The 72089-nt window shown below is 35.1% G+C and overlaps 3 protein-coding genes across 3 annotated transcripts; 1 reads left to right on the top strand and 2 right to left on the bottom strand.

Moving 5' to 3' along the window:
• Positions 1 to 15556: 15556 nt before the first annotated feature.
• LOC127127977 (GPI ethanolamine phosphate transferase 1) lies at positions 15557 to 36966 on the bottom strand. The gene is made up of 18 exons (XM_051057235.1): positions 36567 to 36966; positions 34859 to 35050; positions 34190 to 34345; positions 29558 to 29851; positions 28278 to 28495; positions 28116 to 28190; positions 27835 to 27901; positions 27232 to 27554; positions 26759 to 26992; positions 26357 to 26544; positions 25652 to 25793; positions 25440 to 25548; positions 24863 to 24965; positions 24573 to 24762; positions 23896 to 23994; positions 23753 to 23811; positions 23135 to 23240; positions 15557 to 16251 (listed from the first exon to the last, which is right to left on the bottom strand). The coding sequence occupies exons 1-18, from the start codon at positions 36808 to 36810 to the stop codon at positions 16087 to 16089; spliced, it is 2964 nt and encodes a 987-aa protein (XP_050913192.1). The 5' UTR covers positions 36811 to 36966; the 3' UTR covers positions 15557 to 16086.
• Positions 36967 to 56997: 20031 nt separating this feature from the next.
• On the top strand, positions 56998 to 57453 carry LOC127131483 (cytochrome P450 714A2). The gene is made up of 2 exons (XM_051060404.1): positions 56998 to 57252; positions 57328 to 57453. The coding sequence occupies exons 1-2, from the start codon at positions 56998 to 57000 to the stop codon at positions 57451 to 57453; spliced, it is 381 nt and encodes a 126-aa protein (XP_050916361.1).
• Positions 57341 to 60652, bottom strand: LOC127127976 (LRR receptor kinase BAK1). The gene is made up of 4 exons (XM_051057234.1): positions 60037 to 60652; positions 59266 to 59526; positions 58263 to 59129; positions 57341 to 58038 (listed from the first exon to the last, which is right to left on the bottom strand). Exons 1-4 carry the CDS (start codon positions 60455 to 60457, stop codon positions 57560 to 57562), a joined length of 2028 nt encoding a protein of 675 aa, XP_050913191.1. The 5' UTR covers positions 60458 to 60652; the 3' UTR covers positions 57341 to 57559.
• Between the last annotated feature and the right edge of the window lie 11437 nt (positions 60653 to 72089).

Here is a 72089-nt window from a genome sequence, read left to right as displayed (position 1 = left end):
CATGAGTCTTCATAAGGACCAGTTAGAAACTAACCCTTCAGCTATACCAAGGATTCCACTTCCTAAAGCAAGACTATTTCCATGATGTTAAGAAAGCTGCCACTGGTTCTTAACTTCATAGTGTGCATTAGCCAATGCACTTCCTTACTTAGATCAGAGATGAACTGATCCAAGTAACCACCACCAAAACTATGATGTCTTCTTCTTCTTGTACACACCAAGGCTGAACATGTTTCTTGCCAGGAAACCTTTTCAGAGATCACATGCTTTTGCTGCCACCAAAGAGATAGATCATAAACCAATGTACTATCCTTCCTGTGATTCTGCACAGGGTCTTGAAGAATAGATGCTCCAACATCTTTAAGAACATCAGTTATCTTGAGCTTCAAGGATAATCAATTAACTACTTGTACTTGGCACAAGTTGACATTGATCTTAAATCCTTTCCCAATATTCCTTTCAGATACTTCCACCATAAGACTACTTTGAAAATACTCTTCTAGTGTCAACATCTTCTGCTTGCAAGCACTTCACCAGTTGAAAATCTTCTCAGATTAAATTCACCCTTAGGAATGAGAGAGATGAATTCTTCCTTGCAAATGTGTCACACAACCACCAGAACTCATGTGACACAGGTCAACAGCCAACCAGACCCTAGGCTGACCAAACGTGAGGAGGTTAACCAAAACTCCCCCTCAAATTAACAATCATGGAGACTCCACACCAATATCCATGCATTGTACACAAATGTCTCAACATGACATACACCATCCCTACCAGTGGCAACTAACTTTATGAGTTATACCTCTGAATCTTCATATTCTCACTCCTTGAAAGAACTGCCACTTCTGAACGTGGAGTTTGAATAACATGATTCATGATCCCAATCCTCTTAAATGAAATATCAATCAGGTTACCCATCATTGACTTCTAACATCCAGGGGACTTGTCTTCCAACACAACATAGTACTTCTGGGAACAACTATCCAACCCTGATCAATCTACAGGAATCAGACAGTCGGCAGGAAGTTGCACAATGTCACATCTCAACCAGCTCCACTTCTAGAGATCAGTCTTCTAAAAGTGACCTTCTTGAGCATACCTACAGTTGACCCTACCCTTGTCAACTTAGCACACACAGATGTCTCCTCTTCCAGGTCAGGAGTAGGTTCCAAACAAGGTCTCCCTTTGTTTGACACCTAAAAACATCTGCTCTTCAACCAGTAGCTGCATACGTGTTGAACATCATGTTCTAACATCACATAGAACATTAGTTCCACCTCCTTGGAACAAACTTTCCTTGAAATTCTTCAAGGTCTTCATATACATTACCCAAAAGAGTAAAGGAATCAATGATCAGTTGATTCTTACCATCCTGAAGTGAGAGCGTTATGATGAGTGGTCTTGAGGAGACTCGAGTATCTTTGACATCTTCAATAAATTATGATGAAATCTTGACTACAGCAGCCTTTCATCCACATGAGGGGAAACTACATCAGAGTTTGAGTTTTGCCAGGTATTATGCAGCGGAGATCATAATACAACGCAATCTATGAACACACACTTCACCATATCAACCTCCAAGATCATACCAAGTTCGAATGTGATTCAATACTGGCACATCTGTCCCACACACAGGCCAATTGCCAACCTCCAGAGACAGGTACACACCATTCCCGTCATGAACAGTCCATCCACCTACTTCAAGGGACCATTCAGGGAAATTACAGAACCTTTCACAGGTTCCAGCATCAGTGCTAACATAACTCCTTGCAAGATACCAGAAAGTGTCACCCATGGATCTCATCCAGAAACAGATAGGATGCCTGCTCTGATACCATTTGAAATTCTAGCGTAGTCAGAATTCAGATGTTCTACTCCAAGTCATGACATCCGATCCAACATTGTAACTAATACAGCAAGACAGTTAACACATTAAAACCCTATACTGACGCACGCTTTCACAGATGTCACGACATCTCCTTCTATGTCACCCTAGAGGGAAGAAACCCCTAATCCTGTGCATCAGGTATACAAACTCAGCAGAGATCAATCATAGCACTCACTTCTGTTGTTTTCCTACACAGTTATCAGCACGATGTCTTAATATTGGTTTGGACATCATCTGTTACATTATTCCAGTGTGCTTGCCTTTTTCTTGTATTTCCTAAAATAAAAGTTGAACACATTAATCTAATTTCCACTTATTAGATTGCTAACAAATAGGCTATTTGTTAGGTTCATTAATTGTAGGGTAGTAGTTGGTTTCCTGGATTTTAGCTCAGCTGTTGGATTCCTAAAGAATAGCCTGAGAAAAATACTGAAACAGAACAACTAATCATCCTACAATTTAGCCCATGCTGTCAGGAATGAATGTCACAACATTCAGTTTGACAGTCAGATCATATACATCATGCTGATTCTGTTATGTACCTGAAAACAGACTGTGTTAAATTTGTTGTACTGTAAAAGACCAACCAGTCTCTAAGTCAGTATCAACCTACAAGAACAACTGTCTAGACATCCAGTTTGACAGTTTCCCAATGATCCTTTGGCCAGGTCTGTTTTCTACTTGAAATCCAGACTTAAATATATACTGAACTGAAGCAGAAAGGCCAACCTGCCTATTACTCAGTATATGATGTCAATGATGAATGTCAAGACATTCTGATTGACATTCAACCAGAAGGCTATGTATCAGGTCTGTTATTATTTTTGATAGGCGGACTGAAATACAAGCTTAGTTATGGCATACAGGATTGTAACATGCAGAAGGAAAACAAACACAGGAAATTGTTAACCCAGTTCAGTCCAACATGACCTACGTCTGGGGGCATACCAAGCCAGGAAGAAGATCCACTATCAGCAGTATTAATTCAGAGTTAAACTCCCCTGTTTACAACTCTTCACTTAATCCCTACCCAATGCAATCTATACCTAGGAACTCCTAGATAGAAACCTCCAGTTTCCATTCCTATCACTACAAATACAATGTAATGTTAAAACAACTTGAACTTGCTTCACAGCTTCGTTCAAGCACATAATCACTCTTGCCTATAGGCTTTGAGTTACAAAAACTCTCAGCTTTGAACACTGAGAAACACATGGTAACCTTCCCACAAATTGGGAGGTTTACCTCACACACACCCCTAAATTTTCATTCTAAGAGGCTTACAAAGACTAGGTTACAATATGTTATTTATAACCTAATCACCCAACTGGATTTGGGCCTTCAGAAATCGCAGCAAACTTGTTCTTTGCTGTTACACATACAGCAGAAAATTTCTGCTACAAACAAGGTCTTCAATCCTAAAATCTCTCCATATATATCTCCTTATTTTGAGCCTATATATATTCTGATTGAGTTTTTAAGACCTCCACATGGGAGTTAGGATATTCACCAAATATCCTCACTAATCCCAGAATATATACTGAATTAGTTAATTCAGTTTTCTACACATGTGCGATGTCACAGGCATGATGTCGTGACATCGTACATGACATGTTGGTCCAAATGTTGAACTTCTTCAACCCAACATATTAAAACAACAGAGATGATTACATTATTTGTTTTCTAAAATTAATGTCAATCCTAAGGTATTAACAGCTAGGATTCTCAACCCCAAAGTCAAGTAACAAGAAAGCTTCCAAAGAATTTGCCTCTGGAGGGCATTCCATTGGGTAGCCAAGTTGTCTGAGTGATAGAACTGGATTAGCATTTACACATCCTTGAGTTCCAATGAGCGGTAGATTTGGGAAATCTCCACAACTGAATATGATATTCATGTTGATGTATTCTTTGGAGTACCAAGAGAGATCTTCAGATCGGAGTGATCCCAATCTCTGAGGCCAACTAACATTTGTCTGTTCAACCCAAGCACCTGTCTTCGGAAGATGTTCTAGAAACCACTGATACAATAAAGGAGCACAACAAGCAATCAATCCCTTCTTCTTAGTATACCTATGACTTATATGATAATAGACATCGGCTAACAAAGTGGGTACTGGGTTCCCAGTAAGGAAGACACAAATGGCAGTCATGTCTACGAAACCATCCACATTCGGGAACAGGACGACGCCATAGATGGCCAATGCAATAGCAGAGTAACAAGCATCCCAACTTTCTGCCTTTAACAAGGTATGAGCTCTTTCCAAAAGAAAACTTAGTGAAAATCCTTTGGTATTCCCTTTGGTCTCTAAGTTATCTTTTGCTTCCTTTTCATCCATGTGAAGCGCACTATCAATGACCTCAAGGGGCAAATATTCATTTGTCCCTTCAAATAGTGACTTGTCCTTCATAGGGATCCTAACAAGACGCTTGAATTCTTCCAACGTAGGTGCTAGCTGGAAGTCTTGGAATGTGAAGCATCTTAAAGGTAAGTCATAAAATTGGGCTAAAGTGATCAAAGTTGTATGGTCCACTTGTTGATTGAGGATGCTGAGAAAATTTCCATAATTCTTTACAAAGTTGATTCTGTATATTGGGTGCATCTGAGAGACCAAGTCACGTAAGCTCCTTAGATCGGGATCTTTGAACTTGAATGAGTAAATATTTCTTTTGCTTGATTCCATGTTTCTTGAATTCCTGCAACTCATGAATCTCAGATTCCTTGGAAATAAAATAGTATGAATGATATTATGCGTGCCACATGTAGGTTAATATACAGGTCGTGAGAGCTTGGTTACTAAACAAAACCCTTTTGGGAAGATGCTAAAGTTAAAAGGTTCCCAAAGTCATCAATCAATATCTAGGAAAGTTATTGTCATGATGAAAACTCATCTGCAAATAACATCCCCAAACAAAGTTTCATCTGGGTGAGGCCTTCGTATGGTCCCAAAGAGGAAAACTCCTAGTGGGACCATACTACACAACTCTCGAGTCCAAGGTTCTAATAAGGTTCTCAGAGTCATATATCGAGGTTGGGAATACCACTGTAAGGTAGTAATACGCCCAAGGGATCTCATCTGATTGGGGCTTTCGTATTAACCCAATAAGTCTGGGACTTTTCAGGTAGATACTACACAACCACCGGATATAATGGGTTAAAAGGTCCCTAGAGTCATTGATCCAATCTTGAGAATACTATCGTCGTGACGAAAACTCGTCGGGCAATAATATTTCAAGAGAATCTCCTCTAGGCGGGGTCTTCGTATCTTCCCAACAAGGAAGACTCCTTGTGAGCGCCCACTATGCAACCACCAACTTAATCTTATGGTTTTTCTCATACTCGGGTGGAGAGCCTATCTCACAAAGTATCACCAACCATAGAACCCCAAATAAGACATAGTCAATAAATCACAATAATTATGACAACATAATAAAAACAGAATAAATAATAAACAGATAAACAAAATTAACACACAATACATCAATTGAACTAAATTAGGCTTCACTCTCTTTTGCTTGGAGCTAGTCCCCAGCAGAGTCGCCATCTGTCGCATCTCGAAAAATACGATTCCTCGCGATGGTCGTGGAAAAAATTACGTTCGAACAGAGTCGCCACCGAACTTTATTTATCCCAATGAAGGAATAGGAAAATATCGATAAAACCTATTGAATAATAGAATAGTGGTTGTCGCAACCATATTCGGGTTCGGGAGTGGATTACGTAAGGGGAAGGTATTAGCACCCCTTACGTCCGTTGTACTCAACGGGAACCTTTTAGTTCTAATGTGTGTTTCGAGTGTTAATTTATGTTTGTTTGTTATCTTTAGGTTATAAAATTATTAAAATAGAAATGGTTGAGAACCTCAGAAAGGGAAAGGGAGGTTTTTTATTAGTGTGCTCGCGAAGATACAGCAATCTCCTACCTACGTATCCTTATGGTATAATAAGGAAGTCAGAGCATTCGTAATTCGGGGAACTATGGTTGGTTGGTATTTTTTTTAATGAACAACTGTGTAGATCGTGTTCTAAAGGCTAAACGCTAGCTTGTCTACTCTCGGCAGAGGCTTAAGCATTAGTTTGTTGTGCGCATTAGAAAGGATTAACAGTGTTCTTTTGAAAATAGTTTTGGTCACACGGGGGTGATAAATTGGATTAATATGTTGGATATTTTGTTTGACTGGTTGTGTTGAGATATTTTGGTTGGATGACGATTACTCGGATGGTGGAGTAAGACAACTCGTATCCTAACAGTCAGGAAAGGGAGTAGAAGACTCTAGACCACTTTCTTTTTCATCCTCAATTATGGAAAGGATTTGAATGAGGGTTAAGGTATTTTAAACGGATGACGAATACTCGGATAACCGAGTAAGACAACTCATATCCTAATAATCGGGAAAAGGAATAGAAGACTATAGACCGCCTTCTGTTTCATCTGAATATTTATGAAAATAAGGTTGTATATGGTTGACGTATTTTAGGAAGAACGACAAGTACTTGAATGGATGAGTAAGACAACTCATATCCAAGCATTTGAGAAGAGGAATTGAAAACTCAAGATCATCTCTTTTTTCGTATAGTTTTGATTGGGAATGATTTGACTTACAGTATGAGTTGGTAAAAAACGGCAATTGTTTGACTGACCGAGTAAGAGAACTCGTATTCAAACAATTGAGGAGTGAAATTGAAAACTCCAAGTCAATTCCCTTTTCATTTAGCTTATTGTGAAAATATTTCGATTTAATCGGAGTTTGGAAGTTGGTATAGGAACGACAATTATTTGACTAACCAAATAAGAGAACTTGTATTCAAATAGTCGAGGATAAAAATTGAAGACTTAAAGTTATCTCCCTTTTGGTTTCTTGTTATAAAATAATTTGATTTGTTTGTACTTAAATGAATTAGAAATGACGACCATTTGACTAACCGAGTAAGAAAACTCGTATTCAAATAATCGAGGAGAGGAGTTGAAAACTCAAAACCATCCCCCTTTTCATTTTCAAATGAAGTGTTGTTTAGATGTGATTAAGTATTTTAATTTAACTTTCGATGTCGGATCGAGGTTTTAAAATTTGCATTCTTGTGAATGAATTGAATTTATTCAGTGAATAATCCATCTAATCGATTAATTAAAACCAAATAGGTCTCATTGTAAGAAGGCCCAAGAGTAAGCCATGTGAGGTTGATGGCAATGCTTTTACAAGCGATCGACTTACAGAAGTGTTTTGAAAATGGGCTCGACTTTGAATCGAGAAGTATGTGATTTATTTTGAAATCGGCTCGGATTATTTTAAAATCGATGAAAGCGACGTGACTTTGTCACAATTATAACATATCTTTTCGTGTACACTCAAGGTTCAATATAAACAAATAGATAAAGAATAATCATGCACATACACTCCTTAAGATAAATAAACATCTAAATTATGAAGGTCACTTGTGATTCTATAATCAATTAATAAACTGAATGTTTAACGAACTATTTTATTTTAATTAAGTAATAAGTAGTAATAATAAAAAAATGAATATAACCAAATAATTAAATATTAATAATGATAACAACCATATAATTGTGTATTTACTTTTAAAAAATAATAATAATAATAATAGTAATATAATTACATATTTACTATATATATATATATATATATATATATATATATATATATATATATATATATATATATATATATATATATATATATATATATATATATATATATATATATATTAACAATAGTATAATTATAATTTCGAAAATAAAATAATATTAACAATAGTATAATTATAATTTCGAAAATAAAATAAAATAATATTAACAATAGTATAACTATAATTTCGAAAATAAAATAAAATAATATTAACAATGGTATAATTATAATTTCGAAAATAAAAATAAATAACTCAAAGCATTGTTATATTCTAAACTGTGGGGCTGCAAAAAAGAAATAATAGAATAAAAAGAAAATAAAGGGCAGAAAGAACATGGGCCTTGAGAGAGGTGCCCCATTTCAGTCCACAAGGGGTTCAGAGTAACCCAATCAAACGTGTTGACTTCAGGGATCCATTCCAACCGTCAGATCAAAAGCTTTGGTCAGGTTTGTTAATCGAATGGAGATTACAAAGGGTTGCGTGGTAACACGTTATACCCTCATGCATGGGAACAGAGTCGCCATCCCCTTCTCTCTGGTGACAAGTGTCTCAAATTGGTGACACTTGTCACCGCCACCTCACCAACCAAAACACGGTTTAAAAAAAAGAAAATTGGAAACGTAACAACATTTCAACTCATTCTTTCTCTCTCTTCAACCTTACGCTCAGAAGGAGCTTTGCAAAAACCCTAAAAATTCTTCTCTCTTGGAGAAGACGACCGGAGGCGGCGGCTCACGGCGGAGCCTCCGTCCTTCTCCGGTAACCCTACCCAAAACGTGACCTAAACTACTACCTATAACCTCCCGCGTTCGAATCCGGACTCTAAAATCCCTAAACCAAACTCAAGGCGTTTGCATGTTGCGATTTAAGGCAAAATAAAGAGGTTCGCTCTACTTACCACGGCGAAGGAGATGGAAAGACGATTTCAGGAGAAGAAGAGTATTTTTTATCCGAGTTCTTCGTCGGCAATCCGTCACAGTTTCAGATAAGCTCTTCTCAATATTTCTTCTCGTTTCCTTCTTCTTTGTCTGTTGACTTATGTTTGATGATTATGGATTACAAAACTGTTTCAACTTTCTGTTTTATCTTTCACTGGTTTTTTTCGGAAATTTTATGTTTGATGTTCTTAATCTCTGGGATTTCTGAAAAATGTTTGATGTTCGCTGTTTAGTTTTTAGGGTTTTTATGAAATATCTTGTTGTTGTGTTTATGATGTGTGAAAAAAAAATCGCTCTGTCATGTCCTTTGCTGTTAACTTCTATTCTTTTTATGATGAATTTTTCTAAGCCTTAAAAAACTCTCTGCTGTTACGCTTTTTTCTCCATATTATATGGGATTCCACTTTTGTTGATTTGTTACTGTTTTAAGCCATTGTTGAAATGCTTTTTGGATATTCATGTTAGTCTTCTGGGTAAAGTTTTGAACCAAGCAATTTATTTAGTTATTTTTCAGTTCCTTAAGCGCTTCTGAAAAGTGCTTTTTAATTAAGCTGTTTTTTCTCTTTGCAGGTTACAGGTGAAGTGACCTTGATGGAACAGAATGTGGGCTGCGTGAAGATGGAAGTGTAATGCTTGTAGTTTATTTGAACTTTGGTGCATTTGGAAGTTGTACAACTTGTTTCATTTGAAGTCTAATAGCCATTAACAACTATGTATTCAACATGATTTTAATATTATTTCAAACAATTTCTCCATATTAATTTTATGTTATGTATGTATGTATGTAGAACTTCATGTATGAAAGTAAAATGGACCTTGGAAATGGATTAATGAATTCAAATATTTGAATGCACCTCTTTAATCATGTCATAACGAAGTAGGTGTATGAATGTGAATGGAGTTATAAAGTTCAAAGTGCATTCTTAACCAAGCATGAACAAGTAGCATGAAACAAATCTAATTCAAAATGTATGGAACGTACGAAGTGAAAAGATGATGATTATGAATGTGGTTGACTTATGATTGAAATTTTCCATGGAAGGCTTGAAAAGAATTGAATCATTACTTGTATAAGACAATGGGATGTGCATTGATTTATGAAAAGAAAGTGAATGGTTTAGCATATTATGAAGTGTAGTTTGGCCTAGAATTGGTTTTTGAATGAAATGAATAACTATGATACATAAAGCATGTTGATTTTGTCAACAAATGTGATGGAATTATATAAGGTGGAATGTGTAAATGGACTAGTAAATAGTGATCATAGAAATAATAACATGGCTCTTAATACCTACTAATAAGAAAATAGATTTTGGATTAGTAATGTAAAAAGATTCAAACCGCATTTTAGATTATGAACACGCTTATGCAAATGGGTCTTTGAGACAAAGAGATCTCATGGGTAAACCACAAATGGCCGGACAAAATTGGGGTATGACAGAGCCTAGTTAGTTGATTAGGGGACTGGATGTTTGATTAGGACAATTTTTTGAACTATCTAATAGATTAAAAACTTGCCCTAATCAATTAGGTGATGCCTAATAGAGTCCATAATTGGTTATTACTATTTCTTAATGATTGGTAATCGTTTCCTATCAAAATATTCTAATTTGGACACAACTAATTGATTGTTTGCATTGTCTAATCGATTAGGTCATTTATTTGGCCCATGTATTGTTTCCAAAATTACACCATTTCTTAGCCTATAAATTAAGAGTCTCTTTGTCATTTCAAATCATTCAGAAAATGTGAAAAACCTTATTTTTCCTTTCTCTCGTAATCTCTCTAAATCATTTCTACTTTTTCAAATTTTTAACCATATTACTTTGAGAGTGTTCTTGAGTTTAGTGAGAATTTTGTTCTTGGTGAGATAGATTTATTATAAATTTACCAATAGTAGTTTTTCTCTTGAGTAAATCATTATTCCATAGGAAGTGATTATTTTGATTTTGATCTAAATCAGTGTAAAAGCTCTTTTGAGGATTAGTATAGGTCTTTGTTTGGTTCTTGAGCTTCACCATTGAAGAAAATCTATCTTTTGGGTTTGTGAAGAATAGCCGGTGAAAAACCTTCACAATGGTTCTTGAGCTCAGCCTGGTCAAAAGCTCTATTGGTTTGAGATCATCCTGGTATAAAATTTCACTCGGTTTCTGTATTTAGCCCGTGTAAAAGGTGAGTGAGTAGGTTCGGGATTAGACTGGTAAAAATCTTTGGTCGGTTCATGTTCAGCCAGTTTAAAACCTTAATTCGGTTTGGAGGACAACCAACTTAAAAATCATCTTTGTTTGAGATCAGTTTGTGTAAAATTTCAGTTTATCTTAGAAACTAACCGCTCAAAGTTTTGTTTATTGTTTAGTTTGGAGACTAACCTCTTCAACCCTCAATTCGATCTTTTCTTGGAAGTTAGCATGAAACTTCATTTGCTTGTATAAGGAGGTTCGTGGGCTTAAAATTTTAAAATCTCTCAAGCAATAGTGGATACTCTCAAGATCAATTCTATGGAGAAGAGTATGTCACTTCTTTGAGACCAAACCTCTATAAATTCCTAGTGTTGTTTTCTCTTCCCTTATCTCTTTTATTTTCCACTGAATTTATTTACTTTGAATTATTGCTACTTATTCAAATGTTTTTGATAAATTATTTTAAACTCTTATTTAGAAAACAATTTCAAATCACTGATTTTTAAACCTCCACAATTCAACTCCCCTTTTCCCTTATGTATTGAGTCACATGTTCAATAGATGCAGCAGTTGCAAGATCGACCGGTGATATTCTAAAGATGTCGAAACATCATCAACCATCTATTGATGATGAAATATAATGTTAGTTTTAGGCTAACGAAAATCTATCTGTAATGTTACGAAAGATTTATGTTATTCTTCTCATTTCTACAGTTGTCTATAGTTCGTGGTAACAAGGAAGATTCCAGATTTTAATATTTGGGCAACCCTCTTAACATTATTTCTCGTTTCTTCTGTGTTTTAGTTTCTCATAACAGGGAACTATCCAAATTTTAATATTCGAACTAACTCTTCAGCATTATTCGAAATTGAGCTTGACACTGAATTGGTTTGTTTTTACCTTTGATTTGGAAAAAATATGAGAGAACTTGGGATATTTAGGTGCGTTTGAATATTAAACTCCAGAATTTATAGATATTATTAAATTTCCACTATGGTGGTTGAACAACACATAGAATGGAAAGAGAAATTCCTTAGGAGGGTTTGGCGAACCATGCCCCCTTTCATACCATGCCCACTTTTCTTATATCCCATGTGACTCTTCTGCCTTGTTTTTCTTGCAGGCTATGCATTGGCATAAAATTCACACATAATGTTTATGTAGATATTGTTGGATGATTAAGCTAAAAAGTTAACAAACCCCATCCCTTTTTGTTCATCTCCTGGGAGATTATGTCATGATTCCCATTCACTTCAAGAAACACTCACTTTTCTAATATCCATGGTCTTTTTTCAAGTTGCTTAAAAATTTGGAGTGATAAAATTGTTGAAATGATCCAATGGCAGAGCTTTCGAGTGCTTAACCATTTCCTTTTTGAAATAGGGAAATACTATTTCCACCCTTATGTGTTATCTCACACCACCATGAAAATTCCAGAATGTTTGCACCTATTTTTATCCATTTCTCATACCAAATTGAAGGGATGCCCCTTTTACGTTAAAATTTAATCTGGAGATGCATCTCCGTATGTGTAAAAAGTGCATCCAAAGATACATCTCCGTAAATATCATTTATTCAAACATTTGTGGATGGTCCGATGATGCATCTCTAGACGTTTTTCTTTCATATCTCGCGTAAGACTCTTCCCTCTTCCTCCTTCTTCATTTTCTCAAAAGTTCTAAAAAAACACTTGATACCTCTCTCTCTCAACCATTGAAGCATTTCATTTTGTCATTGAAGCATCAATGAAGGTCTTTTTCCTCCTTTCTAGCATCTCATAATATCCAAGGTGCTCCTTCTCATCAATCAATTTCACTTGGTAAGTTTTTCAAAAAAAAAATCTTTTTATGTTTTGATTTGAAGTTAGTTTTTCAAGATACATTAGTTGTTTTAGGTATATTAGGAAGTAGTGTAAACTAAATTGATAGGCTATAAGGACATGCATTGAGGTTTTTTGGAACTGTTAGGGTAGAAATGACGCATCTTCCATGGGTGATACAATCACAAGTGTGTCTGGAGATGCATCTACGAATTTGCTCTGCATTATTTTCGAAGACGCATCTCCGGATTGGACTCGGGCAAAAAATGGGTGATTACGGAATTTATGAATTTCTCTAGACATGATGTTCATATTTGTATGTGTTTCTAACGAATGTGCAACGGCTGAAAACAACACTGGTTAGATTAGGCTCAAGCGTGTGTCTTAGACCGCGTCAGTACGACATGAGAGGGCCGCAGTGAGGACCACAAGGCCATGGGTTACTGATAACTCGTTTGATGGTGCATCTGCTTCGCAGACCTGAGGTTCACACTTGTCTGGTTCTCGTAGATGGCTCTCTCAAGCCTCATAAGCAGTAGAACCTGAAGCCCCTGAAGCCCAGGAGGAAGTCGATGCCAATCTTGATGCCCCTTTAGATAGTTGCCCAAGAGGCCCATTTGACACATTGTTATTTCACCTTTATGTAGTCCATGATGTTATGCTTGCTTGGCATGGAGAGGTATATTTCTTTTCCTTTGCAATACATATGTTGTCAGCTAATTAAATCCATACAGATGGTTATATTTTCTTTTTACAAAAGCGTGATTGTTTGAAATCGGTAAGCCATGACAGGAAGATTTTGGAGCTGGTACAACCCATTGCCGATTGGTTCGTTGATGTTATTTGTTATTCTGCTCTTGCCAGTTTATGTTCTACTACGTACGTGATCATAAACCATGGCATGCATACGAATTTTGCAGAGAGATGGCACTCAGAGAAGTCATTTTTCCACCTACCTATAGGCGAGTTGACCATCTCCTTGGATGATATCTCATGCCTCCTATCTTCTCATCAGGGGGAAATTACTGGAACACGGAAGGATCGGCCAAGAGGAGGGCGTCGACTTGATGGTCACCCATTTAGGGGTTGACCCAACTAAGGCCACACATGAGGCACATGACACTAGAGGTGCTCATGCTAGGTTTAGTTTTTTTGGAAAGACTTTATAAAAAAAACATTTGTAGTGGGCCCTAAAAGCCGTACGCGGTGAATAAAGGTTGAGTACCACTGACATTATGCATTGAGGAGTTACCTCTTGTTCCTGGTTGGTACGTCCATGTTTGTGGACAAAAGTGCAACATATGTCGTTGTGGTCTACCTTAAGTACTTCACCTACCTAACTGCGATTCACGAGTACAACTTGGGGGCCGCCTGTTTGGTCTACTTGTACTCAAAGATTGGCGAGAGTTGTCTTTGGAAGACAAAGCAAATGATAGGGAGTTGCACGTTTCTTATGGTAATTTCTTGTTATTAATATTTTCATAATTCATTTGCTACACTTGTTATTAGTATTGTATCCGAATAATTTTTAGGGATGGATCATCTCTCACTTTCCTCGCATCACCGGGTGGGAAGTTGCACCTGCCTACGATGAGAATTGGCCAAGTGCATCTGCTTTTGTTCCGTCCAGGGAGAATGGTGTGGTCGAGCCATTCAGATTCTCTCTTGACCGTATGGTACCAGATGAAATTTGCTTCTGCTCGTACGAGAATCACTTTCAAACATGTTAATTTGACGGCATTTCCTTATACTCCAAATGGTTGGCATGTGGGTCATCTCTTATGTATCACTATTTGTCCGAGTGAATGATGCGCTAGTTTAGCTATGTGTAGATTATTTTGAGATCTCCCTATGAGTCTGCTCCTCTCAGTGTCCACCGCAGAGATCTATAAGCAATACTGGATGATTTCGAGAGTCACCTGGTACCTGAGGAGTATCGTCGGGAGCCAACTCCTTTTCAGTGAACTTATGCTAAGGGCTACATGACATGGTTCTACAGGGTGTCACACCCTATCATGATACCATAGGCTCCTGGAAAACCACCTAGGCTAACTAACTATGAGGTATTTGAGGTTCAGGATGAGCAGGCCGAGAGCATGATGACGGTCTGTTGACGTGTTGCAAAGATGGGTAGAGGAGTCATAGAGACATGACTCTTTGAAGATGACACTCCCTAGTTGGCCATTGTGGATCACATGGTTGTCGAGTTACAGAATGTCGTGCAGTACAGGTTGAGGAGGAGGCAGGGGTTAGACATATCCAGTAGCTAGTTTATGTTTGAATATATTACTTTTGTATTTTCGGATAAATGTTATGTATGGTCTTTTTTTGTTTGTATTAATACATGACTTTTTGCTTTCATTTAATAACTTTATTTTATTTTGACTTTACTTAAATATAAGTTGGCCTAAAAAATTACAATGTTAGGACAATGATAATATTCTGAAATTATTCATTGGGCATTTTGGAGATGCATCATCGGATACATCCAAACAGTATATGGAGGTACATCTCTAGACCATAATTTTTGTAAAACTAAGATGTAACTCAGAAAAGAAAAGATTGGCGTGATTTTAGGTGCATTCGAAGTTGCATCTTCGAACGCATAAAGTACAATTTCAAATTTTCAAGGGTGTGGTATGCAAATATAAAGGTGAAAAGAGTATTTCCCTTAAAATATTAGTTCTAGTTTGCAACTTTGCACCCATCTAAGACAATATATGCAATCCATGCACCATACTTCCAAAATATAGCACAACTTCATAGGTGTTAAACACATGGTTAACATGTTCAAATATTGGATTTGAATCAAAACTGAAATATCCAAATACTTTCTCCTAATGTCTAATTCTCGAAGATCCAAATATTGCCTTAGAATTTGACACTTGCTTTTAGTCAGTTTTCACCTTTTGTATTATTCCGTACTCTCTAACATTCAAACAAATGTCATAAGATGTCATCATACTTCAAGTGCCATGTGAAATAAATTCAAGTTAATCATGCAAGAAATTTCAATTGACATGGATGTCTAACATCAATCTTAACTTGGCTGCAGGTGTCACATGAGTGAAGATAGCAACGAGTAGGAATGTACATGAGTTTAAGTCATTATAAATAGGAGGATAATTTCATGTATGATCATTCACTTCACACCCAACTTGCTCTATCTAATTTTCACATCATAGTGTCTTTTGCAAAACATAAAATCAAAATTCCTTTTCAGCATTGGACATGCAACACAAGTCCAATGAAATCACCTGGACCTACACTCGCCCACTGCTCAGTTGTGTACAACTCAAATGCAATTAGTAAAGAAAACCCTATCAATGAAGGTTCGTTGTATCGCAGCACAAAGTTTGCTTACTTTGCCTTCACCATCACTATCCCTCAATCCCATTTTTGAATTCTGTTGCTGGGAATGAATGCTAAATTTGAAATCTGCAAACGTTCCAAAATTTCAGCACCTGTTGTATCAAGATCAGCGAGCACCAGAAATTCCATATGAAAGTTAGCCAGGGTAGAAACATAAAAGCAGGTTGGTCATAAAACCATCAAGACCACCACCAAGAAATGTGTAGAGTCATCCATGATGATAAGACTGGTTGTGAAACCTAATTTGCCTTTCGTGTGGTCTTCGCTGCTGAATTGCATTGAATGTTTTTTGTGTATGTATTTGTGAGAGCAAATAGTAACAGAACAAAAACAACTTGGGCACTCACGATACCAAAATGACTTATACTATTTCCAATTTCCATCCAACTTCCTGTATTGCGAACCTGCAAACCATCAATTTTGGTATCAGATACCTGACCTCAAATACATATCCCCGACATCAAAATTTGCAAAATAACAAAATTCAAGTTTATGTTAGCAGATAGAGTAAAAAGGAAATAATGAAGAAAGTAGACTAGAGGTTATTCTAACATGAGCCCTGATACAAAATATTACTCCCTCCATCTCATAAAAAGTGTCTCATTTTCACTTTTTCTTTGTCTCAAAATAATTGTCTATTTTACAATACCAATGCAGAATTTATTATTATTTTTCCAATACTATACACCTATTTATTAACTTTCATTTTATTCAATTACTCTATTAACTATAATTAATAAGGATATTCTAGTAAATGATATTAGTTTTATCATTAAAATCAACACATGTAATTGTTAATTAGAAATTGATATTATCCTTTATTATAAATTATTTACTTTCCTGTAATAGGTTAGATAAATTAGACAATAAAATATTTGTAATTACGTGTAATTACTGATATCAAGTCAATTTTCATGACATGGTATCATAAGGGTTCGATCAAATCTGTAAATCCTTGTTATCTTGGCTGAACAACGACACCCCACTGGGTCGCTTCGAAATCGTGTTTCTCGTTCGTATTTGTCTCGAAATCCTTTGTTCATCAATTGAAAGCTTTTGGTTGCTGTCTCGTGATTTCTTCTTTGTTGCTGCTTCGTGATCTGATTCCATTGTGATTTGCGATTCAGCATTCTCGGCAATTGGAGATTGTGCTTTGCAATTCTTTTTCGGTATTCTTGGGCGACCCTATTCTGTAATAGTTGTTCTCGGTAATTTTGTTCAGTGTTCGACCAACACTGGTTTCAATATTTGCGGTTTCATTGATTCGTGGTTTTCGTTCGTGGTTTTGCTGTGGTTGGTTTGATTACTATCCTTTTTTTAAAATATTTATTTAATTGTTGTTGAAAAATTATTTCAGCACGTGCTACAGCAAGGGATTTGAGATTTATTTTATTATTTAAAATAAAAGGGTTATTATATCATGACTTCAGAAAATGAGAAAAATAACTTGTGTTTGTTTTACTCGCAAAAATTATTCTGCATGGGAATTCAGTTCAAGATGTATGTTAAAGGAAAGGGATTATGGAGTCACGTAGATGATATTTCTAAGGCATTGATCGAGAAAACGACTTTAGATGCGTGGGAAACTAAAGATGCTCAAATCATCACTTGGATTCTCAACAGTATTGACCCTCGGATGATCAATAATTTGCACTCTTTTTCAACTGCTCAAGAAATGTGGAATTATCTGAAACGCATTTACAACCAAGATAATTCGGCAAAACGTTTTCAGTTGGAGCTAGACATAGCCAACTACAAACAAGGTGACTTGTCTATTCAAGAATACTATTCTGGTTGTTTTGAATCTCTGGACAGAACACTCTGCTATTAGACATGCTAATGTTTCCACGACCTCTCTTGCGGCTGTTCAAGAGGTTTACAACACAAGTAGGCGAGATAAATTTCTCATGAAACTTCGTCCAAAGTTTGAGGTTATCAAAGGTGCTTTGCTAAATAGGAATCCCGTTCCTTCTTTGGATATTTGTGTTGGTGAACTTCTTAGGGAGGAACAACAATATGCTTACTCAAGGAAGCATGACTCATGATGCTGTTAGCTCCGAACCTGTGGCAGTTGCATATGCTGCTCAAATTAGAGGTAAAGGCCGTGATATGCGACATGTTCAATGTTATTCTTACAAACAGTTTGGACATGTTGCTGTAGCTGCAGTAAGAAGTTTTGTAATTATTGCAAACAACAGGGTCATATCATCTTTGGCTGTCCCACACGTCCTCCACGACCAACACATCATTCAGTGAAGGCATTTCATGCCACTACAAGTCATTCAGTTGGCTCTTCCACCACCGGTGCATCTAATGGTAGTGCTCTACAGCCCGAAATGATTCAACAAATGGTATTTGCCACCTTTTCAGCCTTCGGTATTCAGGGCAAGTCTTCCCATTTTTCTCGTCCATGGTTTCTTGATTCTGGTGCATCCAATCACATGACAGGTTCATCTAAATACTTGCACAATTTACATTCTTATCATGGTAATCAAAAAATTCAAATTGCTGATGGTAACTCCTTGTCTATCACTAACGTTGGTGACATAAACTCTGATTTTCGGAATGTGTTTGTCTCACCTGGACTTGCTTCTAATTTATTGTCTGTTGGTCAATTGGTGGACAACAATTGTAATGTTAATTTTTCTCGGTATGGTTGTCTTGTGCAGGAGCAGGTGTCGGGGAAAGTGATCACGAAGCGGCCTAAAGTGGGAAGATTGTTTTCAATACAGTTTATTTCTAATCATTTGTCTCTTGCGTGTAATAACGTCTTGAATTCTTATGAGGATTGGCATAGAAAATTGGGTCATCCAAACTCTGTTGTTTTGTCTCATTTATGTAAAACTGGTTTGTTGGGAAATAAAAATGTTATTTCTAATGCCTCTATTTCATGTTCTGCTTGCAAATTGGCTAAAAGTAAAACACTTCCTTTTCAGTATGGTGCTCATCGTGCTTCCACTTGTTTTGAGATGATTCATAGTGATGTATGGGGAATGTATCATGTAGTTTCTCATGCCAAGTATAAATATTTTGTCACATTTGTTGATGATTATAGACGTTTTACTTGGATATATTTTCTCTGTTCTAAATCTGAAGTGTTTTCTATGTTTAAGAAATATTTGACATATGTTGAAACTCAATTTCAAACAAGTGTTAAAAAATTTCGCTCTGACTCTAGTGGTGAGTACATGTCTCATGAGTTTCAGGAGTACCTACAACACAAAGACATCTTGTCTCAACGATCTTGTCCCAATACCCCTCAACAAAATGGCATGGCAGAACGTAAGAATTGTCATTTGCTTGATGTAACAAGCACCTTACTTCTCCAAGCTTTTGTACCATCCTGATTTTTTGTGGAGGCTCTTTCCAGAACTGTCTTCTTGATCAATCGCCTTCCTTCTACGGTTAGTGATCTTGATTCTCTTTTCTTTCGTCTTTTTAAAATTCATCCTGATTATAGTGCTTTACATACTTTTGGATGTGTTTGTTTTGTTCACTTACCTCAATTTGAAAGGCATAAGCTTGGAGCGCAGTCTATTCAATGTGGGTTTATAGGGTATAGTCACTCTTAAAGGATTTGTGTGCTATGATGTCACTAACCATTGTTTTCGCATTTCTAGGAATGTGACATTTTTTTATAATCAATTTATGTTTCCATGTGTTTCTCCTGTCATGAATGATATTGTTATTCTTCCTAAGTTTTCTATTATGCCTCAATCTATAAAACGTAGGGGTGTTCAAAACCAAACCAACCCAATAGAAAACCGCAAACCAAACCAAACCAAACCAAAACCGCAAAAAAACGCATTTGGTTCGGATGCGTTTGGGTCATTCTCTAACAAAACCGCACGGTTTGGTTTGGTTTGCGGTTTGTATTTTTCAAACCGAACTAAACCAAACCAAACCAAACCGCATTATGTTACAACTCAAACTTCAATTATCCCACATCCAATCCAAAACTCAAAGTTAGTATGCCTTAACCTTAAAATTAAAAACGATTTTCTCTTACTCACACTTAGGGTTTCAATTTCAACCTTCTTAAATCTCTCCTAGTAGTATCGCACATTCTTCTCATCTTCTTTACTGTGTACATTTCGCCTTTTCTACTATAATATTTCCTCTCTTATGTTCTTTCTTTTTTATCTTTTATGACTATTTTCTCTTCCAATTACATTTTTATCGCACATTTCTTCTCAATCCCGCATCTCTTATGTTCTTTTTTTCATCTTCTCTAATGTCTCCTCTCATATGTTTTTTATGTTTTATTATAATGTATTTGATATTATTTTATTCTACTATTATATATATGTTTTTTATTCAATTTTTGTCTAATCTAATTTTGTGTATATTGAATGCGAAGTTTTTGTCTAAATATGATAAGTTTTGATGTTATTTAGTAATGTATGAATGACTAAATACAAAGTTATGTTGTTCTCTATAGGTGTATGTATGGCTCAATAAAAATATTGTAAAAAACCGAACCAACCGAACCAATCCAAACCGCATTGGTTTGGTTTGGTTTGGTTTTATTTCTAAAAGCCAACCGAACCGCATGCTTTTTTCTCTTGCGGTTCGGATGATTTTTATCATCAAAACCGCCCAAACCGCACCGCGAACACCCCTAATAAAACGTTATAAACCGGGTCATATATATGTCAGAAAACACAAGCAACAGGTTCCCACGCCCCTTCCCGACGCTGAACCAGCACCTAATCCTGTACCAATTGAACCATGACGTTCTATAGATATTCACCAGACAGGTATGATTCCTCATATACTTCTTTGACTGCCACACTCTAGCATATTTATTCCTACTTGATACTCACAGGCTGTTAAAGATGTGCGCTGGATAAAAGCAATGAATGAGGAACTTCAGGCTCTTCAAGAGAATTTCACATAGGATATTGTCTCTTGTCCTCCTAATGTCAAACTCATTGGCTGTAAATGGGTGTATTCTGTGAAATTGAATTCTGATGGATCCCTCAACCGTTTCAAGGCTCGCTTGGTTGCCTTAGGAAACAAGCAGGAATATGGAATTGAATATGATGAAACATTTGCACTGGTTGCCAAAACGACAACTATTCGCACCCTAATATATATAGTTGCTTCTAATGGATTGTCTCTTCATCAAATGGATGTGAATAATGTTTTTCTTCATGGTGACTTGACTGAAGATATCTATATGACACCTCCTCAAGGTATGTTCTCTTCATCCAAGGATGTTTGCAAGCTCAAATGCTCCTTATATGGTTTGAAACAAGCACCTAGAGCATGGTACGAGAAATTCCGCTCCACTCTACTTGGGTTCTCCTTTACTCAGAGTCAGTATGATTCCTCTTTATTTATTCATAGCACATTTGCGGGTATTGTTCTGCTTCTTTTATATGTTGACGACATGGTTATTATTGGTTCTGATCATGCTTCCATTCAGTGACTTAAGCAACAGTTACAGGCCTCATTTCACATGAAAGATCTTGGTAATCTACATTATTTTCTTGGTCTTGAGGTTCATTCTACGTTCAAGGGAACCTTCTTCCATCAACACAAGTATGCCACAGATTTGATTTCTATGGCTGGTCTCGAATCAGCTAATCCAGTGGATACCCCCTCTTGAGGTTAATGTTAAATATCATCGTGATGATGGTGATATTTTGCCTGATCCTTTATTGTATCGACAACTTGTGGGTAGCCTTAATTACTTGACTATTACTTGTCCTGACATATCTTTTGTTGTTCATCAAGTAAGTCAATTCATGCATTCTCCTCGGCATCTTCATTTGGCAGCGGTTCGTCGTATAATTCGCTATTGAAAGGAACCTCTCATCATGGTCTATTTTCCCCACCGAAATAGCTCTCCAATTGAGTGCTTATAGTGATGCCGATTGGCTAGGGTGTCTGGACACCCGTCGATCTGTCACTGTCTGGTGCATGTTTCTTGGTTTTTCGTTGATCTCATGGAAAAGTAAGAAGCAAGCAAGAGTCTTTAAATCCTTTACTGAATATGAGTATCGCGCCATGTCTGCCGCTTGCTCGGAAATTATTTGGATGCCTGGTCTTTTGGCCGAACTTGAATTTCCTCAAACAAAGCCTACATTACTTTATGCCGACAATACAAGTGTCATCCAGATTGTTGTAAATCCCGTCTTTCATGAACGCACCAAACATATCGAAGTCGGTTATCATTCAATCTGTGATGCCTATGATGACCGACTTATAACACTTCCTCACGTCAGTACTCAGCTTCAGGTTGCAGATATTCTTACCAAAGTTGTTTCGCGCCCACGCCATCAATTTCTTGTTAGCAAATTGATGTTTATTGACCAACCACATCAATTTGAGGGGGAGTGTTAATTAGGAATTGATCTTATCCTTTATTGTATATTATTTACTTTATTGTAATAGGTTAGTTAAATTAGACAACAAAATATTTGTAATTGTTAAGAATGTGTGGTTTGGGCCTAACTCAACCCTACAAAACCGATTGGTAGAGTGAGGATTGCCCCCACTTATAAACACATCTTCAGACCATATATTGTCTGATGTGGGACTCTTAACACACACCCTCACGCCCAGGACTGGACATCTGGAGCGTGGAAATAAATGGTGGGTGGTCCGATAGCGGAAACCATAGTAGGTGGTCCACCGGATCTTAAACGAGGCTCTGATACCATGTTAAGAATGTGTGGTTTGGGCCTAACTCAACCCTACAAAACCGGTTGGTAGAGTGAGGACTGCCCCCACTTATAAACACATGTTCAGGCCATATATTGTCCGATGTGGGACTCTTAACAGTAATTATAATTTGTAATTACGTGTAATTCCTGATACTATTATATATAGTATGGAATGCAATAGAGAAAGGCATCACGCCAATTTTCATGACACTAGTCATTTTTTTAAGAACAGTGTATTGCGCATCACGCCAATTTTCATGACACTAATAATTTTTTTAAGAACCGTGTATTGCTCAGATAAGACATTTTTTATGAGACAAGGGAAATAATTAACATAATAGATCAATAAAGTGAAAGAAAACACCAAAGGTCATGGCGCTATGAGTCTAAACAAAAAGAAAACTGGTGAAGAAAGCATAGAAGTTGATGGTAACAGAAGAAAAGCATTAACAGCATATATGCCATTTCTATCTGTTTACTTGATCAGTTTATAATATTATAATGGAATAAAGGCATTAATAGGATATGAAAAATCAAGAACTGTGAGAACATAAAAGAATTTATACAAATCTATGAAACCTAAAAGAAATTATGAAGAGAAGGATGAGTATACCAGAAAGAAAAAGTGAATGGTCATCACGTCTGAGAATAATATAACAAGAAAGTAGCATCCCATCCTTGGAACTTGGTTAAGTTTGGTTATTGCACTAAATGCACATCTGCAGTCCCGTCCAGTGAAAGTAATATTAAATGAATAATTGTAAAAATATATAGAACCACAACAAGTGTAACAAGTCATAACAAGTTAGAATATACAGAAGATGTATGTCACAACTTGAAAATATTATTTATGAAATATGTAACATTGGGCATTTTTATGTGATTATACCATTTGAACGCTATTTTCTCCTATTTAGTTTTGGGACATAGAAAAGATTATAAAGTTTATCATGTTTTATGGCATATGATATGATAAAATGCAAGAACAAGATGTATTCATGATGCTATCTATCTATGGAAAATATTGTTCCTGCTTTATTTTTAAAAAGAATAATGCTAACAATCAACCATGGGAAAGTCTATAGCTTAAGAAGTTAATACGATCACAATATTATTTATTTGAGATGCTTTGCCAGTAAGAAAGGACTTCCCATCTATTTTAGGAATCGAGTCTCAAAGATGTATACTTGAGGGATAGTTATAAATAGTGTTACCAGTAGAGTGCACTTACATTACAAGTATGAAGGGTATAAATAACTTGAAGATGAGCAGCGCTGCCATCAGAAATGGCTGCAATTGGGAGGAAACATGTCAGTACAAAAGCTAATTAAAAGTAATCAGTCAGAAATTAAAAGAAGTTCAATTTTCACTTACACTAAAGACAGTAATGAACCGATAGACTGATGAAATCTCAAAACTAGCAATACTGGCAAAGTTTCCCGTTCCAAAGAAGGCAATGTTGAACAAAACCATCTGCATCATGCAGTAGTTTCTTATCATGTCAAATAAGTACCATTTATGTAAATGGTGACTTAGAGCCTATCTGATTTATATTAGGAATATAACAAGAAATCTATGCATAATTATACATGCTTTGGTTGGCACTGAATCTCAATAAGCACTACTTTTTAGTATTATTAGAGTATGCTTCAATCATGTCATATTGTGTAACTTCTGTTGTCTTATATAGCATCAGATTGTGTATTGTTCATCAATAATGATGCTTTCTGCACACTAATTTTGCATAAAAGAAAGATGGTGCACCATAAAATGATGTGTGATAACATATTCAATGGACAGGGCAAAGTTATGAAAAGCAAACCATGGATACCTGTCGAGGTTTCTTTTTTTTTTCCCAATGAATAATTGTTAAGGTTAAACAGAATATTCCATACCATTTTAAAAATACTACCAGTCAGAGGAGGTTAATGGGATGTGCATCATTTCATGAAGCTTTGTGCAGCATTAATTTAATTTACTTAACTCAATAAAAGGATCCTCAAATTTAATCAAGTAATGAAGAGAAAAAGGCAGAGAAGAATGAAACTTACAAAGGCCAATGGGATTCTGACATCAGAGAGCTGCAAAGATCTATTATCATATCCAAGGATGAGATGATTCGTAACGTTTTTAATGGAATTTGATGATGAGTTCTTAATATTTAAGTTGAAAAGTGTATTTTCAAAAAGTATCCATGCCATAAGTACAAGAGCAAGAGCAGCATAGAATACAGCTTCATATCTGCATAGGATTCAAGATAGAAAGGGTCTAAAAATATGCCTCATTATATCAACAAGGGATTCAGAGAGCATCTAAAAAAGGTTTGTTTAAAGAGATATACCCAATGGAGAGAAGAAGGAATGGAGGTGCAAAGCCAAGGAATATGGAAGTTAGTCGAGATAAGATGCTATTTTCTGAAAACAGTGGGAGTACCATAGAAAAACCTAAAGAAGAGGTGGTCAATAATATTCAGCACTGAATCTTCAAGTATTAAATAGCTTGAAGCCGTGAAAAACTAAAAAGACAGATGGTACAGCATATACAAGTAATAACAATAACTGAGTAGAAATTAATTAACCTTGACGAAATACATTATTCAAATCTATAAATCTCCGTTTTCTATCCATATTGATTTTATGTAAAGGCAGGCTAGAGCTAGACATTTCATATTGGGAATCCAAAGAGGTAAAGTAGTATAATATCTCAATACAAAACAACAACAGTTTTTTCACTAGATGGGGTCAGCTACATGAACGGAAAATCCCATAATTCGAAATCATAAATTTTTTCTAATGAAAAGACATGTAAGCATTAAGAGTTAATCAGTAAGCTATCTAATACAAGGAGCAAGTAGAGCTGTGTGACACGTCATGGGTTTAAGAAACTAAAGGGGGGAAAATGAAAAGTCAAAACAATACCTGCAATGCTCCAATTTACCAACTGGTGAAATACAAGCAACTCCTGCTTTTCAGCTCTGTGAGTAGTTGATAAATACACCATGAGTGAAGATAAAGCAACCAAAAGAGCCTGGGCACAGACAACAAACGTTAACCAGAGGGTTTATCATATATTATGCATAACTAAGCTTCCAAAATTCAAACACAAGTGGCAAAGAAGTGACGAGTTGAACCTGAAAGTAAAATAGGGCTGAATATTTGGGATTTTTCAGTTCAAAATTGCATATACTTAGCCAAAACCTACTCCCTCCAGCATGTAAAGCTAGCCACCTCGCAGCTATTCCTATAATGATAATAACAGCGCCACTACTAACTCTGCAAACACAATAGTTTGATATGTTCAACAGTGTTGTATGGATTCAAGGGTTGATCAAGTAATAAAATTGAAAAGGAATAAAGGAATCTTAATGTGTACTTATTTTAAATATTCAATGGGGAAATTAGATAAATAAATTTTACAAATTATATCCCTTTAGTATCCTAACGAATGGAAAACACAAGGCTCAGAGAGAAAGTGAAGAGAAATTCATATTACAAAGGTTTCTGTATTTTGAGCAGAATGTATTATTATCTGAAAAATACAATAAACATAGGTCTATATACAACAGCAAAATAGGCATAACGATAAAACTACATAACTGATTTTACATCAGAAAGTGCTGACTCAGCACTTTGAATTATGTGTTCAAGTAATCATGTAACTTTAGCTAAGAATTGAGCTATACTTACTGTATTGTAATATAGAAGAGTAACAGTAAAATCTTAAGAGAATAAAAAAAATGCAATGAGAAACTAAGAAACATTTCCAAACATTATCAAACTTGGACTTTTGCTAACAGTGTGGTGTGGTAATTATATATTCAGTGGAAATGACTTACACTAATAGGTTATTGTCAGGAATTTCTGCTGGCATCAATGTGAAAATCGACAAAAACCAACATGAAATGCAGACATATATCGGTATGCCAGATCTCCAGGGAATTGATTTAAAAAGATAAAATGAAGCTGAGACCCCAGCAAATAAAAAACACCCAGTATAGAGTTTCCTATCAGTGAAGCTGTTAACCTGCAATGTATACCAAACATTTCATCAGATGAAACAGAACTTTACTATTGTTGACTTAAGTCAGTGTTAGGTTACTATTTGGTTTTCTTATCTTAGTTTGCTCGGTCAACTGATTTTCCTTATTTTGAGATATTCTCACCTTTATATATAGTTGAACACATATTCAAAACTATTAAACTGCTAGCTTAAACAATATTATGAAAAATATACATACCAGGAATTCAGAAATAAAAACTGCGACAGCAGTAGTGGCTAGTAGCTTAATAATGCGGTTGTTTCTTCTTTCAAATAAGTGTTTCCATAATGCCTTTATAAACTGGTGTTCACTGATTATTTGAACCCATAGAAATGATGTCATTATCATGTAGGCATGGTAAAGAGGAGGAGAATGCTCCAGCATAAATAACAAACAAATCACTCCAGTCACAATACATCCACATAGATATATCTGCAAAATAAGATAGCATAGATTATTGATAATGCTCGTATGAACAGTAAATAAATAATAATTTATTTTGTTTTAGATATAACAAAAATTTCCTTTATATAAATATGTGCATTTTCTCCAAAAAAATCCTTTATTACATTTTACTCCATGTAATAGTAGCTCACACAAAGTTAATAACAAATTGGTAAAGAATTGGGAAAAACAGCATATTGGTAAAACTAAGCTCTCACAAACATTACTTTTCCTTGGCTATTTCTCTCAGCTGCTCGCTCCATTCCAAAAATACTTCCTGGCAGTGAAGTGTAAGACTGCAGAACGTGAAGAACAAGGTAGATCATCCAACCAAGATACCCAAGGGTAATTACAGACATGAGCATCAGCCAGTCATAAGTCTGAAAATAGTGAAGTCCTTGCAATGCCAAACTTCTAAGGTTTTCTGATAAATCCAATGCAGCATCATAATCTGTAGCTAATATCAGACCCTCAATTTTGTCCAATATTGAAGAATAATGAGACAGTGGCTTGAAAGGTTTAAAGTATAACAAATGTGACTGCTTTATATCTGAAGTTGTTAATGAAACCATCGATCTTCAATCAATTTTTTTTCTACATTGTCTTCAAGAGAGAAACATAATTTCTATTATTTATTTATATAACATGTATGCCATGAATTGGCAGCTGAATTCTTTACATTTTCAACTTATGGTTACACCCTTTGGCATATTCTTGTTCACAGGAAGAAAAAAATGTATCTTCAGTTTTGTAAACCAAAATGGAAAATGTCTAGCGACAAGGAAAAATCAGTACATTCAAATACAATAAATAAATTATGTGAAGGATACGGGATTTTCGAAGAAACTGGTTCAGAATTTCCTTTGTATTGGATAGAACAGCTTCAACTTCTTCAGCCTGGAATATAGTATTTGTTAAATCTTAGTCAAAGCATCCACTGATTATCTTCAGCACATAAATGAATTTTAGTTTCCAACCCTTTCACCGCAAGTAGAATGATGATCAATTCATAGAAACTACATAATATTCCAATGAAAATATTGAACAAAAGCACATTAATATGCTTTCCACTAAAATCAAGAAGCCCGTTATCAATCAGAACTATAGGTACCTTGGTCATGTTAATGTAATCTCGTGGTAGAATGCCGACTGAATTAACAGGACATGGCAGACCAAGTAATGTAGACTGAAAGAAAATTGAACACATCAGATGAAAAAAAGAGAGATATGCAACATGACTTGAACATATATCCTCTAAGAAAAAAATTACAACCATGAGTGGTGCAATATCAGCCTGATTGACATCCACCCGTTCTATCCCATGCAAGCCCCATTCATTTGGTGTTGCCGCGTCATGCACATGGTCGTCAACAAACCTAAAACCGCGATCAGAATGATTGCGGCTCGATACTGGCAATGGATGTTTAACACCAGCTCCCCATACAACAAGGGGAGTATCAGTGTTTGTAGGATGTCCATCTCCATGGCTTCCTATGATGACAAATTAAATAAACAATCAAATAAAACACAAAAGCATAATATAAACCCTTTTTTATTCCAAAACAGAATTCAAGCAAAAAAACACAACTCAATTACTTGGAAACCGGAGATTCTTTAATGTCTAAAGTAACAGAACCCTAAAGTAATGACTCAATGCACACAATTTTGTAGATGGTATAATCCTACCGAGAAAGAGAACTGAGAGAATAAATGCTAAACTAGAGTTGTAGAGAGAGTTTCGGAATCACGCGGTTTCAAATTGAGTAGAAGTAGAACATAGTTTATGGAGTTGAGTTCTGTCAGACGCACTTGAGCGCTATTTGGAGGAGAGAGAAAATCAACCACAAAATAGTCAAATGATGCACAGTTTAGACATCTTCAATTATTATACAGAAGTGACAAAGAAACAGAGAAATGTCAGCGAATGAAATGGAGAAATGGTTTAGGTGTTTTATGATTGGAAAGTTCCTCTTGACCTTAGGAAAATTTTACCATAGTGAAAATCCTTATCATTGTTTATGATACTGATCAAAGGAAAATTTTACCATAGTGAAAATCCTTATCATTGTTTATGATACTGAACAGATCAAGAAAAAAGTAAGCTGAAAATAATCCAAATATAGGAATTCAGAACACCATATGCTCCTTGATAATGCATTGCCTTCCCTACTGATGTTGAACTTTATAGTATTGCCTTCTCGAATTAATATCCGGGAAGAAAGAACTAGAATATGCAAGCTTGATTCAGATTAAAAGTTGTTATAATTTGTTTCTTTACTGGCCATAAAATGGCAGATCTGTGTAAGCAAAAGAGAAGATAGGCACTATGCACAATTACAGCCTTTCAATTATAACAAGCAAAGTAAAGCACTTCAAATGCTAGTAATAGTAGTGATTGGTCTATACAGAGGCATTCTTTTGACAAACTATTGCTTCAACATTTTTAACATCGTCAATGAAATTAACAATTTAAGTATTGCAACCTTTGTCTCTTTATGAAATATAACATAAAAGAATATGCAGTTAAAAAGATGATAAAAAAAGTGTTGCAACCTTTATCACTCATTCCATGATCTGCTGTAAAAACATATGATGTAAGATTGTCCTTGAAATAGTCTTGAACAAGATTATATACACTTTCAGCTACATGGTCAACAACCTTAACATTGTTGAGATAGATAGATGAAAAGGGTCTGTGTGCATGACCATTAGAGTCACATCCAAGTAGGTGCAGGAATACAACAAGATTATCCTGCTGCAGCAACTTCTTTAATTTTGGGTCTTCATTGGACTGATTAAGAAGGCTTTGAAATTTATCAAGAGACCACAAGTCCAGGAATGATGCATCTGCATGAAGAAATGAAGTACTAAGTTAATGAAAATAAGGATTGGACAATTTATTAAATAGATTGCCAATATGGTTAGTTTTACTACCTTAAGCCCCTAATTAGCCAGATCAAGAAAAAAATGTAAGATAACACTTAGAGCACACCATTGTACAACTTACAGCTAAGAACGTTTTAGAAAGCAACAGTGTTTGAAAGAATGCAGAAAAGGATTCTCAATATTTGTACAATTAGAATTAAATATAGCCAAATTTTATACTATCTCCGTCTCTAAATATAAGATCCGCTAGAGTAAATCACAAAAATTAAGAAAGTTTGTTGGAGTATTAAGTTTATTGACTATTTGTATAATTTTACAAGTTCATCCTTAGAAGAGAGAATTATTTAATGTTTGTGCAAGAGTTTTTAGTGCATATTGCAGAAAAAGAAAGCAACATAATTAGAGATATATGGGTAAAAAATCATTAATACACTTTGAAATTTGAAAAGGGATTTATAAAAAGGAACAAAGCAAAAATTCAAGGTTATATTTAGGGACGGAGGTAGTAACTTTCTAATTTTTAAATACCTTAAAAAGTGTAGAGCCAGGGATAGATTTACAAGAACTTTTAGAACTTTCGAATTTTTAAATTTACAAGGGTATGCTAACTTGTGTCCCAAGGACACATGTTAAGAAATCCACAAATAAAAAGTTAATCGAAAAAAGTAAAAAAAAAAAATTAAATATAAACTTTTGATAAAATCAATGCACAATTTTCAACGAAAAAATTCTACATTTAGCTCTTAACTTGTGTCCTAACCCTTAGGGAACATGTTAGCATTACCCTTACAAGAAAACCATGTTTCTTGATTTACTCAACTACTTGTGCTTGTTTGTTGGTCGCCATAGCGAACTAAAGAGAGGAAGGGTGGGAAAACCCTATTAATAAATTATTTGCTGATGTATGCAATGAAAAGTGATAAAAATACTGAAAAAAGCATAAAATGACGACATACACAATTTAAAAGGTATAGAAACAGAAGCTCAGCATCAATAAATTTTCTGTTTCTTCTCTCTGAGTATATGAACTTGGTCAGAAAGTCCCTCGACTGTCTTAAATCTATCCACCTGGTCATCAATTGTAAAATCTGATCCCTTCTATCGGGACTAAACTCTCACTGATCTCATATAAACCAATAAATTACTGGTAAGTAAATTTACAATTACCAAAGTCATATGATCTGATCTCCAAAGTATATACAGTTACAGTCCATAACACTAAAAGAACAAAGTTACTTGCATATGATTAAGATAGTAAACAGCAACATATTGAGGTATGTGTAATTGCAAATTCAAATAAGTATATCAATTATCTTCCACACCTTGTTAATATTTTGACTCTTGAAGTTTGCGGCTATTTGTGCTTTAGCACTATCCATCGCTTCTTAGATATAGCATGCTAAGTTTCGAGCCTCCACCTGCAAGCCTAAAACCTTCACAAGTGGATTCATTCTCATGCTTCATGTCATATATCTAAGAAACTACAGATACACTTAGGGTCTGTTTGGGAGTTGGTTTTTAAAGGGTTTTAGAGGGGAAGGCTTTGGAGGGCTGCGTTTATATCTTGAAATGGGTTTGATATTTTTAAAAAGTTTAAAAATTAATATGATTTTATAGATGCAGTCCTCCAAAATCTTTCCCTCCAAATACCAACTCCCAAACAGACCCTTAAAGAACAAATAGCTGCAAACTTCAAGAATCAAGAGTCAAGATATAAAAATACGAGGGAGATAATTGACACTGGTTTGAATTTTTCATTATGTAGGCCTCTTCATGTTGATGCTTACTATCTTAATTGATCCATTCCATATATGGTGTAATTTCATTCTGTAAGGTTTATGTGGATGCAATTATTTATATTAGACATGGGACATCAAATTGTGTTACTTTAGGAATTGAAAATTTGTTTATTTGTTTATTCCTCATATTATTGGGTTACATCATGACAAAAACATCAACTCGAATAGTGAGGTTTTATTTGGTTTATATGATACCATTGAGAGAAAGATCCTGGTGGAAGGATCAGTTTTTACAATAGTCAGCAGCTTGTAGAATCAAGACAGTCAAGGGACTGTTTGGAATGAGCATGGAAATAGATATAAGGGACAAGAATCTACTTGGTGATATACGGGATTAACCAAGTGATATTGATCTTGTAGATGATGAATGAGTCGAGAGTAGTTAGATTAAACTTTGTTGAGCATTTGCACTGTTTTTGTCACTTTGTTTATGACTTAATCTTGAATTTTTTGTAATTTCACTTGTCTTATTTGTTTTCCTCTTTTAAAATGTCATACTTTTATTGATCATTTATCTTACAACTCATACAAGAATTGATTCACAATTTGGAAAATAGGTCTTCCGATTTAGTGTAATATTATATTTATCTCGACTTGATAACCACAAATCTGAGATAGTTGAGGCCAAACTTCATCTAGGACAATGGGACCATATGACATTTTGGATAGTCAGGGTCATGCAATACCTAAAACAACCAGAGGCTGATAATAATTGATTTAAGGCTGTCGAAATTGCAAGTATGGGCTGTAAAATTTATGCACACTTAGACCAAATTTTATGGAACCTGATGGCAAATTAGTCGCAGCATATTATAGAGCATACCACCTGTGTTGAAGTTATAGGTTTTTAAATAAGGAGATAAGGAACTTTAAAATATAGAAATTGTTGATTGCCGCATCAACTAGAGATACTGGCCAAGGTTAAAAAAAAGTCCGTTCCACGATATAGGACGTGACAAAACGATATCAGTAGAGGTCATTATTGTTTTAACCATTTTAACATAATGAAAAGAAAGAAAAAAAAACACTAAACGCTGTTACAGCTATGATAGAATGCTGTTAATAAAAATGGACAGAATCCTGTTTTTTGAATTGAGATGAATAAGAATCACTTTTTTTGTACATATCTAAATATAAATTACATAATCTTATCTCCTTTTGATTCTTTCTCACTGTCTAAACTTGAGATTTGTTTTCTGATCTCATCTATGGTTCTCTCAGAAAGTTGCATTGCTTCGTTCAGTTCATTTACTGTAAACGTATAATGAAAAATAAATTTTAACTTAAGTTATTATATATTATATGACACATGCCCACATTTAATCTGTCCAATTTTGGGCGTAAGGGGAGATTGAGATATCTTTAATCCACCCACACTAGTCCACGCCTCATATATCCAGTTTTGAAGTTAGTTTTGTGAACTTGTTAAGTATAGAACCAAAATTCTAAAAAGGACTTTGAATTGTAATTATGGGTTCAGACTAATGCGTTTTATATTGAGCCTAACTCAACCTTACAAAATTGGCTTGTAAGGTGGGTTGCGTCACTCTTTATGAACTCTAGTAAAGCCCTATCTTTAATCTATGTGGAACTTTGTTTTTCGAAGACACTTTTCACACTCAGCACTATTGGACTTGGTGTACAGATATAATTGATGGGTGATCGGAATCGATTGACTTTGATACCATATTGTGTTTTTCTATTAGACCTAATTCAATCTTACAAAACCGATTTGTAAGGTGGGAAGTATCACTCTTTATAAATTCTAGTCAGACATATATGCAGGATTTGGTTTTTTCAATACAATGAAAAAAAAATTAAGCAGTACACGGAAATTGTAATACCAACCAGACTCCTAATGCTATGCAAAAAAGAGCACTGAATATAAAGAAATGAGAAAACTAATCCTAGGAGAAAATCAAGAGATACATTTCAAATATTCTAAGCATTTTTAAGTAGACGGCATGCAGTCAAATTGTCAAAAAGTAAAGAAACCATGTGCTACTGAGTTAAGTAGTATAGTAAAAAATTTTAACATATATATAGTCTAAATTCAATAGCCACAAGTTCAAGAAACTAAGCTACTAGCTAATTAAAAAGTTGTTTCAAAAACAAAACCTTTTATTAAAAATAATGCTGCTAAATTTTAAACACGAGCATTGATTTGGTACCAAAAAAATGAAAAGACAAGGCTGAATTTTAGTGGAAATAGAAAATGGTGTACACTTGAATTGATTTTTGTTTTTTTTAAATGAAATATTTTTTGTACTAAGGGGAGTCTGTCGTATAGATCAAACAATAAAGTGAAGCTGTTGTTCATAGAAATAAAGATCAAGAAGAACCTAGAACCAAAAAACAGAAGAACCATTTTTCCTAAAACTTCAAGTTATTATATATGAAGGTCCAAGTTATGTGTCTTAAACAAAAATCGTTTGTAAAGATTCTATTCAGTATTGAAACAGCGCATATTGAAAGACTACTGTGAAACTCAAACCATTACCAGTTGCAAAGTCTTCAAACTCGTGTGGATAGGTATCCCATGTGCTATGCTGCAAAGCACCACAGAAAATTGGAACTATGTCGGGACTTCCAAAAGAAATCGTATGGCTGCTTCTGTTAAACACAGAATCAAACTCAACAGGATTAGCCTTCCACCCTGCAACAAACCAAAACCAATCTTTTAGTAGACACTAGGCAGAAGAATACAGTCAAGCTTAATTAACCATCTAAGTTGCTGGCTATGTTCCTATGTGAGGTTTTCAAAATATGATCTGAAATTAGACCCTATTTGGGTGACCAGCTTAATTTGCAGCTTATAACATAAGTGTTTATCATGATAAGCGTTTTATATATAAGCTAATTCCTATAACAAAAGATAAAATAAAGTTAAATTGTTTTTGTATAAGATATATTTTGTTTTCATAAGCTATCTTGGAGAGCTTATTAGCAGAAAACAAACATAAATTGTTCTCACAAGTTTTCTCAAACAACCTCGCAAGTGCTTATACTAGTAGATAAGTTCAAATAAGTCAATCCAAACAGACCTTTAGTCATTTTCTTCATTTTTCACCATTAAATTATCCAACTAATAGAAAAGTAATTTCACTCCATCTCATGCCCTTGTGTTTTTGCTAGATATAAAAATACAAAATGAGAAAACAACACAGACCTTTCAAAACTGCACTAGGATCTTCATAGAAGCCGGCAATTATGGAAACATGACCAGGCCTTGACTCAGTAGGAGGGCGAGCATGAGAAACCCCCCAACGACCTTGATTTTTAATTATGCTCCTCAAAAACGGTGCTCTGTAATTCCCTTCCGAATCAGGCTCATAGAACTTGTCAGCACGCAAACCATCAGCTGCATCCAAATTCAAGTAAATCAAAATTTTATTACTTCTTGCTCAATGCTCATACCCCTTTCGTCCCATAAAAAATATTTCATTTAGAATAATTAGTCTCGTAATAAACGTCACATTTTGAATATTTACTTGTCACATACTATTTGTCAGTTTAAATCATCTAGCAACATTAACTAATATTTTCCACAAATATACTCTTATTTATTGTATCTCAATTTAGCTAACTACTAACTACTATTCCATAAATAAAATTGTTTAATAAATGAAACTTATTTTATTATAGAAATTATAAATTAATTAGTACACTCAGCACTTTTCTTAAGAATTGTAATTAACTATAAACAACAATTAACATGAGACAGAGGAAGTATTTGACAAAACCAACTTTAGTTTAACAACTTCAATTTTTGTTGCCAAGGTATATTTAATCTATATTTAGATTCAAGTAAAGGGGGCATAATCTCGCATCCCAATGCTTCATGGACGTGATATTTGTGAACCTACAGTTTGTAGAAAACACGTCCACACCACAAATAAAAACACCCTCTTAAGGGGTTTACTTATCTTAACAAGTACTTTTTGATACACAATAGTCAGGTATTTAGACTCCATTTAACAAGGTCAATTTTGAGCTTATAGTGAATAGCTTATAAGCTCAAACGACCAAAATAAATCTATTTGTTAACAACTTTTTCTTACAAACTTTCTCAAGTAGCATTTCTGTCAATTTTACTCTTACTATTTTACAACAACAACAACCAAGTCTTATCCCACTAAGTGGGGTTGGCTACATGGATCAACTTTCGTTATAATGTTCTATCCAGGATCATGCTTTTATCCAAATCATTAATCTCGAGATCTTTCTTAATAACCTCTCTTATAGTCTTTCTAGGTCCTCCTCTTCTAATTGTTTAACTTCTCTCCATGTGATATACTCTCCTAACCACATAATCTACATATCTTTTCTCTACATACCAAAACCACCTAAATCTATTTTCCATCATCTTCTCTACTATAGTTGCTACCCCGACACCCTCTCTAATATTTCATTTCTAATCCCATCATGTCTAATCTTACCACACATCCAACACAACATTCCGATATTTACTTCACTTATTTTATTCTCATGTTGATTATTAACCGCCCAATATATTAATCAAAATATATTTTGTCATTTCATATTTATCAAATAGTTCAACTGAATGTTAAACACTACAAATTCAAATTGTTAGCTTATCCAATATCCACTATAAACCCATCAGCCATTAGCTAACTTATCAACAACTGGCTATTGGCTATGTTTTACTAAATAAAGCCTAATGTACTGATCACATGTGTATGAACCCAACTATCTATCAATCATGATTCATGATTAAACCACTGATCATATGCCTAAAAGCCGGTCATATTTGTAATTTGGTACTGAACAACACAACTAGTCCTTATAAAGGTCAAACAAACATAACATCAAACAGTTGGTGTGCGTGTGTGATTGAATATTTATTTTAACCATACCAACTAGTAGAACCAGTCGTTTGGCAGGGGCAGAGAACCTAGGAGGAACAGGATCCACGCCACGAACAATAGGAGATTTGAAGTATATATCAAAAATGCTAAGCATGTAAACAGCATGAAGAATCACACCAAGCACCACCAACCATCGTTCCCTTCTTTGCAACCACTTTATTCGCTTGCTCGTGGTGGCTTTGACTCCTATTACCTGATCGTTTCTGTTTCCTAAGATCCCATCGCTGCGCATTTTGGTTTGGATCGAGTTTTATTGTGTAAGGTTCAAATGTTACTGAATGCTTGAAAGAGAGTACGAGTGAACTGTGAAGTGACTTCAATTTAGTTTTGTGTTCAGTTGGGATTTGTGATTTGATTTGCGTTTGTTTCCTTTCGGTGGATGGTTTTCGTTATGAACCGCGAACAACCCATGACCCGATTGTATCTAATATCCAATGGATACTATACCAGGGCCCGTGAGAAATTAGTGATACATTCCTATTTTCATAAAATGTTACAAATATTAATTCATATATCCGACTGGAAAAAAAATAAAAAAATAAAGGGTAGAAGTGAGGGTGAACATGTTGAAAATTCGAATATATTATTTTTATATTTTAGAAATGAATTTTTGAATGCATTTAAGATGCACACAATGCTTCACAAATAAATCATTCACTCCATATTTGTTAAAAAAATGATTCAAAGATGCATCTATATAATCACCCGAAATAATTACAAAAATGCATCACTGGATTAACTTCTAAAAGCACTTTGTGCTTCACAAGTGAACCATCCACCATAAATTTGTTAAAAATTAGCTCGGGGATGTATCTATGTGATTCGTTAGGGTAATTCCGTATATGCATCTACAAAATAACCCTTGAAAGTAATTGGAGTTTTTGTCTTGACAACAAGTGTCCTAAATTGATATTTTTGAAATCATTCATACAAAAGATGTCATAACACCATGGTAATTATATTAATGTAATTTAAAAATGTCATATATAAAATCAAACAATAATATAATTTCAAGCGTTAATCATTTAATCGAAAACGTTATCACGATACATAATTTATTCAGAAAATACAAATGTTATCAAAATACAAATAACAATAAACTATTGTGTATATCTAACCCGCCTTGTTTCTCATATGTCGCTTGTACCTCAAGGAATTATGTGCCTCGACTAAGATGACATGTATAATAACCATACTAAAACTGTCTTCCTTAAAATCTCCTCTCTCTATGACATCTCTCATAATCGTCACAATACATGACAAACTAGCAATAGGTCCTGGGTGTGATCATCTTTAGTCTGCTCATCTTCCAATATCTCTTGATGGGTTGGTCTAGGTGGTGCTCTTGTGGTATCTAGTGTCATGTAAGGATGTGACATCTGATATAACCAATGGGTGTAGCCTTCAGCAACAGCCCGAGGATCAGGAGTGTGTGCCTCATATGTGTAGCGGTGTATTCGTTACTATATGATTTATTGATTAAATCATAAGCAATGTATACAATGAATTCGAGTCGCCACCGCACTTTTATTTATCCTAAGGACTGGTTAAAAAGCGAACAAAAACCTAAGAAGTTTTACACGTAGAAAACCAATAAAAGATCAGAGAGTCTGGATAAGGGGTAAATTACGCAATGGGAAGGTGTTAGGCACCCATCACGTCCTAGGTACTCCTAGGGAACCTTTTTCACATTTGTTGTATAAGAAAAATATTTATTTGTTTTTGACATATTGTGCAAACATGAGTGGGATGATGAGAAAAGAATGTACAAGTTAATTATTTTTGTGTTCGAACGGATGAACCCGTTGCCTACGTACCTTCCATCAAAGGTAAGGATCAAAACGCCGTAGTTCGGCTAAAAAATTTCCAAAACATGAGTGAGTTCATTTTAAAACAATAGCACTAAGGCTTTACGTTATCCACGGGAGAAAACTCAACCTTATGAAACAACACGTCCACCATGTGAGAAAAGCTTCCACTCGCTAGTGAGGGGTTAACCCTATAATAAGCGAGGAAGACTTACAATTCAATCAACTAAGGACAAATAGGTGAGGTTAACATCAACCAACTAGGATAAATCAAGCCTATGGCTAATGTATGAAAACTTAATAAGCATGGACAAAGCCACAAAATCATTTGAATGGGTGAAGTTAATTGATTTGGAATTATTTACAAAATGGGGTCAAAGTATGATTAAAGTCAATTCAAAATGAAGTATTCACAAAATGGGGTTTGGAAAATCATGGACTTAAGGTCCAAGTTTCTAATTTGAAAAAGGGTGAGAATGTTTGCACAACATTTATTTCAGGTTTTAAAACATGTGTGAAAAGGTTTAGGACACAATGGGATGAATGGAATGGAAGAGTGAAGGTAAAACTTCTTAGAAGGGTCCACCTCTTGAAATCATATAGAAGATGATTCAAGTGGGTCCTTAGGAATAGGCTACAAATGAGCAATGATATGAACATAGTAACAGATGAAAGTCAATAAAAGCGGATACCGGATGCCACTCAATGGTCTTATACCTGTCTCCTAAAACAAGTAAGGATATCAGAAGCCACTCTATGGACTTACACTAATCTCCATCAGAATAAAACAAAAAAACAAAACAGGGAAGTCAACTGCCAATCTATCTGGACTTATGTTAACCTCCACAGTATGATCCTAGGAATACAAATGCCACATCACAGGGACTTACAATGAATCCTCACATACAACACCAATGCTCAAACAAAGAGCAAAGAAGATATGAGTGACCAATGAGGTCTTACACTCTATCTCTTCCATATCATGGGAACAAAAGCCAATCTACATGGACTTATAATTGTCCCCTCCATGGGTAAACAACAATGTGTCGCAAAGATAAATGAAATGATCATGCACTAATGGCAAACAATGATGATGAATGCACAATGGCAAACTCAAGTAATCATGTATAAATGAATCAAGTAATCAATCACATAAATTCAAGTAGCACACACTATAACCATTCAATTGGGCTCAATCAAAGGTAAGGCATTAAAGCCAACTGTAATAGGGTTCAAGTCGCTCTTAACCTTGCCATCGAGGGGCTAAGGTGAAGCAGATGACAGGATATGAGGGGTGTGCCTCATCACTCTTATCCCTGGTCAGGGAGAGCATTGAATATCAGAAGGTGTGGGAGTTCAGAAAGATGGAACTCTCTCCACATTTTAGACTCGATAGATCTTGGGTTTGGATCTCAATGCTACAACCACGAAATGGGAGCAAGGAGAAGACACACAGAATAGTGGGAGATAGGCTACATATCTCTTATATCCACCAATTGCCTCAAATGAGGACTTTTCCTGCTTGGGACAAACATAAACAATCACAAACATCGCCTCTTAAGGAGGACTTCAGACAGTTGCCTGGCTAAATAACGAGCCAGGTCTTCCAGACTACATGGAGACAAGAGAGTCTACCTCAATGCAAATTGCTATTAAGCAAAGTAAAGCAAGTTCTTAAGAGAACTGAGCAACTAAGGGTACCTGAAATCAATCAAATATAATCAGCATCCCAATCTAAACAAAATAACAACATAAGAATCAACAACAAGGTACAATCAATAATGCAATATGTGCATAGCACCAATCTCAAGTGAACCAAGCACCCTACAAAACAAATAGGTTAGTCGACAATAGTCAAATGAAACAACTCAATTATGAATCAACCTCCTTAAGGCATTAGCTTTTTAACCTGAAAAGTCAAAGTCAAGCTCAAACATAAGTAACAAGACCACTAGGACAAGCCTATGGTCCAAAGGAGGGAAAAAACTTAAAACAGCAAGTGAATCATGATCAATGTCAAGGTAATTCAAATAATAAGAGATCCCAATTGGTCTCACATCCAAACTAGGCACTAATTTCATTTTATGCACAAATTAAGGCAAAGTGATCAAAGTTGAATCACATATGAACAACCAGAATGATTTCAATCTAAAAAATATCAAAACAGCACAGTAAATTCCACAAAAATTATATCCTAAACATAGGGCATTCAATGAGCTACATATCAATTTTCATGCCATTTGGACTAGCGGAGCTATGTCAATTAAATCAACATGTTAAGGCATGCAAAAACACAACCCAAATTAAGTCACAACATGAGTATCAACTTCAATCAATGGTAAAACAGTGAAATCAAATTAGAAATGAGTGGGACCAAAGCCAAATTAAAGCTATACATGTTAGGAAGCACTCCATCAATTTTCATATCCATAGGATAAGGGATGAGCATTTAACAATACATGTACATTTGTCACTCATAAAACAAACCAAAATTGCTAAACAGCAATCAAAAATCCAAATCAATTAGAAAATGGATCAATTAAATCCACAAAAATTCAGGGTGAAAACTAACATATACATTGTATCTCATGCAAAAAATCAGAGCCATAGGCCTAAGGGAAGCATGGAAAAATAATTCGTGAACTCAGCATAGCATAGTGTGACACATATTGTCACACTCAAATTAATTAAATCATATCTAACAAACCAGAGGTCCAAAAATCACAAATGATATGTCAAAATCTCCAGAAATGTGTCAAGAATCATCATATGAAATTTCATTAATTTTGGATAATGTATGAGTATTTGGTGATTAAAATGGCAAAACATACAATTATGTCACACATGTCAAATATCAATATACCATTCAAAAATTTTACCAGGCACAACTTACACTACTATGCCTAAAAAAAAGTAGATTAAAATTGGAGTCTATCAAAAAAAGTCCCACCTAATTTGGATTTAAATTGAATTTTATATGAATTTTTTAAGATTTGTTAATATTATTGTAATATTTATTTAATGTGAATTAATGGAATTGTTGATTAATTTTACAGTAAGTGGCCTAACAGTAGATACTCCAGCCTTGCCAAAACGGTGCGTATCACATTAATTTGCTGGCAGCACCTGATTCGACGGCTTTGCGCGGGAAACACCATATTTGAACGGAAACGCCTGGCCTTGGATCAAGCAGCGAATTTCCAGCTTTTTGGAAGAACTTCAACCGTGTTCTTCGCCATTCTTGCCCAGAATTCATGATGAACTTTTCTCAACCAAATCGAGCAAGCCTTATACCAAACTTTTCGTCTTCCAACGTAGATTACGAATATGTCCGCGAAATTGTCTAAAGATCAATATGCATCAAGATCCGATTGAAAGAAGTTTTACTACACAAACTTAAATCTCAAATATCTTGATAATTAGTGGACGAAATTAAACGATTCAAGCACCAATACGTTCTATGTTCAAAGATCTACTGAATCCATATGGCAATTGCAAGAATTGGAAGATTCGAAAAACTCACCTTCTTGAAGCACAGTGTGAAATCCTTGCGTGTTTTGCTCCGATTCGATGAAACAGATGATGTAGTAAGCTCAAGAAGGTGTATGGTGATGATCTCCTAGCTCAACAACGCTCGAATCAATGGATTTTTGCAGCTGCCATGGAAGAACTCAAGACTTGGACAGTGTGAATTTGCTTGATTTTTGCCTCCAAATGCTTCAACAGAAATTGCTAATTACCTGCAAGTGATGAACACACGAAGAACTAGCAAAAATAATGGTGAATTCTTGGAGAATTGATCAAAAATGCTTATGTAAAAATGGAGAAAAAGTGAGAGAATTTTTGAGTTTTTTGGATGAATCTGAAAATTGTGATTATTCCCCTTTGAGTTTGTTATAATTAAGCTTATATATGATTGCCTAATCCACTCTTAAATCATGATTAGCCAAAAATGATAATTAGCAAAATGAGCACATGTAAGCAATTTGGCATTTTTGCCCTTGGAGAGTTAGAACCAATGTAACAGTGATTTTTCAATTTGAACAAACCATAAATCTCCTTTAGAAGCTATTGGAATTGGTCCCATGTCAAAATTCTTTATACTTTGAGTTTTGGACCATTTTGCCCCTGCATTTTAATTAGTACACTTGAAAAATGACCTTTTTATGTGAAGGCTTTTGGCAAAATGTGGTGATGGATTATGAAAGTACATGTCAAATGTGGTTTGCTCAAAGATGAACCATCCAATTTGGCCATTCCATGTGAAAGTTATGCCACTTTGAATTCGGGCATTTTCTGAAATTGATTGGACCATATCTTGCCAACCATAAATGGGAATTGAGTGTTCTTGGACTTTTTGGAAAGGTGAGAACAATATCTTCAACTTTCATGTTGGACAAAATTTCATTTGAAGCTTGTATGATGAAGTAATTTTGGGGAAAAAACTTTCCATTTTGGGCAGGTGAGAATTACAGGTCATTTCCATTTTGGGAAACTTTTTGTCTGACTTCAATTCCTTCAACCTTGATCTTTGAAATGCCAAATGAGGCTCATATAGACATGAATGAGACTTTCCAAACCATCTCACACCTTTCAAATCCTGATTAAATGCACAGTAGACCACAGTTGACCACAATTGACTTTTCTGGGGTTTTGGATGACTGGGCCATGTTCTGATGAATTCCAAGCCTCTTTCAATTGAGATCTTGCTTCCAAATGATATCACAAGTTATATGAACTCTTTATGAAAGATCATGGTGTCCAAATTCTTCAAGAATGGCCACCATCTATTGCTCAAGGCCTGATTTGACTGTTTTGACCTGGTCAGCTTCATCTGCAAGCAACAAGGTTAGATGACAATATTTTTGTACATTTGGTTAGTAAACACATGAAAAGCAATGATATACAAATGCAATACATGCTTGGTGATCAAGAATCACACTCACAAGGTAACCCACCCACTATGAGGGAATCTAGGGTATGCAATGATCCTTGAGGCCATGATATGAGATGTTATGGGCCATGAGGGATCTTAGGGCCAAAATTGGGGTCTTACAATATGGTATCAGATGACCATAGAAAACATCAAGTATGGCATCAAGATCTCTACGACGGACTGTCAAGAGACCAGATGCAGAGGAAGGTCTTAGAATAATTTGAAGAAACCTTAATGGACGCATGAACCGCTCAGATAGATGTAGATAAATTAGGCGCGACCCACAAGCCAACCATCAAGAGTAGAAGGTTATTTCGCCCAAGGGTCGCGTCTGACGTTAACCTTCGTATTGGAAAAAGCATATGACATCCACTACAGTGCGGTCAATAAACACCTTATACAACTATATCACATGATTCCCTCTGAACGGGACAAATGTGCAAGCATGTGACCAATCCTAAGTGTAGTTCATCCCAAGTTCCTAGGCGGATATGTGATGAAAGTGAGAGACGATCCACGTATGACAATGGTTCTGATAAAATATTAGTAACAAGTGTAACACAAGTCTTATGAAAATATTAGTAACAGTAAAAGTTGAAAATATTATCGTAAAAACGTGCAACTTCCGGTCATCTGTCTTGTCTTTCAAAGACAAGTTTCACCTATTTTGGAGTACAAATAAACCAAACATGTGGCACCCCGATTGTACTTGTGGATCCGCTCTAAGTCGACGAAGTATGCTAGGTAGACAACATCGACGTATGTTTCACTTTTGACCATAAACATTGTCGTGCCAACCAAGTACAGGAAGTATGACCTTAATGCATATTGTTAGTGAAACAAAACCTACTCGTCATCACCTTCGACTTCAATGCCGCAGCCAGGTGGTATTTGTATAGTTCCCCCGATATCAAAATCGGGCATGAGCGCATCTCGTGGCATCAAGATCCTCTTGGGACTCACATAGCTCCCAAATAGTTTACCATTAACTCAAGTTCCCTATATTAGTAATCTTCCCCTAATCGAAAGATGCAGAAGGCATGAGACATCATCATGGGTGATGGACGTCTTACCATGAAGGATGTGGAAAGATGATGTCTCCTTGTGTCATCTCTCCACAAAAGCCGCCAACATGATATGGTTAATGGTCTTGTGTCCAGTGGTGCATAAACATCTCAGCCATATTAACAAACTACATCTTGAAACCATGTGTCTACATTTTATTCCTGGTTCAAAATCTTCTTGGCATGATTTACATATTTTATTGTTTCATGCTTCTATAAAAATAAATACATCAACATCAGTTAGGAATGGCAAAAAAATTCAGACCCAGTCGGATCCACCCGCCCCTCTACAAATTTAATAGGGAAAACCTGGTCGGATCCCATCGTTGCGCATTTTTGCTTGGATCAAGCTTTATTGTGTAAGGTTCAAATGTTATAGAATGCTCGAAGAAAAAGTACAGGTGAAGTGTGAAGTCACTTCAATGGAATTTTTTTCACGTCTTCGGTTTAGTTTTGTGTTAAGTTGGGATTTGATTTGATTTGCGATTATTTTGCTTCAGTTGAGAGGTTTTATTTCTGTCACCCCAAATTTAACTTGACACCCCCACACCTCCTATGTTTTTACCATATTAGTCATGTACAATATTATAATTTCATTCTCAAAAAATATTGAAACATTTTGAGTTTTTTAAAAACCTCTGTAAATTTTCGCACATTTAAAAGACACCTTCAGATATTTTCATTTGATGACAAGTAAGTTTGTCTTTTTACCACATTTTTAGCATTTTTCTGGTTTTTCTTGAATTTTAACTGAATGTTTAGAAATATTCTAAAGAACTGTAATGTTTTTTCATTTTTTGAAAAATCCGAAAAAAATTCATACGTTTGACCGGATTTTTTGAAAATTGCGTTAAAAATGCATACATTTTTCAGGATTTTTTGAAAAATACGATAAAACCGCATAAATGTTTCTGGATTTTCCAAAAAATCCGGTAAAAATGCAATGTTTTTTCTGCATTTTAAAAAAAAACGGATAAAGTACATACGTTTAACCACATTTTTTGAAAAATTTAGAAAAACTTTTTTATTTCTTTCGAATATTCCAAACATGCGGTAACTCCATAAGTTCCGAATTTTTTTAAAAAATTCAGTAATTTTAAAAAAATTGTATTTTCTTATTTTTAGTGAAGACCAGAGGCGCAAAGGGTACAATTATTGGTCGACAACGTGATAGAGTTGCTGCTGCGAGGGCTCGAGAAATAATAATCAAGTAATATTTACTAACAAATTAAATTCTAAATTTTCGGATATTCCAAACAAGCGGTAACTCCATAAGTTCCGATTTTTTTGTAAAATCCAGTCATTTTAAAATGTTTGTTTTTTCTTATTTGTAGTGAAGACCAGATACGCAAATGGTACAATTGTTGGTCGACAACGTGATAAAGATGCTGCTGCGAGGGCTCGAGAATTGATAATCAAGTAATATTTACTAACAAATTAGATTCTGAATTTTATCATTTAGTGTTAAAATAATTCTCCCAAATTTATAGAAGAACAAAGTTGTTTGAGGTTGTTCAAAATCAGAATCTTTTATAATTGTTTGCAAATATTAAAAGCAACTTTAGATGATCAATTGAAAATCCGCACTGTATATTGGGCCATGCGTTAAAAGTATGGTCAACAAAGTCAAATAACAGTGTGAAAATCTTCCATTTATGGATATTTTGAAGAATTTGCATGCCTCTTTTTTTTTCTAGTATTGACATTCTTTCATACTACACTTGACCACTAATTTGTCTTTTATTCTATTTTTTATTTAACTATATCTTATTTTAATACATTCTTTCTAAATTTTTCAACACTAAGAACACAACAATGCCACCACCAAAGATAGTCACATTCGGGAAGAAGAAGTTGAATAAAGCTAAAAATGTTTCTCATACCAAATTAACGAACCCTATCAATTAAGTAAAACCTTGTTTGATTTTTCGTTTATGAATGTTGATGTAAATATTAGTTTATTATCAATTCTCTTTTTCATTAAACTATCTTACTTTAAGTGGAAATTAATTGTACCAAAGATAGGCACAATCGGTAACTTAAAAAGGAAAAAGTTGAATGACACTTGAAATGTTTCTCATACTGAATCAAATAACCCTAACAGTTAGGTGAGACCTTGTTTAATTTTCCGTTTAGCAATGTTGATGTAAATATTACTTGATTATTTACTTGCCCGTGGTGGTTTTGACTCCTATTACTTGATCATTTATGTTTTCTAAGATCCCATCATTATGCATTTTTTCTTTGATCGAGCTTTATTGTGTAAGGTTCAAATGTTATTGAATGCTCGAAAAAGAGTACGAGTGAAGTGTGAAGTGACATCAATGGAATGTTTTTCATGTCTTCAGTTTATTTTTGTGTTAAATTTGGATTTTATTTTATTTGGGATTGTTTCGCTTCGGTTGAGAAAAAAAATCTACCACCCCCAAATTTAACTTTACACCCCCACACCTCTTATGTTTTTACCATATTAGTCACGCACAATATTATAATTTCATTCTCAAAAAGTATTGAAACAATTTGATTTTTTTTAAAAGCTATGTAAATTTTCACACATTTTGAATACACCACCGAATATTTTCGTTTGATGACAAGTATGTTTGTGTTTTTACCATATTTTTAGCTTTTTTTTTTGAATTTTTCTTGAATTTTTACCGAATGTTTGGAAGTATTCAAAATAAATGTAGTGTTTTTTCCGCATTCTTTGAAAATGTATGGAAAACTTCATACGTTTGATCAGATTTTTTGAAAAATGCGATAAAAAATACATATAATTTTTCCAATTTTTTTGAAAAATATAATAAAATTGCATAAATGTTTTCGGATTTTCCAAATAACCCGATAAAAATGCAATGTTTTTCCCGCATTCTTAAAAAATTAGGATAAAATTTATATGTTCAACACATTTTTTGAAAACTCTAGAAAAACTTTATATTTTTTCTGGATATTCCAAACATTCGGTAACTCCATAAGTTCCGAATTTTTGTAAAATCCAATAATTTTAAAAAAAATTGTTTTTCCTTATTTGCAATTCTAACCATAGGCGCAAACAACGTGATAGACCTGTTGCTGCGAGGGCTCGAGAATTGATAATCAAGTAATATTTACTAACTAATTAGTTTCTGAATTTTACCATTTCTGTCAAAATAATTTTTCCAAATTAATAGAAGAACAATGTTGTTTGAGGTTGTTCAAAATCATAATCTTTTATAGGTGTTTGCAAATATTAAAAGCAACTTAGGGGATCAATTGGCAATTCAAACAGTATATTGGGCAATACGTTAAAAGTATGGTCAACAAAATCAAATAACCATGTGAAAATCTTTCATTTATGGGTACTTTGAAGAATTTGCATGTCCCTATTCTTTTTTTTAGTATTGGCATTCTTTCGTACTACACTTGACCACTAATTTATCTCTTATTCTATTTTTCATCCAACTATATCTTATTTTATCACAGTCTTTCTAAGTTTCTCAACACTAAGAGCACAACAATGCCACCACCAAAGATAGTCACAGTCGGGAAGAAGAAGTTGAATGAAGCTGTAAATATTTCTCATACCGAATCAATGAATCTTAACAATCAGGTAAAATCTTGTTTGATTTTTTATTTATCAATTTTGATGTAAATATTACTTGATTATGAATTAACTTTTTCATTCAACTATCTTATTTTAAGTGGAAATTATTTCTTACATAAGCTCAAAGTCTCTACAAATTTCTCAACACTCAAGAACACAACAATGCCCCCAAAGTTAGGCACAGTCGGGAACTTAAAAAGGAAAAAGTTGAATGGCGCTAGAAATATTTCTCATACCGAACCAACGAACCCTAACAATCAGGTAAAACCTTGTTTAATTTTTTTGTTTAGCAATGTTGATGTAAATATTACTTGATTATCAATTCTCTTTTTCATTCAGCTATCTTATTTTAACTGGACATTATTTGTTACATAAGCTCAAAGTCTCTACAAATTTCTCAACACTAAAGAACATTACAATGCTACCAAAGATAGGCAAATCGGGAACTTAAAAAGGAAAAAGTTGAATGACGCTGTAAAGTTTCTCATACCAAATCAATAAGCCCTAACAATCGGGTAAAACCTTATTTGATCTTTAGTTTAGCAATGTTGATGTAAATGTTATTTGATTATCAATTCTCTTTTTCATTCAACTATCTTATTTTAAATGGAAATCATTTGATGTAAAAGTTGAAGACTAGAGGCGCATATTATACGATTGGTGGCAAAGACTGATGTGCCCCATCCAGAAGAGGCAGAGGTGCCTTATACTTCTGAGATGGCAGGGGTGCCCCATACTTATGAGGCAGAGACGTCAACTACAATAGAGGTTACTTCAGAGACAGTTATTGAGGCACCTACTACGCACATGGCTAATGAGGCACCTAGTACACATAGGACTGATAAGTGCTAAATTATGGTAATTTTGTGTGTGAATAATTGGCACTTATTGACTTGTTTCAATTGATTTTCATGCATAAACCTCAACTTTTCTGTAAATATACTGTAGTTTGGATTTTCATGTAAATATCTTTTGTTCGACCAAATTGGTACAATTTTGTAGGTTTTATAGCATATTGGAAGCCTTGGATACTTGCTAGCACAAAACAAGACCCAAAGTTGCATTTTGGAAGATTCAAAGTTTTGCAAAGCGGACTAAGCGCAATCCTAGTGCGCTTAGAGAAAGAGGGACAGGAGGAAATTGAGAAATTCGCACGAGCATACTTTGAGCGCGCTTAGAGCACTTGTGTTAGGAGCGGGATAAGCGTGGTCCTAGCACGAGTTATGGCAGTTTGCTATTTTTTTAATCGTTGCGCTAAGCGAGCTCTACACGGGCTTAACGTGATTTTAGTTTTTCAGCCCCTATATATTCATTTGTACACATATTTTTTAGGGATAGTTTTTGGAAATTTTAACCCCATCTCCATCAGAACCATTCTTTTAGCTAGGAGAGTTGGAGTAGGTTAGAAACAATAAGTTATGATGCTTTTTGAAGATCCGGAGTTGGGTTTGCCTCTGTCATTGGGAAATCACGGTGGATGTTTGTTCATCTTCATTCTTCTCCCTATAATCCCTTTCTTGTTGGGTTTGTATGTAAGTTCACTTTTATAGTATGTATTTTATTAATCATTGTGTTATGTATGATCTATGCACGAATATATATCGATTTTATCCTTGTTTACTTGTTTATCTATTGATTTGAACTGTTATTGAGAAATACTCTTCGAATCTAAATCTAGGATAATTATTTGTTAGATTCTAAACTCTAGACATAGGTTTAGGTCTAACATTCGCATGGGTATCGAATCTTAATGCTCCGCATTGTTTGATAGGTTGAGATATTATCGATTAAATAATACGGTGGAACTCTAGACGGAAGTTGCAGACATGAACTCTGTTATAAGCGATACATGATGATATTGATGAATGTTTATGATTTTGCATAACTGGTTGGTAAATTACATCTTTGTATGGTGGATGAAATATAATCATGTAAAGCTCTCAGATCTCTCTGAAGCTTTATTTATTTATTCATTCATTTTACATAGTTTAGCTTTTAAATTCAAATTTTACAAAACCAAGATTAGAAACATAGAGACCGTTGAATGGCATTTGATGTCGCACTAATCGATGTGGAACAATAAAACAAAACATTTACTTTTCCTTGCTGCTTTACCGCAACAAACAAAATGGCGTCGTTGTCGGGGGTTGGTGTTTAGATATTGAAAGCATCGCAAGAGTTTCTATCTTTTTTAAGCTTTGTACATTTGTGTATAGTGTAAATATGCTTGTATAGATATTTGTATATAAACTTGTTTATATTATATAGATACTTGTTTTGTACTTGTTTTCCATACTTATGTATATTGTAAATATTCTTGTTTTTCATAACGTTTGTTCAAGTGTTTGTATATACTTGTTTTCCATCAAGTTTGTTCAAGTGTTTGTATATATTTTTGTTTCCCTTCACGTTTACTCAAGTGTTGGTTAGAGGTAGTCGTTGGTGAACAACTAGCCACGCAAAAGAGGCAACATGGAGGAGCGTCTAATAAATAAAGGTGTCGAGCTAACGACGTAAAACACGCGCTTGGTTGGAGGCAACCCAACCTTTTAATTATTTAATAGCTTTTCATTTAGTAGTTTAGTTATTAAAGAGTGAGAGTGGATGGAAAGCTTGAAAAAAGTTGACATTTTTGAAAAACCTTATTTTGCTGATGTCCCTTAGCGCAACCAGATGGCGCTTAGTGCGCTCTGCTACACATGGAAAAATATCTCAGCCACTTATCCACTTTCACATAGGTCTTTTGACCCATTTTGAACTTATTTTGTTTTATGTTTAGTAGTAATTTAATTTAAAGGTGTTAAGTTGTTAGAAAATTGTTTTGTGTTTGTCCAAGAAGCTTGTCTTTGATTGGCTTGAGGAGACATGGAGTGATTGTTTCAAGTTTGAATGTATCAATAAGAAAATGTTATGGTAATGATAAAAGTTTGAAAGGAAAGTACATTGTTAAGGTACATTTTTAATGCTTTCTACAACATAGCATGAATATGAAACTTATGCTTTGTACAAATATTATGCCATTCATTCTTTTACAATACTTGTTCATGTTTGAATCATTTTATATCATAGTCAAATGTGAGGAGTCTTTCCATTGTTTATTATATGCACAGGATACCAACAATTCTTGTTTTAACTCGTTTGAATTATGTTTAATCTTGCATTAGTGTTGATTTGTATGAAAGCACTAAAATGATCAAGGCATTTTGTTTGATTTTGAGCATAACCACTTGACCAAACATTAGCATACCTTGTGAGTGAGTGAATATCCGCTAACCCCATTGAGCCTTATTATCAGGATCTATATCAATTTTGAACTGTGTGCTTTTTCCTTTGGACGCAAAGAGTAGTTCATCATTGATTTTAGATTGGATTCTGAGATTTTTTTCTTGAACCTTCAACCATAAATTGTGGTTTGAATTTTACCCTTGCCTTAGAAAATTTGGGAGCATTCACATTACAATGTTTGGTTGTATTCAAGTTGGGGAGAAAAGGTTGGTCACTAAGAGGTTGAGAAAGATAAATAAAATTTTGAAAAAAGAAAAAAAATAAAAGTGAAAAATAAAAGAAAAAAGAAAAAGTCTTGAAAAAGAAAAAAAAATCAAATATTTTGTGCTAATAAGTTGTGTGAAACGGTGTAACAATTGTGCAATGAGAAAAAGGTGAATGAAATTTGTGAATGCTTGAGATTGTGATAAATGATCACTCTCATTTGATTAGGCAAGTTTTTGTTTCAATTACCTTGAGATATGACATTTCTTTGCTACCCAAGCCACATTACAATCCTTGAAGTCCTTGTGGTTTGTGTTTTATGCTTTTGATATGAATTTTTTGGATAAATGCATAATTTGATATAGATGTTAGCAAGATTGTTGGGTGTGAGTCAAGTCCCTCATGTTGTCTCTTCATCCACTGATGAAGTTGTATGTTAGGTGTGATTCATCCTTGAATATGTATTGCTTTAGAATTTTTGACATGTGTGTTGTGCTTATAATGTGTTTCATAGTCATGGTATCATTGTTGTATAGTGGTAAACATTGAGTTGCTTATACTTTTGAAATTTGAACCATGCATTTGTTTCCGTTTGTAAAAACTTGTTGATCATGATTGCTTGGTGATTGCTTTTGTTTTCTTAGGGTGATTTATTCTTGTTTGAGGATAAACAAGTTCTAAGTTGGGGAGAGTTTGATAAGTGCTAAATTATGGTTATTTTGTGTGTGAATAATTGGCACCTATTGACTTGTTTCAATTGATTTTAATGCATAAACCTCAACTTTTGTGTAAATATTATGTAGTTTGCATTTTCATGTAAATATCTTTTGTTTGATCAAATTGGTGCAATTTTGTAGGTTTTATAGCCTATTGAAAGCCTTCGATACTTGCTAGCACAAAGCAAGACCTAAATTGCATTTTGGAAGATTCAAAGTTTTGCAAAGCGGGCTAAGCACAGTACTAGTGCGCTTAGAGAAAGAGGGACAAAAGGAAATTGAGAAATTCACCCCAGAAGCATGTTTTAAGCGCTCTTAGAACACTTGTGCTAGGAGCGGGCTAAGCATGGTCCTACCACGAGTTATGGCGGTTTGCTATTTTTTTCGTGGTCGCGCTAAGCGAGCTCTGCACGGGCTTAACATGATTTCACTTTTCAGCCCCTATATATTCATTTGTACACAAATTTTTTAGGGATATGTTTGGGAAATTTTAACCCCGTCTCCATCAGAACCATTCTTTTAGTTAGGAGAGTTAGATTAGGTTAGAAACAACAAGTTATAATGCTTCTTGAATATCCGGAGTTGGGTTTGCCTCTATCGTTGCGAAATCACGGTGGATGTTTGTTCATCTTCATTCTTCTCCTTGTAATTCCTTTCTTGTTGGGTTTGTATGTAAGTTCACTTTTGTAGCATGTATTTTTATTAATCATGGTGTTCTGTATGATATATGCACGAATTTATATCGATGTTATCATTGTTTACTTGTTTATCTATTAATTTGAACCGTTATTAAGAAATACTCTTCGAATCTAGATATAGGATAATCATCTGTTAGATTCTAAACTCTAGACATAGATTTAGGTCTAACATTCGTATGGGTATCAAATCTTAATGCTTCTTATTTTTTGATAGTCTGAGAGATCGTCGATTAAATAATATGATAGAACTCTCGACGAAAGTTGCAAACATGAAATCTGTTGTGAGCGATACGTGATGATATTGATGAATGTTTATGATTGTGCATAACTGGTTGATAAATTACATGTTCGTATGATGGATGAAATATAATCCTGTAAAGCTTTTAGATCTCTTTGAAGCTTTGTTTATTTATTCATGCGTTTTACATAGTTTAACTTTTAGATTCAAATTTTACAAAACCAAGCCTAGAAGCGTAGAGACCTTTGAATGATATTTGATGTTGCACTAATCCCTATGGAGACGATAAAACAAAATACTTACTTTTTCTTACTGCTTTACCGCAACCAACAACGACTACTGAGGCGCCAACTAATGATGATATGAAGGTTACTCCTCCTGTTGAGACTGATGTCAATGATCCTCATGAGACAACTCATACTTCGACATATTTGTATGTACACATGGATAGAGGGTTTCATGGTGGGCCCAATAACTATTTTATTCTCACATGATATGCAGATCATGTGGCATTCAGATTATGCAGGGAGAGTGATGTGTGTGAACCGCAAGTTCACGGTTGTGTCATGTAATAAAAAATATCGATCCCATAGAGAGATATGTGATTACCAATTATTATTTCAACTATGTTTATCTAAAGTGATCGAAATTGATTTGTTTGATTGCAAAAAGACATGACTTACCCCTAAGATTATTCACATTTGTGTAACGAGAAGATTTAAGCCATTTTAATAGAAAATTAGATATATTTGTGTGTCAACCACTTTTGTGCGTGCACATATAAATGTGTTTCAGGGGTGACTAAGTAATCCAATCAAGAGTGTTTCACTTTGTCACGTGATGATGCATATTGATTGTATCTCAATTGAGATCAAGTCGCCTTGTTAGTGGTGCCTCGAACTCAATTGCTTAGCAACTTACATTCGAATGTCGAATCATTATCTTTCAATACATGATCAACATCTCTTTTGACTTTGCTTTCACAACATTCATAAACATGAATTAGATTTCAAGTTCTAAAATAAAATAACTTTAAACTTCTTGTAATTGCAAGTGAATAATTTAGTAGGGGTTAGTATTGAGATGACTCTCATAACCCTATGTCCCTAAGGATTTACTCACTCATGATGAGATGGACAAAAATAATAAGTAAATTAAAGAGCATTGCATGAAAAACTAAATAAAGGGAATATAAATAAAGTAATAACAAATTAAAGATGAAGATGAAAGAAAGATTATACTAAGAACTCTGAAAATTAAAAAATATTTCTAATAACTTAAGTTAAGAACAAGAACAACAATTGTTTAGAATTATATAGTGAAAAGTGATGGATCTTCCTAAGTCTCACGCTTAGGTATCTCCCCCTTTTTGCTTGATTCTTAAGCCTTTATCTATACTAATCAAAGTCATAGTTTGGCCATTATTTGCACTAATTTTGAGTTTAATTGTCACTTATCACTAATTATAAAAGAAATGGAAGCTACAGATGCCAAAGGTTACAAACATAGCCAAGAAGTCAAGAATTCTTAACAGCCTGAGGTGCTGATTAAGCCATATCAGGGAACACGGGTTGTTCGTGTCATCCTCTAGCTGCTTGTCATACATGAATCGCAAGCCAACCATCCAGAGTATAACATTATTTTGTCAAATGGTTGTGTCTCACGGTGATCGACATAGCTGTTAAAAGGCATCCTCGGCTACCAAGCGGTCAAGATATACTTGAAACGACTATGTCCCTTGATCCCCTATAAGCTAAGAAAACGCAGAAGCACACGAAATATCCTCAGTATAGGTCAGTACACCAAACCAGTCGGAGATGCGCGGGAAGTGCTGAAAGATCCAAGCCTGGTGAAGTCTCAGTGTGCCATCTCTCCACGAATGCATTAAGCATCATGTGGTTGGCCGTAACATAACTGGTCTTGCTTAAGTCCTTCATCCTAGATAGAGACAAAGCTGTCTAAAATCACTCATCATTAGGTTGAGGCAAGCTAGTAATCTTCCACACATGGTTAATGAATTTAAGCGGATCACGGTCCTGCAAAAAAATAAATCTATGTCAGAAACTTATAATATAATAATAAACTAATTTAAAAAGAATGAGTCCAACTAATTTTACCTCTCCGTCCCATATATGTCTGGAAGTATGGTCCGGGTAAAGAGGCAACAATGAAAACTCTATAGGACCTCTTCCAAATACCTGAGGTGGCACTGCCTCATCAACCTCAGTAGCATGAGATTGCACTAACTTATCAACCACATCAGCATGAGGTGGCACTGGCTCATCAGCATGAGGTCCCTCCGGTGTCTGGGGTGACACTGGTGCCTCAGGTACGTCCGGTGACTTGAGTAACTCTAGTGCATGAATAAGTGAAACTTGTCTCCTACGGGAAGATGGAGGTAGTGGCGCGTTAATATGTGACACTCGTCTCCTACGAGAAGAAGAAGGTGGATATATATGAGCCCTGGAAGTCGATGTCTCCACATGAACTAGGCTAGAGGAAATAGAAACCTCTGAAACCTGACTCTTTTTCCTCCAGACAAATACATGTTATGCAATCCTCTCGTGTCTCAGGCTGTCGTTTCTATCAGCCATAATTCCTATAAGTAAACCAGACAAGTGTCACACAATTACTACAAGCAACCCTACAAACAAGAAAAAAAAATAGAGTTAAATTCCGGAGATGCATCTCTGATTCCTAGGAATCCAAACGTTGAAAAATTCCGGAGATGCATCTCCAGAATTTCCTGCAACATTAAGCTTTGTCAATAGCGGTAATACAGACCACCAAACCCCCAAAATATAATGCATTGATCGTTATTTTTAATCATCAAACACGTTTTTCAGTATGTATAAACTATCAATCATGCAAAAACTCTCAATTTCTTAACCTAATCATCAATTTCTACTAATTTATACAAAAAATGAAAAAAGTTTACAAAAATTAAAAACTTACAAACTGTGAGTTTACTTCAGTGTTGAATGATCTCTTTGATGTACTTAATGTTGATGGGAGAAGCTTTGAACTTGGTTGATTGATTTTGAGAGAATGTGAGTTGAGAGAGTTTGAGAAATATTTAGAGTTGTTCTTTTAAAAGTGAGGAAGGAGAAAGAGTTCTGACGCGTTTTAGAACAAATACCTTTCGGAGATGCATCTTCGAAATATACACGACGATGCGTCTCCATAGTTTTTTTTACATTAAATCAAAGTTTTATTTTTTCAAGATGCCTCCGGAGATTCATCTCCGAAATCTAGAGGTATTATTGTATTTTTATATGATATTCTAATAATACATAGGATGCATTAAGAAATTCTCATGTATAATTACGCATGAATTATACCTATACAAAGTGAAGGCAATGGTTGATCAAATAGTTGACTCTCAAATCTTGGGAGGATAGAATTGAAAGTGATGGACTAGTTTGAGAGATTATAGTTGACAAAGATCTATGAAATTTGTCAGCCAAAATTTGTCGGCCGACGTAATTTCTAGAGCTTGTTTTGGGAATAATTATGTCCTAAGGAAAAAAAATATTCTTAAAGATTAATGATCTTCAAAAGCTTCTCTCTAAGATATATGTTGGATTTCCCGGCTATAAGTATGCATGATTATTCGGACACTTTTAATGTTATCATTTTGGTTTTTTTGTTATTGTTTTTCCATTAGAAACCGAGTATCCTGCACAACTGTAAAGACTAATCTCTTAAGTTGGGGGAGTTCATAATAGACCGCAAAACTTTCCTTTAAGAGAATTTAATACTGGTTTTCTTGTTGTTGTTAGTGATAATACTAATGTGGAAAATTGTATGATGTTAAACTATTTAACTCAAATAAATCAAAGCTTGTAAAACGACGGCAAGAGGAAGGTAGTGGGGAAGATCTTTCGCAGATGATACTTGAGGGTGCAAAGAGTTGCGAGGGAAGTGATGAACTCTTACCAAGTTCAACCGCGCGAGAAAGGTTCAACTTAGATAACTGCAAAACTATATTCTTTGCTGGACATGAAAGTACTGCAATTACAGCATCATGGTGCTTAACGTTGTTAGCTATACACCATGATTGGCCAGATCGTGTCAGCGAAGAGGTGCTTGAAGTTTGTGGAAATGGTAATCCAGATGCAAATAAACTTAGAAGCATGAAAACGGTAAGTCTCGATCATCAATATAATCGTACAAAATCTTTTCAGATCTTCATAAGCATTCTTATGTTTAATTTGCAGTTAACCATGGTGATTCAAGAGACTTTGAGGCTTTATTTTACTGCAATGTTTATAGGCAGAAGAGCTTACCAAGATATTGACTTTACATGTGAAATTTCTCTAAACTTTACATGTTCTCACCTATAATACAAAACAATTTTAACATAATTGACTTACTAAGAAAACTTATATACTATTTTACAACCACTTAAAGTTAAGATATCAATCTTCTTGTCATGAAATGCATGGTTGCTTACCACTTATCATCACACAATTCTCTCATTATATCCTCCATAGTCGGCCGGAGATGGGGAGATTCATTGGTGCAAACCAAAGCGAGTCTCGCCAATTTCTCGGCCTCGGATTCTAAAAAATTTCCTTCAAGATTTTCATCGATAATATCTTTCAAATTACCAGTTTCTTCCCATTGACGACTTAATAGGGTGATATCATGTTTTCCAATGAGAAGTTGGAAAACTATCACCCCGAAAGCATACACATCACTTTTTTCGGTAAAACGACCGGTTGTCGCGTATTCTGGTGCCAGATACCCCATTGCAGCACTAGCTTTGAGGGTGGAGAAAACAACATCATCTGCAAGAAGTTTGTGCAATCCTGAATCTGCAAGTAAGGAATTATACCGAGAATCGAGAAGTACTTTTTCGGCTGATATATTCTGATGAACTAGAGAATAATGCTTGCTTCCCTTTTTCCCGTGTAGATAACCAATACCTGAATAGGACACAATAAGACAATAGGTTACTTCTTCACAATCACATGACACTAAGTGTATCAAAGAAAATGTTTCACCCGACACTTCAGATTGAAGACATGTCAGACGTCCGATACATGTCAGTGTCGTGTCTGGTGTCCGTGTTTGTGCTTCATAGAAAGACTCTCAAAAAAAGTATAAAATCTTTAATCGAGAATGTTTCAAGAGTCATAGAAAAGCTAACCTTTGGCAATACCATGGATTATGGAGACTCTAGTGGACCATTCAAGTACCTCATCACTTCCTCTCTTAACATCAAGATACTTCGACAAACTCCCGTTCGAAACAAAATCGTAAACCAGAAAACATTCCCCGCGGCCTTTCGAACAGCAAAAGCCTCTCAACCGAACCAGATTATCGTGCTTTAATGAAGTTAATATCTTCAAGCCTTTCAAGAACTCAGTTTCATCAGACTTGCAGCTTGTCTTGGCAACGCACTTTATAACCACAACAGATCCGTTTCTCAAGATTCCTCTATAGTTAGCCGAAATATTGCTCTTCGTCAATAAATTTAGCTCCGAGAAGCACTGAGTTGCTCGGTCTACTTCTTCGAGATTAAACATAAAGCTTTCGAGAAATTCTTGCGAGTAACCACTGAGATTTCTGGATAACGGATCCCATCCGTTGGAATACTCCAAACTTATAAGGCGCGATGCGTTCTTCCTGCACACTTCCTTGATCTTGTCAGTACTAAGCCGACGACTATTAGAAATTTCACCAGTGTTTCCAATCTTCTGTTTCTGGCGACGGTATCGTAAGATCAGAAATAGTGCCGTAACAGAAGAAACAAAAATTACACCAATCATCACAAAAATCAAAGCAATTATCAAAGATTCTGAGCGCCTTCTACAATCAGCATTGCCGCAGTTTTTAGCCGTTTGTTCAGGCGAAGTCGGATAATCAATTGTAGAATTCTTTGTAGGCACATATGGTTCTGGTCTAATTGGATCTGAATTGCTTACTATTTGACAAGAATCTAAATTGGCAAATCCAGTTCCACATAAACCACGATTGTTCGAATACTTGAACCCTTCTTCTAGTCTTTTCAAATCTGTTTGTTACATAAAGTAGACAACACATATTAACATATTAATCAAAATTTTCGACAAAAGAATCAGCGTGGTAAACTAAAACACGATAATCCATGTATGTAGCACAGACACTTCAGATTAACTGTGTGTTCATACCTAGAGGGATGTTTCCGGAGAGTGAATTGTTTCGAACATCAAGAGTCTGTAGTTTAGGTGCATAAGACAATGTCACTGGAATTGGACCAAAAAGGGTATTGAAGCTGAGATCCAATCTTTCAAGTCTCTCTAGCTCACCCAAACTCGCAGGAATCGCGCCGCGTAAGTGATTATATTGGAGTGAAAGAACACTTAGCTTCTCTAATCTTCCTAATTCCGTAGGTATACTTCCATTAAGCTCATTATAAGAAAGCTGCAAAACTGTATAAGTTCTTAACTGATTAGAATATCTTGAGCTATATTGAAAATAAGATAAAGTAAACAACAAAGAAGACAAAGATAAGGGTCTGTTTGGATTGGCTTATTGAAGCTTATCTACTGACATAAGTTTTGTGACACTGGTAGTCCATATCAAAACAGCTTAGGAAAATAACTTAGAGCATATATTAAAACAATTTAAATTTATTTTATCTTATATTATAAAAACAACTTATGCAACCTTATTTATAAGCGCTTATTTTAATAAGCACTTCTGATATAAGCTGCAAATAAGCTGTTAAATCAAAATTCATCCAAAGTACTGAAATGAACAAACATGATATAACATAACATGTGATTATAGAACTGTCCAAAAAAAACCAAAATGGCCAAATGCAGCAAAAAAAGAACTACTTCTCCTTAACCAAATAATCAACTATCACAGATAAGCTAACAAATAAGAACTACAAAGATAAAAAAAAGCTACAAAAGATAAAAAAAACAGCAACTAACCTTGAAGATTTGACATGTTACCAATCTCACGAGGGATAGCACCAGAGAGATTATTAACATTAAGATACAAATCACTAAGCTGAGATAAACCTGCAATTTCCTTAGGCAAAATCCCATTCAAGGCATTGAAATGAAGGTAAAGACCAGTCAAACTCTTGAGACTACCAATAACCGAAGGTATTTTCCCAGATAAACCTTTTCCTTGAAGTGAAATATTAGTAACAAGACCTTGTTGATTACAAGCAACACCTTCAAAAGTTCCACTACATGGGTCAGAATCAGTGTTCCATGAGAACAACACACGGTTTTCAGGGTCTAGAGATTCTTTGATGGCAATAAGAGTGTAATGTTCAGAGAGAGATTGAGAAGCATGTATGAGGAAGATTTGTAGTTTTAGGAGCAGGAATAAGAGAGGAAACATGTTTAGTTTTTGGTGAAAGTTTTCTAATATTGGTGTGTTGTGGAATGTGGAGGATGATATATGCTAGTTTTTGTGTGTATGTGATTGTGAATAAGGAGAGAAAACACGACACGTGAAGTTCATAAGACTGTGTTGAGATAATGTTGTTTTGTTTTTGTGGGAAGGTTTAGTGTGGTAACAAAAAGTTAGGAACATGAATAGTATGGTTGCATGGGAAATGAATAGGTTTATAATGGGAAAAAGGTCCTTAATAGAATATTATTATTATAATAATTGAGAATGGGTGGGGTCTTAATTTAGTTATAATCATATATGTATCATTTGTTTGTTTATATTTAGTGTCTACTATTCTCTCGGTCACGTATTGAAATTTTTAGTGTTTACTTTTAAAGAATCTATAATTTTTGTGGATATTAAAAAAAATGGATGTAAATATCTAATTTTTTTTGTTGGATGGTGTTCTCGCCTGGACTAAGGATTTTCATTGATTCAATAAAACACATGGCACAATATATCTGGTCTAATAATAAGTTCAAGTTGAATTTTAAGTGTGAAAGTATTAAAATCTCACATTGATTAGAAATAGGAAAATGTTGAGTTTATAAGAGAGATGACTCATATCTCAATTGTCTTAAGATTTTTGGTGAATATGTGGTGTCAAAATCTCTTGGATTCATGAACGTTTAGCCTATTGACACTTCTGACACTCCCCAGACTCCCTAACAAGTGGTATCAGAGTCCTGATTGACTCGGTGGAGGAGCGAAAGTGGTTCCTAGTGTAGATCAAGACTAGTGATGTGGGTGACTCACACTTGTGGATGAGATTGTTGGGTTTCAAGTTTGAAAGTGCTAAAGTCCCACACCAATTAGGAATGGAGGAAATGTTGGGTTTATAAGAGAGGTAACACATACTCTCATTGCCTTAAGATTTTGGATGGATATCGTCAAGGTCTCTTGGATCCGTAACGTTTGACCCATTAACACTTTCGAGCCTCGCTCTCTGAACTCCTCCATAAGTGGTATGGACTTCTCGACACATTATTGAAGGTTTGAAAAACACAAAAAAAGGGGTTTGAGTTGGGTTTTAAAAACAAAAGCTTTTTACAAACTCAAAAACTCCACACAATCAAGAGAACAAAGAGATAAAGATACAAGGATTTTTATCTTGGTTCGCTTGAAATCAAAGCTACTCCATTTCACCCGTCAAGGTGATTTCGCCTTATACACAAGGACTTAATCCACTATAATCAAATAGATTATAAAAAATCACAAAGAACAACTTTCTTTGTCTTCTCAAGGATCCGACTATAACCTAGTCTCCTTAAGGAAATCACAAAGAACAACATTCTTTGTCTTCTCAAGGATCCGAATATAACCCAGTTTCCTTAAGGAATCAAACAAACAAGTTTGCATACAACTTTTTTGTGTTACAAGTTGCTTCTACATAGGCAGATTTTAAACAAATGAAATACAAACACTTAAAGAAAAATAAGCACAAAGTTGAGAGTTTTTCACGTAGAAACAATCTTGTCAATTGTTGTAGCATTTTCTTCAAGTCTCCAAGTCCTGCTTATATAGTATAAGAAAGGGACCTTTGGAGGGAAATTCGGGGATACTAACAGAGCAATTGTCCATTAACAGATTAGTGACATGTGTGAAGAATAATATTGTCATTCGTCCATATTTTCAGGTAGTGGAAGGAATATTTCTGAATTGTACCATGTACTATTTGATCACGTATCCACTTTGATCTTATCTTCAAATTCATTGGTTTCTGATGAAAAGTTGATCAAGCATGAAAAGCAGAAACACAAAGCTGAAATCAGAATCTTTAGAACCTCCAGTCAGAACCTTGACCATGTCAGCGTCTGGCTTGAGATCTTCAGAGTCTTCAGATAAGTAACAAAACTTCAGAATCTTCAGTCAGAACCTTGACAACGTCATTATCTAGCTTGAGATCTTTAGATTTTTCAACTAAGTAACAAAACTTCAGAAGCTTGCCATTCTTAAAAAGCTTGATAATCAGAGTCACATCCAGAAGCAGAAGCGGAGAGAATATTGCAGCAGCAACATAACGTCTTTCCAGAACTTCTCAAGAGTGAATCAACGTAGAAGCAGAAAGGACATTGCAACAACAATATAGTGTCTTTCAAAACTTCTCATGAGTAAATCAGCGAAAAGCGGATTCAGAACAAATGTTCAGAAACTGATGATGTTGCCCATCATAAACTCAGAATTAGAACTGACTGTTAGAGCTACACAATAACAAACCGTTACAGTACCAAAAAAATTCTCACACAAATACTACATTGTTATCATAAAAAATCAAAGGTATAAATGCATCACCAAATTTTATTCTAATAATCTTCCCCTTTTTGATGATGACAAAACCATGTATTTTGATGAACAATTTTGTACAGGGTAATCACAGAAATATACATCACACAAAAGCACAAAGCTCCCCCTGATATGTACAATCCTAAAAAGATAAAATTAGAATGAAAGAACACTTTCCTGATTAACCTCTTTGAAGAACCATAATGATCTTCCATCAGAATCTGGTTTGTCTTTAGAAATTGCTTGAACTTATCCAGAACACTAGTTTTCAAAGTCAACACTCTGATGAACTTCACTTCAGAAGTTTGGTTCTTTTTGAAAGAGCTTCAAATCCTGGTTACAAACCCTTCTTAAAGAGCTTTAGAGCCTGGTTAAAGACTTTTTTAAAGAGCTTCAGAACCTGGTTAAAACCTAGTTGAATTAATTCTGATTAACATGGAATTCACAATTCCTCAGAACTTGATGCCCGGTGGAATTCACAATTCCTTTAACTTGATGTCTGGTTATGTTTGGTTGGAAGTCTTTCTCAAATGGTGAAGTTAAAACTTCAGACTCAGAGAGTAAACCATTTCTTTAGAAGCTGGTAACTTAAGTTCTGATCTTAAAAACTTCAAGAGCTTCTGATGTTCTTGACTTTCCCTGAAAGACAATTAACAAACTATTCTTCAAAGTAGTTGGTAGCAGAAACATTTGAAAATGTTTGGGTTCTGATTCATGAACATAGGTATATCAAAATCAAATACGTTTCTCCTCCTTTGTCATCGATTAAAAAGACAGAGATAAAATAAAGTAAGGAAACAACAATATTTTATTAAAACTAAAATGCCATAAGGCATAGCAGTACACAACATGCAGAACAAAAACAAAAACACTTAGACAAATCAAAAGTGCATAAAAATTTGAAAACTATGGGTTAAGGTTCTATGGCAGAGGAAGCGGCGGAAGTTTGGAGAGAATCATTTCAAACAGAAGATCTTGCTTATCCAAGCGTTGTCTGACCAAATCACTTTCTTCTTTCATCTCAACGAGTGTCTTCAGAATTACTTCAGGAATTTCCCTAGAAGAAGTTCCAGCAACATTCTGATTCTCAGAAACAACAATTTGTTGTTATGGCTCACTGTCTTGAGCTTGCTATTGATCTTCAGAAGCGACTTGCTTTCCACTGTCCAGCTGAGCAGAAGTATCTTTCATGACAACCTCTGGATTTCTAGAAGATTCCTTAGTCTCCTTTGCTTCTTCCTTAATTTCAAAAGAAGGAAGACATAATGGAGCACGCTGTAACTGTAAGGCTTTCATTGCAGGTACAAACCTTGAACGGAAATTCATTTCAGAAACTTTGTATCCAAAGTTCTTCAGCTTAGAAATTTTGGAGTTAACCCATTTCCGATATGCTTCCTAGACCGCATCACTTTCTGCTGGATTAGTGGATAGAATACTAGTCTACATTGCAGTGTGAAGAAAACTTTTGGAATTTGATTCAAATTTCTTCAGAATCTTACCAACATTAGGTTCTTTAGGTTTTCGTTGGCTAGGATATCTAATAGAAACATCAGTGATTGTAGGGTGAAAGTCAGGGCCATAGACATTGGGAATAACAAGAAATGGAAGGTTTGAATATTGTTCATCATCAGAATCAGACACAACATGATCTGGTTCAAAGTTGAACAAGCCTTTGGGAGCTCCCTCTGACTCTTGATCACCAGAATCTCTCGAAGGAGATTTTCTGGGTGTGTCATATGGATTATGTGGTTGGGGAGCAGCAACATCTAGAGATGGTGGTGGAATGGGTGAAGATAAAATTTATGGATGAGGTGGTGTTTGTGGTTTTTGTTGTTGTTGTAACTGAGTTTCAGAAACTATAAGAGTTTCTGTAACAGGTTCTAGAATGGTTATATTTGTGGGTGGTGGTTGTGGATTTGGATTTGGAGTGGTGAAAGTGTTATGAGATGGAGTTGGAGGTGTTGGTAAGATACTTTCATAAATATTAGTATCAGAAACGAAAAGAGTTATGGATGTAGAAGACTTACCAGGAATGGGTGTGTCGGAGGCCTGAATGACTGTTGGACAACACCAGAAGTATCCTTCAGAATCATAGTTTTCTGGTACTCACTGAGAGACACACCATCTTCATCCAGAAACATTGTCACCTTCTTCTTCTTCTTCTTCTGCGGTCCATAAGTTCCTTCTTCATAAGCATTTTTCTTTCTCTTCCCATAAGCATATGGGCAAGTGTTTGAAAGGTTGAATGGATCAACCAATACATCAATTCCTTCTCCAATACAACTTTCAAGGTAGTATGCCAAAACATATGGAGGATCAATCTTGGTGAAGATTGGAAAATTATCAACATGAATCCTCGTTCCACAAATATCTTCCTTGGTAGGAAGGTAATTTGGCTTAACAACTTTGGAAATAAGACCCATGTTTTTCAGATTCTTCCCCTAGAATACTTTCCCAACATCCTTAACTAACTCAACAATTAATCCACTTGCTAGAAGGTCTTCAACAAGACCATTCTCCACGAGAATGTCTGAAATTAATCTTCTGTTGGAAATAAACTTCCCCTTTTTGGAGGAACTTTCAGTTCTAGTTTCTCTGGTCAAATCCTTGAGAAACTTGAACAAAATTGCTGGAAGTGCCAGATTGAAGCCTTTCTCCAGAAAAAATAACATAAACTTCTGAGTGGTGTTAATATAATCATAAGAGTTGGTGTTGGGTCTGTGATGAATGCAGCTCAGGATGATCTTGAACCATACCCTCAAATTATCGTTCAAATCTTTGGCACTTGGACCCTTTCCATCATCAAACTTCCTTCCTTCCTTGAATATAGTTAATGCTACAATGGCGTTTCTCTTTGCCTCAGATTTGACATTATACACCCTTTTCCCACAACCATTATGAGAAATCAAATATGCAATATATTCTTTCGTAACCACAATATCATGTTCTTGATGTAGGAAGTGATTGTGTCTTTTTCAGCAACTGCATGAATCCATAATTGCTTCACAAGAACTGGATAGACTGGACCTATCAGTCTCTCAAAGAATGCATTCCAACCTTGGAATTCCAGAGTTCCATAAAAATAAAAAATGTCATCCTTTAGATTTTTGAAATATACTATGGTTTCACAGAGAACCATCAAGTCTTCGACCGGAGTGTTAAGAGTGATTTTAGGAATCCCTTCCATAACTGGGTGATTTTAATCAGCAACGAAGTGAAGAAGAGATTGTTGTTGTTGATTCTCAACCATTGTAGAAATTTGAAGGAGATGAACTGTTGCAGAGAGCTTAGGGGTTTGAAAGATAAAAAGTGTGGGAATAATGTGAGCATAGTGTGAAATGTGAGTGCAGTGAGTTTATATAAAAAAATTGTAATGATTAAAACAAAAGATATGTCGTCATAGGGGTAAACGTAAAAGTTTTAACCTAATTCCAAGAAAGAGAAACCCAAGGTGTCACACCATCATCACGGATGCTCAGAAAGTGGGACAACTGTCACCACATGATATCAAACGAAATGACAACCATTTAATGCAATAACTGTTCGGAATCAAAAAGACATATTGATAAGATTGCTTCTAATCAGAACCTTTATGATTCATGAAACTTCCTCACTTTAGAAAGCTCATGTCTCAGAATCAAACAACAATAAATTCTCAGAACCTAATCAAGAGTTCTAGAAGCTTAACATTTTGATAACATCTTTTCATTATGGACAAGAGTCCATGTATAAATTTTTCAAAATGAAAACGAATTTATCCTCAGGAGGGGATTTTTTTAAAGATATCAGCCCATTGATGGTCTGTATCAACAATTTTTAAATGGAAAATACCCTTATGAACATAGTCACGTAAAAATGATGTTTAATCTCAATATGTTTAGTCCTAGAATGAAAGATAGGATTCTTGGATAAACAAATACTATAAGGATTATCATAGAGAATAAGAATGTTACTCTCAAATATCTGATAATCTTTCAGCCGAATCTTCACTCAGAGTATCTGAGTGCTGCATCCAGAAGCTGCGATATACTCAGCTTTGGCTGTTGAAAGTGCAATTGTTGACTGCCCCTTGCTAGACCATGAGATCACATTGTCTCCCAGAAATTGACAACTTCCAGAAGTACTTTTCCTTTCTATTATGTCTCCAGCATATTCAACGTCACAATAACCTACTAACTTGTATTCACTTGATTTTATATAAAACAAACCAAGATTAGTAGTACCTTTCAGATACCTAAAGATTCTCTTAACAACTATTAAGTGAGTCTCCCTAGGGTCTGATTGGAAGCAAGCACACAAACAGACATTGAATAAAATATCAGGTCTATAAGCGGTTAGATAAATGATAGAACCTATCACACCTCTGAATAACTTCTGATTTACCTTATTACTTACCTCTTCCTTCTCCAGAATGCATGTAGGATGCATTGGAGTTTTTGCTTACTTGCATTTTGACAAGTTAAACTTCTTCAGAAGTTATCTTGTATACTTTCTTTGGTGGATGTACGTTCCTTCTGAACGTTGATCAATTTGAAGCCCCATAAAGAACCTAAGTTCTCCCATCATACTCATTTCAAATTCAGCCTGCACTAACTTAGCAAAATCCTTGCACAACGAAGCATTAGCATAACCAAATATAATATCATCAACATAAATTTGCATAACCAGAATATCATTCTTAAAGGTTTTGCAAAAGAGCGTTGTGTCCACTTTCCCTCTGGTAAAATCATTTTCCAAAAGGAAGTTACTTAGTCTTTCATACCAAGCTCTGGGAGCTTGTTTCAAACCATATAATGAATTTTTAAGTTTGAAAACAAAATTAGGGTTTTGAGAACTTTCAAAACCAGGGGGTTGGTGCACATACACTTCTTCAGAAATGTATCCATTCAAGAATGCACTTTTAACATCCATCTGATAAAGAATGATGTTATGATTTACTGCAAATAAAACTAAAAGACGAATAAAATTTAACCTTGAAACTGGTGCAAAGGTTTATGTATAGTCTATACCTTCTTGCTGATTATAACCTTGTGCTATCAGTTGAGCCTTGTTTTCTCATTGAGTTTGTTACTGAACACCCATCTAGTTTCAATGACATGAACGCCTTTTGGTTTCTAAAAAATATCCCAGACGTTGTTTCTGGTGAATTGATCCAGTTCCTCTTGCATAGCCAGAATCTAGTCATTATCCAGAAGAGCTTCATCAATAGATGTGGGCTCTATCAAAGATACCAAACCCATAATAGTTTCTTTAGACGGTTTGAACGAAGATCGAGTTCTGACTAGTGAGTTAGACTAACGATAACTTCTGATTGAGTCGCTTATGAGTCTTTTGCTTCAGCATCCTTAGCTTTGCCTTCCGAGTCTTTATCTCAAGAATCTTTATCCTTGGATTCTGAAAAATTGATCTTCATATCTGCAAAAATTTCACCTAGCTTTGACTTTTCAGGGTTAATCTTATCATTGAATCTAACATGAATTGATTCCTCGATAATTCGTGTCTCAGTGTTAAATACTCTGTAGCCTTTTGAGCATTCAGAGTATCCTAACAATAAGCACTTTTGTTCCATAGAATCAAACTTCCCAAGATTATCTTTAGTGTTCAACATAAAACAATCATATCCAAAAGGATGGAAGTAGAAATGTTGGGCTTTCTGTCCTTCCTCAATTCATAAGGAATCTTACCCAGAATAGGTCTAATAGAAATCATGTTCTGAATATAGCATGTTGTGTTAACTTCCTCTGCCCATAAATGCTTAACATATAAGTTTCTTGGATCATGGTGTGAGCCATTTCTTACAAGGTCATTTCTTCCTTTCTACAACTCCATTTTGCCGTGGAGTTCTAGGACATGATAAATCATGGGAAATGTCATTTGTATCAAAAATATTTTTAAAATTCTTATTTTAAAATTTGCCACCATGATTACTTCCGACTCTGATTAATTTGAAATCCATCTCTATTTGCACTTGTGAGCAGAAGGTAGAGAACACATAATGTGACTCGTCCTTGTATTTCAAGAACTTTACCCATGTCCAACGACTATACTCATCAATGATGACCAATCCATACTTCTTACCACTGATAGAGGCAATTTTCACTGTCCCAAACAAATCAATGTGCAGAAGCTCGAATGGTCTAGAGGTAGAAACAACAATTTTGCTTTAAGTTTTTAGAAAACTCGGCTTTTTAACATGCTTCACAAAGAGCATCTGAAGTAAACTTCAAATTGGGTAAGCCTCTGACTAATCTAAGATTATTTAGCTGAGAAATCCTTCTCATGCTAACATGGCCCAAACGTATATGCCATACCCATTGCTCCTCATTAACAAACATTAAGTATTTTACGTTTTGATCCTTAAGATCAGAAAGTTTGATTTTATAAATGTTGTTTTTCCTCTTTCCGTTAAAAAGTATTGTTCCATCTTTCTGACTAACAACCTTACATGACTTTTGATTAAAAAAGATATCATAATCATTATCACTAAACTGACAGGCAGACAATAAGTTATGCATCAAACCATTGAGCAAAAGAACGTTAGTAATAGAAGGGAGATTACCATTACCAATAGTTCTAGAGCCAATGATTTTCCCTTTCTTGTTTACTCCGAAACCAACAAAGCCTCCAAGATTAAGTTCCAAATCTTGGAACATATGCCTTCTTCCTGTCATGTGTCGCAAGCATCTATTGTCTAGATACCATGACCAGTGTCTCAACTGAGTTGCTAAGGATGTATGCAACATAATTGATCTTATCCTTATTAACCCACTTTATGGGTCCTCTTTTGTTAGTTCTCCCAAGGTTTTTTACAACCTTGCGTTTTTATGCAGCAGGATAATCAAGGAGAATTTGTGCATGATACTTCGATTTCAGAACTAAGTTTTTCTTCCTTGTCTGTGCAGAACAGTAAAGTTTGTGCCAGCAAGCACGAAATGCTCATAGAGAGGTTTCAATTTTACCTTCTGACTTTCGTCAGGTTTTCCAGTTTCTGTACAACTTAGACCTTTCTTGCCATTTATGCTAACTCCACAGATCATGGAAGCCATTTTGCTTCTATCTATGATTTTATCCAGAAAGTACTGGAATAATCTATCATATCTGAAGCTTCTGAGATTATTTATTCCTCTAGTTTTGAAATTTTACTTTTCAAAGCAGAGTTGTTACTCTCTAAAGAAAATATTTTTTATGTTTAGGGAAGAAATATCCTTCTCAAGCTCGCTACGAGTTTCAAAAGCAACTAATTGGACTTGTTTAAGGTCATTGTACCTACTCTGAAGACTTTGGTACTTTTCCAGCATTTCATAAAGGCATGAATCTAAATCAGAACGAGATAGTTTAGAAAACACCTCTTCAAAATCAGAGTCTGATTTTGATTTTGACAACATCTTGTCTTCTGGTTCTTCAGAATCTTATAGGTTGGTTGTAGTTACCATCAATGCAACATTGTCCAGTTCCTCATCAGAATCTTCTTTTTCTAATTCTGAGTCATCCCATGTAGCCATCAACCCCTTCTTGCCTTTAGAAAGCTTTTTCTTAGGCCTTTTGTCCTTCTTCAGCTTATGACACCCATTCTTATAGTGGCATGGCTCCTTCCACTCGTAGCAGATAACCTCTTTACCATAACGTTTCTTCTTTGGTCCATATGAAGAATCAGAATGACCAATAGTCCTTCTAGCTCCTTTGAACTTTCCTTGTCCTTTCTGCATGTGCCTCCAGAGTCTGTTGACCCTCTTGGAAATCAAAGACAACTCATCATCATCTTATGAGTCTTCACCATAACCTTCCGATTCTTCCTCAACTTGATAAACCATTGTTTTCTCAGACTTGGACTTCAAGGCAACAAATTTATCTCGCTTTTGAGGTTCATCTTCCTCAAATTCTATCTCATGGCTTCTCAAAGAACTAGCAAGTTCTTCAAGATTAATATTTTTCAAGTCATTTTCCAACTTCAAGGCAGTTTCCACAGGTCTCCATTTTTTGGGGAGACTTTTGATGATTCTCTTGACATGGTCAACCATTGAATACCCTTTTTCCAGAACCTTGAGTCCTGTGACAAGAATCTGAAATCTTAAGAACATAGTCTCAACGGTTTCATCGTCTTCCATTCTGAAGGCCTCATATTTCTGGGTTAAGGCCAAAGCCTTTGTCTCCTTAACTTGAGAATTCCCTTCACGAGTCATTCTCAAAGAATCAAAGATAGACTTAGCAGAATCTCTGTGTGTTATCTTCTCATACTCAGTATAAGAGATAGCATTAAGCAATATCGTTCTAGCCTTATGATGGTTCTTGAAATCCTTCTTTTGTTGATCTATCATAACACTTCTTACTATATTGTTTTCTTCAGCATTTACTGGGTGAACATAGCCATCGACTACAAGATCCTAGAGATTAATATCATATCCTAGAAATAAACTCATAATCAAACTTTTCACTATCAAAGACTGATGGTTTAATGCTGTAGTGATTTCTCTAATTGTTGTTAGCAGTGGCGACATTGTTATTAGTAGCGACCATTGTTTCTCACACAAACTGGAACGATACTGAACATGGTGAAGTTTTGATAAAACTTTATCACAATCAGAATCGGAGCTCTGATGCCAATTGAAGGTGTGAAAAACACAAGAAGGGGGGAGGGTTGAATTGGGTTTTAAAAACAAAAGCTTTTTACCAACTCAAAAACTCCACACAATCAAGAGACCAAAGAGAGAAAGATACAAGGATTTTTATCCTGGTTAGCTTGAAATCAAAGCTACTCTAGTCCACCCACCAAGGTGATTTCTCCTTATACACAAGGAATTAATCCACTATAATCAAATAAATTACATAAAATAAAAAAGAACAACTTTCTCTGTCTTCTCAAGGATCCGACTATAACCTAGTCTTCTTAAGGAAATCACAAAGAACAACTTTCTTTGTCTTCTCAAGGATCTAACTATAACCTAGTCTCCTTAAGGAAATCAAACAAACAAGTTTGAATACAACTTTTTTATGTTATAAATTGTTTCTATAAAAGCAGATTTTATACAAATGAAATATAAACACATAAAGAAAAATAAGCACATAGTTGAGAGCTTTTCACATAGAAACAATCTTGTCAATTATTGCAGCATTTTCTTCAAGTCTCCAAGTCCGACTTATATAGTATAAGAAAGAGACCATTGGAGGGAAATTTGGGGATACCAAAAGAAGAGTTGTCCACTAATGAATTAGTGACAGGTGTGAAGAATAGTAATGTCCTTCGCCCATGTTTTTAGGTAGTGGAAGGGATATTTTTGAATTGTACCATGAACTATTT

Source organism: Lathyrus oleraceus, chromosome 3 (genome assembly GCF_024323335.1).
Source record: "Lathyrus oleraceus cultivar Zhongwan6 chromosome 3, CAAS_Psat_ZW6_1.0, whole genome shotgun sequence".
Lineage (NCBI taxonomy): Eukaryota > Viridiplantae > Streptophyta > Magnoliopsida > Fabales > Fabaceae > Lathyrus > Lathyrus oleraceus.
This window is presented reverse-complemented; position numbering and strand designations above follow the sequence as displayed.

What these genes read in the sequence shown, in the direction of transcription:
- LOC127131483 (XM_051060404.1), top strand. Translation starts at nt 56,998, where the DNA reads ATGATACTTGAGGGTGCAAAGAGTTGCGAGGGAAGTGATGAACTCTTA. An exon ending in AACTTAGAAGCATGAAAACG is followed by an intron (nt 57,253 to 57,327) that starts GTAAGTCTCGAT and finishes TTTAATTTGCAG; the next exon opens with TTAACCATGGTGATTCAAGA.
- LOC127127976 (XM_051057234.1), bottom strand. Translation starts at nt 60,457, where the DNA reads ATGTTTCCTCTCTTATTCCTGCTCCTAAAACTACAAATCTTCCTCATA. An exon ending in TAACATGTCAAATCTTCAAG is followed by an intron (nt 59,527 to 60,036) that starts GTTAGTTGCTGT and finishes GAACTTATACAG; the next exon opens with TTTTGCAGCTTTCTTATAAT. An exon ending in CTCCGGAAACATCCCTCTAG is followed by an intron (nt 59,130 to 59,265) that starts GTATGAACACAC and finishes TGTAACAAACAG; the next exon opens with ATTTGAAAAGACTAGAAGAA.
- LOC127127977 (XM_051057235.1), bottom strand. Translation starts at nt 36,810, where the DNA reads ATGCGCAGCGATGGGATCTTAGGAAACAGAAACGATCAGGTAATAGGA. An exon ending in GTTTGAAGACTTTGCAACTG is followed by an intron (nt 29,852 to 34,189) that starts GTAATGGTTTGA and finishes TTCTTCATGCAG; the next exon opens with ATGCATCATTCCTGGACTTG. An exon ending in ATTACATTAACATGACCAAG is followed by an intron (nt 27,902 to 28,115) that starts GTACCTATAGTT and finishes ACTATATTCCAG; the next exon opens with GCTGAAGAAGTTGAAGCTGT.